The following is a 67633-nucleotide window of genomic DNA, read 5'->3' as shown; positions in this document are numbered from 1 at the left end:
TGCCCCTTTTCCTTATTAGGTGGTTGGTCTTAATGATCTTTAAGAATTCTCTCTGCATTGGGGCGCCTGGGTGGTGCAGTCGGTTAAGCGTCCGACTTCAGCCAGGTCACGATCTCGCGGTCCGTGAGTTCGAGCCCCACGTCAGGCTCTGGACTGATGGCTTGGAGCCTGGAACCTGTTTCTGATTCTGTGTCTCCCTCTCTCTGCCCCTCCCCCGTTCATGCTCTGTCTCTCTCTGTCCCAAAAAAAAAAAAAAAAAAAAAAAAAAAAAAAAAACGTTGAAGAATTCTCTCTGCATTAAGGAAATCAGTCCTTAGTCCGTGACTTAAATCTGTCTTATCCAGTTTAGGCTTTGACTGAGTATGTGGCCTTCAGCATGAATTTATTTTAGGTAGAATTTATTATTTTGTATTATTTTGTATGGCATAAGTTTATTTTAGGTAGAACTCACTATTTTTGTATGGCTTTTAGGGATTTGTTGTACTGAGGCCTTCCCCAATCCAAGATTACGTTGCCATGCTTTTGTCTGGTATTTTTGGTTCTACTTTTTTGTGTTTAGATCTTTTGATCCACCTACAGTTTATTTTATGGTAAGGTATGAAGCAGGATCCAATTAGCCAGTATTCCAATACCATTTATTGAAATCTGCTTTTTCTAGGCTGTTACAGAAAGCCACCTTTATTATATAACAAGTTTTCAGGTGGGTTTGAGCTTCTACTGGGATTTTTAATCCTGTCTCAATGATAGTTTATTTTATTTTAATTTTTTAAAGCTTTTCCCTTCTTGTTTACACGTTTTTTAATGTTTATGTTTGAGAGAGAGACCGACAGAGCGTGAGTGGGGGAGGGGCAGAGAGACAGGAAGACACAGAATCTGAAACAGGCTGTCAGCACAGAGCCCTATGCGGGGCTCAAACTCAGGAACGGCAAGACCACAATCTAGGCTGAAGTTGGACTAAGCGCTTAATCAACTGAGCCACTCAGGAACCCCTCAATGATATATATATATATATATATATTTTTTTTTTTCAACGTTTATTTATTTTTGGGATAGAGAGAGACAGAGCATGAACGGGGGAGGGGCAGAGAGAGAGGGAGACACAGAATCGGAAACAGGCTCCAGGCTCTGAGCCATCAGCCCAGAGCCCGACGCGGGGCTCGAACTCACGGACCACGAGATCGTGACCTGGCTGAAGTTGGACGCTTAACCGACTGCGCCACCCAGGCGCCCCTATATATATTTTTTAATAAGGCAGAGGTTTGGGGCACCTGGCTGGCTCAGTCAATAGAGCATGCAACTTTTGATAAATAAACTTAAAAAAAATAATGCACAAGTTTAATTATTGTAGTTTTAAATTTTTTTCTTGGGTAATCTTGCTTATTTTTTTCCTAACAGCTTTAGAATTGGCTTATCTGAGAGGTTGCAGGGATGAGTGGGTTTAAATCCTGACTGCCACTTAATGGCCCTATGATTTGGGCAAATTTCTTAGCCCCTTGCCTCAGTTTTCCCATAAAAATCGTGCCACCCTCATACGGTTGTTGTGAGAATTAATGGAAATAACATAGGAAAGCTCTCAGGGCAGTGCCACGCACATAATGCATACTGTCTAAATGTTTGCTGTTTTATTAACCAGAATCCTGAAACAGGGCGCCTGGGTGGCTCAGTCGGTTAAGTGTTCAACTTTGGCTGAGGTCGTGATCTCACAGTTTGTGAGTTTGAGTCCTGCGTCAGGCTTTGTGCGGACAGTTCAGAGCCTGGAACCTGCTTCAGATTCTGTGTCTCCCTCTCTCTCTGGCCCTCCCCAGCTCGTGCTCTCTCTCTCTCAAAAATAAATAAACATTAAAAAATAATTTAAAAAAAAGAATCCTGAAACAAAATGATAAATGATGGCAACTGGAGATGGTAAGTAAAGGAATTTTGACTAAGGAATTTATCTTATTAAGGGGATGATATCAATTTTGGAAAGCTTAAGGAAAAGAGAAAAAAATAAAGTCAAGTATGGATCTCAATAATTAAGGATACACTGCCTCCAAAACACTCACTTTATTTTTTTAAATATTTATTTAAGTAATCTCTATACCCAACGTGGGGCTTGAACTCGTGACCCTGAGATCAAGAGTCACGTGCTCCTCCAACGGAGGCAGCCAGGTACCCCCCAGAAGACTCACTTTATTTTTTTATTTTTTTTGCTTTTTATTATTCTTTATTTATTGGTCCTACCACGTGACCCATGTTCCCATGTGCACTGGCTACCAAAAGACTAACTTTAGGTCAAAAACAGTAATATGTTGAAAGTGAAAAAATGGGCAAATTATATTCCATGCAAATAGTAACTAAAAAAGTAGCTGGAGTAGTTCTACTAGTTTCAGACAAAATGGACCAGAAGTCAAAAGAGGCTTAAGAAAGACATTCTAGGGGTGCCTGGGTGGCTCAGTCAGTTAAGCCTCTGACTCTTGCTTTCAGCTCAGGTCATAATCTCACACTTTGGTGAGTCTGAGCCCTGCATCGGGCTCCATGCTGAGAGTGCAGAGCCTGCTTGGGATTCTCTGTCTCCCTCTCTCTCTGCCCCTCCTACACTCACACTGTCTCTGTCTCTCTCAGTATAAATAAATAAATATATATATATATATATATATATATATATATATATATATATATAAAGAAAGACATTCTCTCTATATTTTTGTTACATACACATTTTTTCTTCATTATAAGAGACAAAGACATGATGTATTAATAAAAGAATCAATTAAGAGGCTATAACAATTATAAACATATGTACCAAACCAAAGAGGCCCCAAATATGTAAAGCATGCAATGACACTCAATGAAAAATTGAAGGAAGAAATAGAACTTCCACAGTAATAGTTGAGATTTCACTACCCTACTTTTAATGATGGATAGATCTTCTAGATGAAAGATCAGTAAGGAAACAGCGGGCTTAAAACTCACTATAAATCAACTAAACCTAACAGACTTCATCCAATAATAGGACACTCTGCTGAGCAACAGCAGAATACTCATTCTTCTCTATTGTACATAGAATATTCTTCAGCATGGACTATATTTTAGGTTCCCAAAGAAGTCTCAATAAACTCCATAAGACTGAAATCATACAAAGTATCTTCACTGACACAATGAAATGAAACTAGACATCAGTCACAAAGAGAAAACTGGAAAATTCATAGATACGTGGAAAGTAAGTGATACCATCTTTTTTTATTATTATTAAAAAAATGTTGGGGCGCCTGGGTGGCGCAGTCGGTTAAGCGTCCGACTTCAGCCAGGTCACGATCTCGCGGTCCGTGAGTTCGAGCCCCGCGTCGGGCTCTGGGCTGATGGCTCAGAGCCTGGAGCCTGTTTCCGATTCTGTGTCTCCCTCTCTCTCTGCCCCTCCCCCATTCATGCTCTGTCTCTCTCTGTCCCAAAAATAAATAAACGTTGAAAAAAAATTTTTTTTTTAAAAATGTTTTTTTTTAACATTTATTTATTATTGAGAGACAGAGACAGAGCATGAACATGGGAGGGGCAGAGAGAGGGGAAGATGCAGAATCCGAAGCAGACTCCAGGCTCCGAGCAAACAGACCAGAGCCCGACCTGGGGCTCAAACTCACAAACCGCGAGATCATGACCTGAGCGGAAGTCAGACGTTTTACTGACTAAGCCACCCAGGCGCCCCGTGATGCAATCTTAAACAGCCAATGGATTAAAGAAGAAATCACGAGGGAAATCAGATACTACCTCAAGATGAATGAAAAGAACACTGGAGAAAGTAAAAAAGATAAGTGGTTTCTAGGGGTCAGTGGGAAGGGAGAGAGGAATAGGTGGACAGAGGATTCTCAGGGCAGTGAAATCGTTCTGTACACTTTCATGGTGACTACATGTCATTCCCAACCCAAAAAATGTACAACACCAAAAGTGAACCCTAATGTAAACTGTAGACTTTGGGTGATAATGATGTGTCAGTGCAGGTTTATGGATTGTACAAACCATATCACTTTGATGTGGGACGTTGATAGGGGAGAAGACTGTGGGGGTGGGGGTGGTGGCAGGGGTATATGGGGCCTCTCTGTACTTTTCCACTCAATTTTGCTGTGAAGCTAAAACTGTTGTAACAAATAAAGTCTATTGAAACACACACGCGCTTGTGTGTATACATATATATACGCAACATATCAAAACCTGTGGGGATCACTGAAAGCAATGCACAGAGAGAAATTATAGCAGTAAATGCCTACACATAAAAAGAATAAACATCTCAAATGAACAATCTCACTCCACTGCCTAAGGAACTAGAAAAATAAAAGTCAACTAAACTCAGCGTATCTGGGTGGCTCATTCGGTTAAGCATGGACTCTTGGTTTCAGCTCAGGTCACGGTCTCGCAGTTCATGGGTTTGAGCCCCGCATCCAGTTCCACGATGATGGTGAGGAGCCGGCTTGGGATTCTTTCTCCCTCTCTCTCTGCCCCTCCCCTCCTCGAAATAAATAAGTAAACTAAAAAAAAAAAAAAAAAAAAAAGTAAACTAAACTCAAATGTAACAGAAAATAATAAAAGTGAAAGCAGAGAGGAACAAGATAGAAAAAAAAAATAGGGAATCACCGAAACCAAAAGTTAATGTTTTGGAAAGATCAACAAAATAAATAAATCTATAGGTAAATTAACTAAAATAGAAGACAGAGAGGAATCAAATTACTAAAATCAGAAGTGAAAGAAGGGATATCACTCCTAACTGTACAAAACTAAAAAGGATTGTAAGAGAATGGTACGAATAACTATGTGTCAACAAAGTGGATAATCTAGATAAAATGGACAAATTCATAGACACACACAAACTACCAAAACTAAAAAAAAAACCAGAAAGTCAGATTAGACCTATAACAAGTAAGGAGATTGAATCAATAATCCAAAATCTCTGGTGGTGACTTGGTGGCTTAGTCGGTTAAGCATCTGACTTCGGCTCAGGTCATGATCTCACAGTCTGTGAGTTCGAGCCCCGCGTCAGGCTCTGTGCTGACAGCTGAGAGCCTGGAGCCTGTTTCGGGTTCTGTGTCTCCCTCTCTCTCTGCCCTCCCCCACTCACATTCTGTCTCTCTCTGTCTCTTAAAAATAAATAAACACTAAACAAAAAGAGAATATTCATAAAATAGAAGAATTAAAAAAAAAGAATGGAGTTCTTGGGTGGCTCAGTTGGTTAACCTTCTGACTCTTGATTTCAGTGCAGGTCACGATCACACGGTTGTAGGATAGAGCTCTGCGTTGTGCTCCACGCTGAGTGGGGACCCTGCTTGGGAGTCTCTCTCTCTCTGCCCCTCCCCCAATTGTGCATGTGCGTACGCTCTCTCTCTCTCAACATAAATAAACATTACAAAATATTTTTTTAAGTTTTTAGGAAGTTTTAATATGTATTTATTTCTGAGACAGAGAGACAGAGCATGAGTGGGGGAGGGGCAGAGAGAGAGAGGGAGACACAGAATCCGATGCAGGCCCCAGGCTCCGAGCTGTCAGCACAGAGACAGACATGGGGCTCGAACTCACAAACCATGAGATCATGACCCGAGCCGAAGTTGTCGCCCAACCAACTGAGCCATCCAGGCGCCCCCCCCACAAAATTTTTTTTTAAATCACAAATATCTGGAAAGGCTATAAAACTACTTCCTTTCCAGCTACATATCTGTGTGAGGCTCCATATTCATATGCTTCAACCAAGCTAGCGCAGGCAGCAGTTTGAATGCAGAAGCAGATGTGAAAATACAGTGGTCTTCTCTTAAACCAGAAGTTAAAGAGATTTGCAAAAATGTAAAACGATCTCACTGTTCTCATAATTGTTTATTTTTTTTTAAATGTTTATTTAATTTTGAGAGACAGAGAAAGGCACAGAGTACGAGTGGGGGAGGAACAGAGAGAGAGGGAGACACAGAATCCGAAGCAGGTTCCAGGCTCCCAGCTGTCAGCACAGAGCCCGCTGCGGGGCTCGAACTCACAAACCGCGAGATTATGACCTGAGCTGATGTCGGACACTTAACTGACTGAGCCACCCAAGCACCCCTCATAAATTCTTAAAATATAATTATTTGTCATTTAAAAAGCTGTTTACATTGATGTCCTATTTGGTTTATTAGCATTACTTTAAAATGTATTCATAAGTACTTTTTAAATCTCTCAGTTTTTTCCGTTTATTTTTATTTTGAGAGAGGGATAGAGAGTGAGTGGGGGAGGGGCGGAGAGAGAGGGAGAGAGGGAGAATCCCAAGCAGCCTCCACACTGTTAATGCAGAGCCCAATGTGAGGCTCGAACTCAACAACTGTGAAATCATGACCTGAGTGGAAATCAAGAGTCAAAACCTTAACCGAGCCACCCAAGCACCCCCTAAATCTCTCAGTTTTAATGATGTGAAAAATATCCACAGAGATAACCCACATGGCTCTTTAGAGTCTTCAATAATACTTAAGAAGGTAAAATTATCCTGAGAATACCGGATTCAGATGATCTTCCTCTACCCTTAAAACTGTTTTCAGATAACATGACTTTATATATGGAAAACCCTAAAGACCACCGAAAAACTGTTAGAACTGATAAAGGCATTCAGTAACCTTACGAGATACAAAATGAAGGACCCCCAAATCACTTGTGGGTGTGGTTTTTCTAAAGCCATATTGTTTTCCTTTTTTTAAAATGTTTGTTTGTTTGTTTGTTTGTTTGTTTGTTTAGAGGGAGGAGGAGCACAAGTGGGAGAGGGGCAGAGAGAGGGAGAGAGAGAATCCAAGCTGAGAGCGCAGAGTCCGATTCGGGGACGGATCTCATAAACCATGAGATCACGACCTGAGCGGAAATTAAAGACTCCAACGCTTAACTCACTGAGCCACCCAGGCGCCCCTCACTTGTGTTTTTTTATACACTAACCAGGAACCGTCCAATAAAGATTTTTTTTTTTTTCCTGCAAAAAGCATTATTGCTTCTATCTGGCCTAGGGCTTGGGAGAGGGCTGCAGGGTGGTTAAAAAGATGCCTAGGGGCTGCGGGTAGAGGCTCTGGCAGAAGCCCCCACACCAGGGGGTGCAAAAGGGCCCCTCAAAAGCCGTGGGCTCCGGAGGCTGCTAGGGGGCAGGAGGGTGAGTCTCTGGAAGAGACGCTGCGCAGCCCGGCCCCCGGAGCTCATGCAGGTGCACCCCATCTTCCTGACGAGGTTCACCTGCTCCTCTAGGATCCAGTTTTCCGGCAAAACCCAGAGTGTGTGTGGGCGGGGCTTGCAGACCCAGAAGGGCCTGCTTCGGGGTTTTCTCCTGGGCTGGGGCGGCTTCCACTGAGTTCGGGGTTTGGCCCTGTCAGTCTTGGGAGGCTTCTGCTCGTCCTGGAAGAGGGCACAGCCGTGGTGCGGGGTTGGCATCGAGGGGCTCCCAGTGCCTTGGCGCTGGTCCTCCGCCCACTGGCGGAGGAAATGCCCCAGCCGTCCAGAGCCACACCGTCGCGGCGGAAATAGAAGCTGGGAGGGAGGGAGGGTAGGAGGCCCCCAGATGCAGGTTGATTAGGCTGCAGGCCACGTGGGTGGAATAATTCTGGCAAATCTGGGAGCTCAGTAGCTGGTCGACCACAAGGCGCTAATCTCAAAAGCAGGTGTTGGCTGGTCCCGGAGGCAGGGTGTGGTGTGAAGATGGTTCTGAAGGTTGCCTATGGACGTTGATCAGATGTTGGAAGAAATTGAAGCCTGGAGAGAGGTCAGGTAGGCCCACAGATGAAGGTTGATGAGGCAGTACCAAAGTATGGACCCACAGATTACTAATTACAAAGAGATACACTTGACAATAAAGAAATCAGGCGGACACCATTTTAACTAAATGATCAAATATATCCCAAGCCTCCCGATGTGGTACACACATCATCATCTATACAGTACTTCTTCCAAAATTAATATAATCATCGCAAAAATAGTTGGACAAATATCGAGGGACATTCTGTAAAACAATTGACCTAGACTCCTGAAAAATATTAGCCATGAAAGATTTTTTTTCTCTTCTTTTTTAAAAATGGGAAACTGCTTTCTCTTTATCTAGGCCTTAGGAAGAAAATTAACTTTGGTCACATATTCCCTTTTTAAAAAAATCCAGTTTTACATATAGAAGACCAATTGATCAGAGAAGTAATTTTTTTTTATGTCAAATCGGGCCAAGTTTCATCAAAAATATAATACACTATGTAATTCATATTATGTAAAGATTGCTTGGGATCGTAACATTCCAAATGTATGACAGTTACCATCCCATCCTAACAGATGTGAAAGTATTTCCTTTCGTGTTGCTTTGGTTCAAAGGCCAGTACCTAATCTTATGCCAACAATAATTTAGATTGCTATCGGCAGTAGAAATATCCATGATGAATAGTACTACTATTACAAAGAATAATACAAGAATATTTTTCATGAACATATCACAGTATCAGATAAGATTTTATGAGAGAAAAATATACAGGAACAAAAAAGGTGAAACAGTTACCACGAACTATAAAATGTCCTCCCTGGGGCGCCTGGGTGGCGCAGTCGGTTGAGCGTCCGACTTCAGCCAGGTCACGGTCTCGCGGTCCGGGAGTTCGAGCCCCGCGTCAGGCTCTGGGCTGATGGCTCGGAGCCTGGAGCCTGTTTCCGATTCTGTGTCTCCCTCTCTCTCTGCCCCTCCCCCGTTCATGCTCTGTCTCTCTCTGTCCCAAAAATGAATAAATGTTGAAAAAAAAATTAAAAAAAAAAAGTCCTCCCTGTAACTGTAATTGAAAGGTTGTAAAAGGATGGGATTGGAAATTTGACGGTGCTGGGGTACCTGGGTGGCTCAGTGGGTTAAGCAGCAGGCTCTTGGTCTCATCTCAGGTCATGACCTCACGGTTTCGTGGGTTCGAGCCCCACATCAGGCTCTGCACTGATAGTCCGGAGCCAGCTTGGGATTCTCTCTGCTCCCCCTCCCTCCCCACCAACTCATGCTGTCTCTGTCTCTCTCAAAATAAATAAACTTAGACATTTTTTAATAACAAAGAAGTTTGATGGTGCCAATAAGAAAGAAAATTGAGTACTGTATTTATTTATTATCTTCGACAACCCTTACTCTTTGTCAAAATGGTTATAGTCATACCCATACAAGTGTAACCCATAGTATCTGCAGGCACTCTTTTAAATAATTATAATGTAAAAGTCTGTGCTGTATAGTCCCCCACTGTCCATTATAATAAGGCTTTTATTTATATTCATTTTGATTCCAGTATAGTTAACATACAGCGTTATATTAGTTTCAGGTGTACAATAGAGTGATTCAACCGTTCTATATCTATACATTATTCAGTGCTCATCACGATAGGTATACTTTTTTTTGTAAGTTTATTTGAGAGAGAGAGAGAGCGAGAGAGCGCACATGCACGGGGGAGGGGCAGAGAGAGAGAGAGCGAGAGAGAGAGAGAATCCCAAGCAGGCTCTTCCCTGCCAGCACAGAGCCCAACACAGGGCTTGATCCCTCGAACCATGAGATCATGACCTGAGCCGAAATTAAGAGCTGGACACTTAACCCACTGAGCCACCCAGGCACCCCATCATAAGAACCTTCTTAATCCCTTTCATTTATTTTACTCAGCCTTCACCCACCTCCCCTCTGGCAGCTGCCAATTTGTTCTCTATGGTTAACAGCCTGTTTTGGGGTTTGTCTCCTTTTTCTTTGTTCCTTTGTTTTGTTTCTTAAATTCCACATATGAATGAAATCATGTGGTATGTGTCTTTCTCTGATTTATATCACGTAGCATTATACTCTCTAGATCGATCCATGGTGTTGCAAATGGCAAGACTTTACTCTTTTTTATGGCTGAGTTACACACACACACACACACACACACACACACACACACACACCACATCTCTCTCTCTTTTTTTTAATGTTTATTATTTATTTTGAGAGAGACAGAGAGAAAGAGAATCCCAAGCAGCTCCAGCCATCAGCGTGGAGCCCGACACAGGGCTTGATCCCATGACCATGAGACCGTGACCTGAACAGAGATCAAGAGCCAGACGCTCAACCAACTGAGCCACCCAGGTGACTCTATCACATCTTCTTTATCCATTCACGTATTGATGGACAATAGGGCTATTTCCATGATTTGACTGTTGTAAATAATGCTGCAGTAAATATAGAGGTACATATATCTTTTTGAATGTTTTCATGTTCTTTGGGTAAATATCCAGTAGTGTAGATCATATGGTAATTCCATTTTTAATTTTTTGAAGAACCTCCATACTGTTTTCCACAGTGGCTGTACCAGTTTGCACTCCCACCAACAGTGCATAAGTGTTTCTTTTTCTCCACATCCTCTCCAACACTTGTTTCTTGTCCTTTTGATTTTAGTCATTCTGCAGGTGTGATGTGAAATCTCATTTTTTTAAAGTTTATTTAGAGAGAGAGAGAGAGTGCATGTGGGGGAGGGGCAGAGTGAGAGAGAGAGAATCCCAAGAAGGGACAATCTCTACACTGTCAGAGCAGAGCCCGACACGGGGCTGGAACTCATGAACTGTGAGGTCATGACCTGAGCCAAGACCAAGAGTCAGATGCTTAACTGACTGAGCCACCCAGGCAGCCCATCTCATTGTGGTTTTGATTTGCATTTCCCTGATAATGAGCGATGTTGAGCATCTTTTCATGTGTCTGTGGGCCATCTGTATGTCTTTGGAGAAATGTCTATTCATGTCTTCTGCCTATTTTAAAAATTAATTATTTTTGAGTAATCTCTGTACCCAATGTGGGGCTTGAACTCACAACCTTGAGATCAAGAGTTGCATGCTCTACTGACTGAGCCAGCCAGGCATCCCTCTTCCACCCATTTTTAATTGGATTATTTGCTTTGTGGTGTTGAGTTTGTATAAAGTATCTTTATATATTTTGGATACTAACACTTTATTGGATATGTCATTTGCAAATATCTTCTCCCATTGAGTAGGTTATCTTTTAGTTTTGTTGGGGATCCTTCACTTCATCCGGGTGCTCAGTTAGCTTGGAGTTCTTCAGCAGATTCTTCTTTCTCCGTGAACCACTTTCAGAGTCATTTGGACTTTCAGAATCAGGTGAATCATTATCATCATCATCATCATCATCATCATCATCATCATCTCCAGCCATATTACCTTCTGTGCCATGATCCTCCTACCTCACTGAAGCCAAGTCTACAATGTCCTCAACATCTTTCTGATAGTTTATTATCTGTACTTTGCTGATATTAAGACTCCCAGTTCTTCATTACTTTTATCTTCTCCTAAATCGGCTGCCTCCCAATTGCTAGATCCAAGATTGTCATCTGGGAGGCTGAATGCTTCATCTTTCTGCTCATGGGAATCCCTGGCTGCATTCATTGTTCTGGGTACCCAGACGGGAAATGAGGGGAAATACCGAACCCACCCACGATTCTCATCCAAATCCAATCAAGGGCACCTGGGCGGCTCAGTCGGTTGCCCATCTGACTTTGGCTCAGGTCATGATCTCACAGTTTGTGAGTTTGAGCCCTGTGTTGGGCTCTGTGCTGACAGCTCAGAGCCTGGAGCCTGCTTCCGATTCTGTGTCTCCCTCTATCTCTGCCCCTCCCTCACTTGTGCTCTCTCTGTCTCTCAAAAAATGAATACACGTTAACACAATAAAAATAAAATAAGAGCTTTCATGAGGCATTCTGGAGTGGCACTGGTGGTGGCTGATTGCAGGCTTCTCCTCCCTTCCCTGATCACCTTCCTAATCTAAAAGATCTTTGCTGTCAACTTTGGAACACTTAGAATTCTTTCAGCAATTCTCCAGTAGTCTGTGAAAGCGATTACCTAAATTTTCTAAATTCTTATCTAAATCTTCTGTTGAGGGGCTCCTGGCTGGCTCAGCTGGTGGAGTATGTGACTCTTGATCTTGGAGTTGTGAGTTCGGGCCCCACTTAGAGAATATTTAGAAAAATAAAATCTTTAAAAAATAATAATAAATCTTCTAGTGAGTCCTCACATGAACCTATGAGGTTGGTAAGAAACTGGGGTTCGTAGAAATTATTACCCAAGGTCACATTGTTAAAATGTAATGGGTCCAGGATTAGAATTTAAGGTTTATTCCTGGCCAGGCACTTTATTTTTTATTTATTTATTTTTTTTAACATTTATTTATTTTTGAGACAGAGAGAGACAGAGCATGAACGGGGGAGGGGCAGAGAGAGAGGGAGACACAGAATCGGAAGCAGGCTCCAGGCTCTGAGCCATCAGCCCAGAGCCTGACGCGGGGCTCGAACTCACGGACCGCGAGATCGTGACCTGAGCCGAAGTCGGACGCTCAACCGACTGAGCCACCCAGGCGCCCCTGGCCAGGCACTTTAAACACCCCGTGTATTTTGTCTTAACTTTGTCCCCAGCAGTCTGATTACAAATCAACTGTTCATACTGTATTTATTCAAGACCGCTTTAATTTCTTACAGAAAAGACTGTGCTCTCTACAAGGCCTTTTCCAGACTGTTAACGCGGAACAGTGATTGGTAGTGGGAGGCGCTCACTAAAAACTGGTATGTTGAATGCCATGGGTTAAAGAAGGGACCTACGAGTCCAGCCCCTAAGGGGCGCTGTTCTCACCCAAGGACCAGTACTACGGGCAGCTTTGGACTACACCCTTGGAGGTGGACTTGGCTCTCAGCCAGCTAGGCGCAGGCGGAGGCCCCGCCCCCTAGCGAGCGCATGCGCATGCGCATGCGGTCCCGCCTCCGGGCTCTGTCCTATTCCGGCTCCCGCCTGCGTGCAGGTAGCGGGACAAATGCTGGGGAGGGGTGCCACCTGAAGGCGGGGCTGGAGGGGGAGTCTCGGGTCTTGGGGCTCCTTTGTTAGAGCCCCAGTAAAGGTTGCCGTAACTTCCGATCCAAAGCGGAGGTGTTCCTGCAGCTGCCCCTTCTGGGATGAGGGGCAGTTCCTGAGTCTGGGGGCCTCTGAGGCGCTGCTCCGGACCAGCATGCACCTGCTTCTTTTTGTCGCACCAGTCCGGTGTCTCCGTACCTCTCCGGCTGCCGGGTCTGTGGCCTCGCAGCCCGAGTCAGGTGTCCTGGGTAGCTTGAGGACACGGGGCTGGGCAGGTGCCGAGAGCCTGCGCCTGGCCCCGTCCTGCTGGGCTGAGCCACTAGGCGCCTGGAGCGAGGAGCCTCCGGGAGACTATGAGCGGTCGCCCTCTCGGCTCTCGCCTACGCCTTCTGCTCCAATTGCTTTCCTAATCGAGCGGAAAAGCCCGGGGGCGTGTTGCCGGGGCCCCAGAACGCTAGCGGGCTCGGCAGTGCAGCCTGAAGTCCGCGGGTGGACCTTCCCGCTCACGGGTCGTGCTGTCACTCGCCCTGCAGCCCCCAGCCAGCCAGAGGGCACCCCACACTGGCGTCATAGAGTAAAGGGACCAGAGGCAGCTGAGTGACCATGACCGCAGGCTTTACAGGGGCTTTCAGTGCAACAGGGGCTTGCGCTGGGAAGTTCCCCTCGCTTACAATTCTGCAACTATCCATAAACAGCTACATCCCGATGTGTGCTAGGCATTGGGAGTTACAGGGCTTGAGTCAGCAGCCCTAAGAAGGCTTGGAAGTGGGGGTATGTGTCTGTGTGTGTGTGTAGAAACTAACCGAGCACCTAGTGCAGTGTCTGGCAACCAGTAAACCTTGGCTGAATGAATGAGAAGGTAGGTGGCTGAGGGAGCAGGGCTAGAGAGGGCAGCTCTGTTTTATCCCACCCCTGCCTCCCCTGGGCTCAGGCAGACAAAAGTAATTAGGTTGAGCCTTTAATCACAGCTGGTTTCACAGGCAGGCGGACAAGGAAGAGCGGAGAAAGGCAGAAATTCTAGGGACACAGCGTGCTGGCTTATGGGCAGTGCCTCCCTCTGGGACCCCCTCCAGCCCCCACAGATTCTCCGACAGTAATCTCCTGTTTTCTTGTCTCCCTCAGGACACTGGGTTCCCTACGAGCTGCCCCAGGCTTAATGATTGTCCAGAAGGTGGCTATAAAGGGAGCCTGGGAGGCTGGGTGGAGGAGGGAACAGAGAAAGCCTAACTCAGCAGATCTGGTCACTGAGAGAGCCACAGGCAGGAGCTGTGGTCGGAGGCTTCGCGTCTTGGCCACTGGGGCCTGCTCCCTTCCACCATGGCCGCCCAAGGCTACGGCTATTACCGCGCTGTGATCTTCTCAGCCATGTTTGGAGGCTACAGCCTGTACTACTTCAACCGCAAGACCTTCTCCTTTGTCATGCCGTCGTTGGTGGAGGAGATCCCTCTGGACAAGGACGACTTGGGTGAGCCACGGAAGGGCAGGGTGGTGGGCCCTGGGACCCAGGACCCGTAGGACAAGTTGGTGTTGGTGGCAGTGTCGTGCATAAAGGCACGTAGCGTGTGTGGAGCGTCTGCACAGTGGAGGGTAGGGAGAGTCGGCACACGCCGACCGGACTCTGAAAACCATACGCCTGGCTGTGGGCTAAGCACCAGGAGTGTAGTCGATACGCGTCTGAGGAGGGCTGCCTATGTGATGTGTGTTTGTGTGCCTGTGACCCACACGCGCCCCCAGAGGTCTGGCTTATTCCGAGTATGTTTAGGGGGCTTCTGGGCATGGTTTCCACACCTCGTGGGTGCGTGCTAAGACCACAGGGTGCACGCTGGCCACTGACGTCGTAAGCAATGGGAACTGGAGACTTGGCACAGAAACTTCACGTGGCCCCGCACGCTACATTTCAGGGGGAATAACGTCCTTGATTCCAATTCTAAGCTCTTTGCCCCATGCCCAGCGGTGGGGGTGATGGAACTGCTAGAAGCCCTGGGTCGGCATCCAGGGTGAGGAGGAAATGTAATCAGGCATGGGTAAATCCCAGGGTGGGGCTGCCCTGTTCTCCCCTTCTTGCCCCCTGACAGCTGCAGCTGGAACTCTTCAGGTTGAAAAGTCAAGGGTCAGCCTGGGGCTAGCGCCGGCGGTGAGAGGGGTAGCGGCGCCCCCTGAAAGGGTGCTGGGATTCCAACACAGGCTGCTTCTGGTCCCCTTGGAAGGAACCTATCTCGCCCTGCCAGGCACCTCTACACACGTGACCCCATGCCTTCCTCCATCCCTCCTGTGCCCTTGCCCTGGCCCCTAACCCCCTAGGTGTGCTGCTTCCTGCTCCCCTCCCCTGCAGGGCTCATCACCAGCAGCCAGTCAGCAGCCTACGCCATCAGCAAGTTTGTGAGCGGGGTGCTGTCTGACCAGATGAGTGCCCGCTGGCTCTTCTCTTCTGGGCTGCTTCTGGTTGGCCTGGTCAACGTAGTCTTTTCCTGGAGCTCCATGGTACCTGTCTTTGCTGCTCTCTGGTTCCTCAATGGCCTGGCACAGGGGCTGGGCTGGCCTCCCTGTGGGAAGATCCTGCGGAAGGTGAGTGTCTGCTCCCAAGAAGCCAGTTGAGACTGGTCGAGGGGATACCTACAGGGCACGTGGGAGTACCAGCACTCCCATCCCCGCGCGGGTTCCTCGGGAGTTCCAGTCCAACTCCTGTTGCTCGTCGAGATATTTTAGGAGCTAAACATGGTGGGATCAGGTGGCAGATGAGGGAATTGGCCCTGCCAAGTAGAGGCGCCCTCTTCCTCGTCCCTGTAATGTGAGCTTCTAGGTCTGCCCCTGCCCCACCTGACCCTCACCTTCAACGTGTTTAACGTGGGCACCTACTCTGAACCCTCTGCCCCGCAGTGGTTTGAGCCATCTCAGTTTGGCACCTGGTGGGCCATTCTGTCAACCAGCATGAACCTGGCTGGAGGGCTGGGCCCTATCCTGGCAACCATCCTCGCCCAGAGCTATAGCTGGCGCAGCACGCTGGCCCTGTCTGGGGCGCTCTGTGTAGTTGTCTCCTTCCTCTGTCTCCTGCTCATCCACAATGAACCCGCTGACGTTGGGCTCCGGAACCTGGACCCCGCCCCCTCCAAGGACAAGAAGGGTGAGCACGCACCCAAGCCGAATCACTGGGGCACCTTCATCCACCATTCATTTGGCAGACTTTCACTGAGGTCTGGCTGTATGCCTGGCCCTGTGCTAGCCGACGGAGGCAGGGGGAGGGATGGTGGTGGCAAGTTGGTGGGGAGTAAATAAAACTCCGTTCCAAGAGACACTTAAGTACCAGACAAGCGGCAGAGCCAACAAATGCTGTGCGACTCATGTTATATCCCGGTCCTTCCTCACAGCAGAGCCAGACTTCCCTGTCCTGTCCTGGACAGCATCCTAAGCTTAAGTGGCTTGGGTGCCTTCCTCCATGTGCCCTGGTCCCTGTTTCATTTGCTGAGGCCTATAGAGGAGGGGACAGGGTAGAACAGTGGGTAAAGGGGTGCCTTCCTGCTGGTCCCTGGCTGTGTGGATGGACTCTGGCCCTGTGGCTGGTTAATGAGTGGTGGGGGCTCAGTCGGGGCAGAGCAGCAAGAGTGGAGCCTCAGGCCTGGCCTCCTCCTGCCCCCAGGCTCCTCGAAGGAGGAGAGTACTTTACAGGAGCTGCTGCTGTCCCCCTACCTGTGGGTACTGTCCACGGGCTACCTCGTGGTATTTGGAGTAAAGACCTGCTGTACTGACTGGGGCCAGTTCTTCCTCATCCAGGAGAAAGGACAATCCGTCCTCGTGGGTAAGATGAGTTTGGAACGGGGGTGGGCCTAGGAAGCAGGAGTCAATGAAGGGGATGGGAAGTTCAGGCCCAGCTTCTCTTTATCCCTTCCTTCTTTCCCTGAGGCCAGGCACTACTCAGACAGCTGTGGTCGGTCACCCTTGGGGACCCTGTACCTCTCTGGGTTTAAGCCAGTCTGGGACAACCCCAGTGTGTAACACCCACCCTTCCTTTCCCTCTTCCCACCACAACTCCCTACTCCAGGTAGCTCCTACATGAGTGCCCTGGAGGTTGGGGGCCTTGTAGGCAGCATCGCAGCTGGCTACCTGTCAGACCGGGCCATGGCAAAGGTGAGTGGGCAGACAGGACAGGAAGGAGGAGGGTCCCTTTAAATCTTCCCAGCGTGACTGGGACAGGCACCAGAGAGGCGGGAGCCCTGGGGCACGGGCAGGCTGGCATAAGCCAGTTTAGGTTGGGGGAGGTTGGAATGATTCCAGGCTGCCGCTATTCGCTGGGGGTGTGAGGGTTAAGACTCTTGGGGAAAAGGCTTTAAATGATGTCAAGGAGAGCTGGAATGTCTCTCAGCCTGGCAGTGGGCTTCTCCACAGCCCCAGGAAAACTGGGGTTGAGGAGGAAGCAGGTGCAGCTTGCCAGCACATGTCCCGACCCTGCCCCGTGGGGGAGGAAGGGATGTTGTGGAGTTTGGCCTCTGAACACAACGAGCAGGTCCCGGGGCCTCCCAGAGCTGCCCGGGGCCAAGAGCTGTGGTGGGACTGCCAAAGACCTGTCAGCAGAGGCCCTGCTGTATCAGAGTCCAGGGGTGGAGGTTCTCTGCTGCTTTTAGGCCCTGACATTGCTGGGACTGTATCCACAGGCAGGCCTATCCATCTACGGGAACCCTCGCCATGGCCTGTTGCTGCTCATGATGGCTGGCATGACCGTGTCCATGTACCTCTTCCGGGTCACTGTGACCAGTGACTCCTCCAAGGTAAATAAGGAGGGCCTGGCCCACAGCAGGCACAAGGATGAGAAAGCAAGGGCTGCCGACTCTCAGGCTTCCTCTCCCTGGCTCCACCCTGGCCCAGGCCTTTCTTTGCCTCTCAGATCTCCCTTTCCAGGTCTGTCTTACCTCGTGTCCTCTTTGTACTTTGGTGCCCCTCCTGGACTCGGGACTTGGTTTCCTTTTCTTTCCTGTGCTCCTCTAGGATGTTGCTTTCTGGACTCCAGCTCTTCACCCTCTCGCTGAGCTCACAGGCTTTACGGAGCACGAGGTGCCTTATCTCTGGTTTTCTTCCTGGTTTGTCTTACCCTTGTCCTACTGTCTTCCTTGCCCCTAGCCAATCCAGCTAGCATGAGTTCTGAGAAGAGATAGCATCTAACTTGGAGGGATGGCTTCTGTACCTCCTTTACCTACCCACACAAGCCCTCGGGTTGGCTCGGTGTGGCGCTCACTCCTCTAGCTCTGCCCTGTCCATTATATCAGAAAGTGGGGTGAGGGAGGTCATTTCCTGTGTCCTTACTACAGTTATTTGTTGTGTCCTCTGGCAGAGGTAGACAGGTAGGTAGGCTCTCTCAAACTCTGAATGCCACTCTGTGCTGCCCTTGCAGCTCTGGATCCTGGTGTTGGGAGCCCTGTTCGGTTTCTCCTCCTACGGTCCCATTGCCTTGTTCGGAGTTATAGCCAATGAGAGTGCTCCTCCCAACTTGTGCGGCACCTCCCATGCCATTGTGGGACTCATGGCCAACGGTAAGCGGAGTCTCCACCTCACCCCTACTTGTGCCTCGCACTTAAGCCAGCTATAGTCTAGGGCAGGCCCCGCCGGCCCTAGCCTCACAAATGACCCAGACTCTTCCCCTCCTCCTTGGCAGTGGGCGGCTTTCTGGCTGGGCTGCCCTTCAGCACCATTGCCAAGCACTATAGCTGGAGCACAGCCTTCTGGGTGGCCGAAGTGATCTGTGCAGTCAGCACAGTCGCCTTCTTTCTGCTACGAAACATCCGCACCAAGATGGGCCCAGTGCCCAAGAAGGCTGAGTGAAGACAGTACAGGCACCTGTGCATCCTCTCCCACCTGTGGACCTTCCCCTGCACAGGGCTGGGGAGGTGCGGGGGCGGGGAGAAAGAAAGTGGGGCTGCTCCGGCTACCGATGAACCTTGGATCGCCTTTTTTGCTCCTTTTCCCTCGCCCAGGTGGCGCTGGAAGTTATCAGTGGCTAATGAGGTCCCAGCTCCCCATCCTGTGCTCTATTTAAAAAGACAACTTTTGTTCTTGGACTTCATTAGCTCCAATTTCCTGCCTTCAAACAGGAAACCCCTACAGTGAGGGAGTCTCCAATACCCTCTTCCTCTCCTGGACCCTGCCCCACCCCCACCCCACCCCACCCCACCCCATCCCCACAAGAGGTGAGGCTCCTCCTGTAGCTGCAGGGCACCAATGGGCCATGATTTCTGCCCTAAGGCCTCTTAGCACCCGGTGAGTGTTCTTGCCAATACCTCAAGATTCCAGGCAGAGAGGAGGCCATCACTCTCACCAATACCCTGGGAACACCAGGGCCTGGGTGGGAGGGAGGAAGACTTGATAAAGAGATTAAAACTAGATTTGATACTAAACACAGTGAGCCATTCTTTCAATAGGGGTATTACAGACCAGAGACAGTTTTCCTTGGAAAATATTCTCTTGCTACCTGCTCTTTCCACCCCAAACAGGACAGACTTCATTTCCTTGGAATGGGAGATCTGACGTATACTCCTTTTAGCTTATGTCTCCTTTGCCTTCAACTTTACACTGTATAATTCAATGATCGTTTTAGAGATGAAGCTACTGGGTTTCAGACAAATTAAATACTTTGATGGAGGGAATCAGTAAACAGTGGCTTATAATTTTTTTTTTAATGTTTATTTATTTTTGAGAGAAGGAGATAGAGGGTGAGTAGGAGAGGGCCAGAAAGAGGGGGAAACAAGAATCGGAAGCAGGCTCCAGGCTGTCAGCACAGAGCCCGACACGGGGCTCGAACTCACAAACTGTGAGATCATGACCTGAATTGAAGTCGGCCACTCAACTGACTGAGCCACCTAGGTGCTCTGAATAGTGGCTTATGATAGCATAGTCAGAAAGCCTGGGTTCAAACTCATGCAGTTAGTAATCAGCTTTGAGACTCTGAGGCATAGAGTGTCTGTACCTTGCTAAATCTCTTGTCCATAGGAGAATGTACCCCCTGAGATTACGGCGAGGTTTAAGTTTGATAAAGCAGTAAAGGCTGGCTATAAACATTTGATAAATATTCCACCATCACCCTAGAAATCAGCAATTCTGGAACTAGACCAAGGTCCTGACTTAAAGCCCCAAGTTCATTCATTTAATGAATACTTATTTTTTTCTATTGGAACATATCTCATCTCAGAATTCTTTTCTCATTCCTGTCTACCCACCAGATCCTTTCCCCCCAAACCATCAATTAGGATAGCAAACACAGATCAAAGGAATGTTTATTTAGCATTTATGGACCTACTCCCTCCATAAATAAGTCTGTACAGAGTTGGGAAATAGGCCCACGATAGACACGGGAGGGCAGAGAGCAGTATTAAGGCTCAGGGATCAGTATGTGTCATCAGGCTCTGCACCCTCCCATTGTCAAGTGCACTAAGGAAGCTGTGAGGATCTCCATCGGAGTGGATACAGCAGACTTCCTGCTGCAGGATCTCTCAAAATTTGGGAGATCCATTGCAGGCTCAGCCTATGACCCAGGTCCAAAAGTTCCAGCCTTCTCTGCCACCTCCAGGGCTAACTTCAGGTTCTGGTCAAACAGCTCACACCTAGGCCAGACCCAAGTGGCACAGATGAGGACAAAGTGTAAAGTCTCAGACTCTTCCCCACTTTGGGTGCCGAGGTAGAGCCAGTGGAAACTCTTCCATGAAGGAGGATATGAACCCCACAGGAAAGTCTTTAGTCTCTCAAAATAGCAAGAAAAGGCTAGTCACTTTTGTTTTATTTGAAAAGTAACTCTTCTTACACTTTTGAAAAACATCTTTGGGGAAGAGCACAGAGAGAAGGGCAAGGACGCTTTGACCAATATCTGGGGAGGGCGACTACCTACCTGATAGGCATTTCCAGGGAGTAGAATGGATTCTTGAGGGCAAAGTCTGAGTAAATCTCATAAATCTTTCGGAGAAGAGAATCTATTCCAGCTTGCCTGGGATCTGCCAGTACCACAAACTTGATCCCTGGAGAAGGGCCAGGAATGGTTACCAAAGAGTGGAGAAAAGCAAATAACATCATCCTGTGTGTGTGTAGCATTTTCATAAGCCCATTTTTACTTTTATCCTATTGCTCCGTAAAGCAGGAAAACCAAGACTGTGGATCTGTAAGACCAGAACAGTAACATGACTTTATCACATCACCCAACTGATTGAGACCAAGCTTTGATTTCTAGCTCTGTCACTTAATTCCTAGTCATGTGGTCCCTCGGCAGCAAGTGCCAGGCAGGAAACAAATTCAGGAGGTTTTCAATTATCCCCATTAAGGGAGTGAGGCAATGACATGATCCAAAGGTCATTTCCATTTGGCATTCAAGTTTCATTTGGAAACACTTACCAAAACATGTGCAACATTAAGGTTTTATCTGCACACAAGATAACCATGGCCGAGCGTGCTGGGTGGTGTGGGCAAAACTGGCATCAGATTAAATATTGGTTTTGGAGTTGCAAAACAGACGTGTCCGTGCAATTGTCCCAGGAAAAGCTAACCACCACCCCCTTGCTTACCAAAGTTGTCTCTGGTCAGTCCCTTCCCCCAACCAGCCCCCAGTGCATCCCTTTGGCCTATCTGAAGACGCATACCTGTCAGTGTCTGGAAACAGTGCAGTTTGAACGTGTCGGTCTCCAGCATCTCAATGCCTGAGCTGCCCTGTTCTGGAGACAGCTGGGAACCGATTGCGAACAGCCTATTTGCAAAGGAGGTAAGGTTGGGAATGCACCCCACTGTTTTAAGGGAGGGGTGCTGCTCAAACTTTTCCACTGAAGTAACCCTAGCTGCTGAGGAGTTTACATTACACTCTGAGAGGTCAGAAGAGGCAGTGTGATGGTTTGTGAGTTTGAGCCCCGGGTCAGGTTCTGTGCTGACAGCTCAGCCTGGAGCCTGCTTCAGATTGTGTCTCCCCTCTCTCTGCCCTCCCTCTCTTGCTTGGGAGCTCTCTCTCAAAAATAAACAAACATTAAAAAAAAAAAAAAAAGGAAGAGGCAGCTTCCTCAATTGCCTAGCAGAAGCACCAAAATTTCTTTAAAATTCATATGAACTTTGCATGTAGTTTACACTCCTACTCTGCTGTAAAGCATTTTACCTTGAAAGCTTTGGGTGAAATTAACACTGGGAATATGTGCCAGGGTTACTCACCCCATGACTATAATTATCCAGCATATGTCATACTATAGTTGAGAGCAGGAAAAGGTCTTAAAGATCATTTAGCTCAGTTACCTTAAAGACTTAGAAACTAAAGCTGAGGGAAGTTGACTTACACAAGATCACACCATTGCCAGTATTATCTAAAGCCTAGTTATACTGGACTCGTTCTTTTTCTTTTCATAACACAAGAACTGATGACCTAAAAGGAGGCAAAGAGGGGCGCCTGGGTGGCTCAGCTGGTTGAGCGTCCGGCTCTTGGTTTCCGCTCAGGTCACAATTTCCTGGCTCCTGGGTTCGAGCTCTGCATCGGCTCCCTGCTGACACTGCAGAGCCTGCCTGGAATTCACCCTTTCCCTCTCTTTCTGCCCCTCCCTTGCTTGCGCGTGCTCTCTCAAAATAAATAAGCTTAAAAAAAAGAAAAGGCAAAGAAAGGTAAGCACTGCTGCTCAGGAGACTTCCCGTAGAACCACACTAATCCAGCTAGCCTAAGGGCCAAGTGAAGGCCAAAAGGCACTAGACAGGGTTGGGGGACTTACGAGTGAAACATGGAGGCCAGCATGAGCTTCTCATTGGAGGTGAGGCGGGGTCGGCCGAACCGAATGGACACCGGGTAATTAGCAGGGTTGCCCAGGTACTCCAGCACCTCTTTCCCATCGGCCGTGTACTTGCCGTTCACGTCCACGCCATTGATGGCCAGCACTGCGTGGCCCACTGTAGAGGTGAAGCTAAGGGTCAACGAAGCCCCAGCGTGGGGACTCCGCTGATGGGACCAGCGACCCGGCCTCACCCCCTCTCCCCCCACCCTACTGCCCAGCAGAGACACCAGCCCACTCCGCAGCACCGGGCCCGCCCATCGGACGCAATCCTAGCCCACCCCGGATGCCGTCGCGCTGGCCGAAGGCAACCAGCACACGCTCGTCGTGCAGCTTGAGCAGCAGATCAAGAGGGTAACTGAAAGTTTTCTCAGCCTCGGCCCGTGGCGCGTAGCTGTCCAACTGGTAGATGAGGCCGCCAGCTTTGTTCACCACGTAGACGCTAAAAATCGCCATTGCGGCCGCTGCCCCTCAGAGGCGGGGATTCGGCTTCTTCCAGACGGCCCCGCCCCGGAACCGCAGTCGCGGGACCCGCCCCTTGCCCCCTCCTCCCATCCTCGCAAAGCCGGCGCCTGCGCACTTGTAGCACCACGCTTAGCGGGATCGTGGGGGTAGTTACGGAAGCTGGCAGATTGTTTTCTCTCTTTATTAGTTTCCAGGACCAGGGGATAGCGACGTGTGACTACCTCACAACTAGCGGCAAAGTCCAAAAGGCCGCGGACACTGTTCGGGGTGCGCGGCTGGGGAACAACCAACTTCCCTACTGCCCGCTGGACGAGGGGGCTGGACCTACGACCTTCCGCTGCTGGCTCCGCCCCTTGGCCCGGAAACGTTTGCTGAGGGTGGAGGTTTCTGGGCCCGTGCGTGAGCGCCGCTTCCTTTTTTTGTCCGACATCTTAGCGAGGCTGCGGTGTTGGCTGTTGCTCTCTGAGCTTCGCTATGGTGAGCTCTTCCGAGTGGGAAACTGGTGCGGCTGTGAGAGCCGGGAAGCGCCGGGACGGGGTGGAGGCGGCACCAGACGCAGGGCCCCAGACTTGCCGGGCTGCTTCGGGCGGGCGGGGGGATTGCTTCACCCATGTGCTCAGGTAGTGAGGTTTGGGCGGGGTGGGGGCGCCGTTGCAGAGGGAGCGTGGGGCTGCCGTGTGATCTGGCTGCGTTCTCCCTTTTCCGCACAGCCGCCCAAGGACGACAAGAAGAAGAAAGATGCCGGGAAATCGGCCAAAAAAGACAAAGACCCAGTGAACAAATCTGGGGGCAAGGCCAAAAAGAAGGTAGGCGTGGAGTCCTCCAAGAGTGGGAGACACTGGGGACGCCGGGCCCGTGTAGCTGTAGTAATAAATGACGTGTATAGCAAATGGCTTTTACGGTTGTGGCGTCTAGAGTCCGAGGACTAGAATTGCGCTCTCAAACCGTTTTGTGTTTGGAAGAATGGGGTGGTACACGCTAAGTGTGAATGTAGTCTGATGGTCACGTGGTGTTCTTTTAATTGGTTTAGTGGGGCTTAACCTATACCCGAAACTCTTGCAGATGTGTTCGGGGGTGGTTGTTTTTTTTCTTTTTAATCTAACTTATCTTGGATAACGTAAATGGCAATGGGGTCTTTTTTTTGGTATCTTGGTTTCAGATTACTTGAATCTTCGTTTGCAGAGTTGCTGTAAATTGTAAATTTCGTAGATTTCTGCAGGGCAAGAACAGACAACTTTGCAGTATATTCCTATGGCCATGGAAAAAAAGTTGCGGTGACACAGATGGTTTGGTGAGGGAAAGAGTAATTTCTTCCAGGGAACGCTGACTGTCCTTTTTCTTTTGGGAGCAGAAGTGGTCCAAAGGCAAAGTTCGGGACAAGCTCAATAACCTGGTCTTGTTTGATAAAGCAACGTACGACAAACTCTGTAAGGAAGTTCCCAATTATAAGCTTATAACTCCAGCTGTCGTTTCTGAGAGACTGAAGATTCGAGGTTCCCTGGCCAGGGCAGCCCTTCAGGAGCTCCTTAGTAAAGGTGAGAGGGATAAATCGTACTGGTGTGCTTTTGCATGTAAAACTGGCCTGACCATGTTAGCCATCTTAAATGTGTTTTTTACTGGAATTTATTAAAACGGGCACAGGCTAACCAGTGATTGTAATATTCTAACATGCTATCTCTAGGGTAGACCTCAAAGCGGGGTTCTTGGCTAGTTTTGTGTCCTGTACCTCTTTGTCATCTTGGTGAAGCACAGGGATTTCTTGTGTTCTCAAGTGAATAAATCCACTTTAAGAGTTACAGAATAGGGGCATCAGTTGGTTAAGCATCCAACTCCTAATTTCGGGTCAGGTTGTGATCTCCTAGTTCATGGGAGGCTTTGGGCTTATGCTAACAGTGCAGAGCCTGCTCGAGATTCTCTCCCTCTCCTTTCTGTGTTCACACTCTCTTGGTCTCTCTCAAAATACAGAGTTACAGAAGTAACCCAAATGTAGTGAAATACAGTTACTAAAATATTAAAAGCTTTGATAGTAAATCCTTTTTTATTTCTGTGTTTTAAAAATCGAGTGGTGGGTCTACTCATAATCTCACTTTAATAGGAGTATATATATTTTAAGCCCCTGGAGTGTCTAGTATGGAAATATAGTGACTTTTAAGTTTTATTAAAGTGCAATAAGGGTAACCATCCCAAGAGCAGATAGTGGGTCCCTCATTTAGAAAGGATAAATCAGATTATCACCAAGAAACATAGGTATGCTTGCCTTTGTTATTAAACTCTCATGCTCAAATTCAGTATTTCTCATGTCTGTGAAGTATTTATTTCATAGGATTATGTGACAACCTTATCCGTATTTTCTCCCCAGGACTTATTAAACTCGTCTCAAAGCACAGAGCTCAAGTAATTTACACCAGAAACACCAAGGGTGGAGATGCCCCAGCTGCTGGTGAAGATGCATGAACAGGTAGGCAAGAACCTACGGGCTCATGGTATAGAAAGTCTACATCCCCCTGCTACATAAGGCTTTATAATTGTGATTTTTCTTTTTCTTTTGCAGATTCCACCACCAACTGTACATTTTGGAAAATAAAACTTTATTAAATCAAATAAGTGGGTATGTGTCTTTTCCTAAGAAAAGTAGTTACAAAGGATAAGAGAGAAGAGCAGGTATGGGTTTGTTGGCTTGGCTTTGTGCCTCATGGTGGTTGGAAAAGTATCAGGAAACATTTGGCTTTTTTTCTTTATGTGACTGTTTGCTCCTTGTCGCAGCTTCTGTTTTAAATTGATGTCTGAAAGAAAGTGAAGGGTTAACAGGATGAAGGCTGAGATCTCTCCAAAGGGGTAGTGGGTTGGGGTCCTGGCACTGGGCCCATACCTAGATTGCCAGCGGCGTCCATTATTCCAGACGCGGCCGAAAGAGGGCAGCCAGCCTACACTGGTGCTGGTGTCATGATCAAAGTTGGCCCCAACTCTGTCTGGGGGGAGTTTCTTCAATTTCTGTTTTTCTTCTGCAAAGAAGTAAACAGTTTTATTTGAGTAGGGAAACTTAACCCATTCCCACTCTGGAATTTTTTTTACTTACTTTCTTTAAGAAATTCTTCATAGGAGGGCCCTATTTGTTGGTTTCCAGAGCTGTATTCCTCATCTTGGACCATCCAGGGAGGTGTAGCTCCTGGAAAAGACCCATTCAGCAGAAATTAAGGCACTCTAAGTTTTAGGCTACTGTGAAACTGCCCTAGGTAAAAGCTCTTAACTGATTGATAACTAGAAATGTTCAAAAACAAGACTCAGGACCTTGGGAAGTTGAGGGCCCTGGACTAATTTAAAGCAACACACCTTACATGTGATATGATGTGCTGATACTTAATACCTTTGTTGAGGCATAACTGACATACAGCTGCACACATTGAAAGTGTACAATCTGAAAAGAAAAACCTTTAGAAATATTTCCTGTACCTCCCCATATCCCTTTTCACGGCCCCAGGGAACCATGGGTTTGCTTCTGTTACTCTAGTTTGCATTTTCTAGGACGTACCTGGTTTTGGTCTGGCTTCTAACAGTTCTGAGATTTATCTATGCTGCACTTAACAATAATTCCTTCCTTGTTGGGCACTACTCTGTCGTTGCTTTGTTGAGGGGCGTATGGGTTGTTTTCAGCTTGGAGGTACTGCCGATAAAGCTGTGACCATGTGTGTTGCAAGCCTGTGTGCAGGTAAGCTTTCTTTTATCTTGTAATGTCTGTATCCTATAACAGTGGGTATGTGTTTAACTTTTTAAACTCCTGAGCCATTTTCCAATTGGTTCTGCTATTTTACATTCCTGATAGCAGTATATGAGCGTTAACACAGTCCATCTTTAATTTTAGCCACTCTGATGAGCATCTTTTTACATGACTTCTGAGTTTTGAGAGTTCTTCCTGTATTCAAGATACAACTCTATCTTGTTATCCACAAGATAGTACTCCATACTGTACTTTAAAATTTTTTCTAAATTTACTTTGAGATAATGCGAGTAAGGGAAGGGCAGAAAGGGGGAGAGAAAGAAACCCAAGTAGGTTTTGCACTGTCAGTGCAGAGCCCCACATGGGGCTCAAACTCACAAAATGAGATCATGACCTGAGCTTAACTGACTGAGCCACCCAGGGGCCCCCGGTAGTACTTAATCAGTTTTATTCTTTAAAATAATTGTTTCTTACCATCTGAGAAACACTGCCTTAGGCCTTACCTGAGTGGATATTACCAATTCCTGGCGTGTCCTGTAGTTAGAAATGGAGGGGAAAAATTCCAGATGAGAAGCCAGGACAGGGTGGATACTCCTAGCTAGAGAAATGACAAACCACAGGAGCGGGGGAGGGGTAGTGGAAGCACTACAAGTGCTAGTTCTGGTTTGATGTTAAATCCTAAGAGCACAGATAACTGAGAAACAGTCTTGTCCTCAAGAGACTTCTGGGTCTCTGTAATGAAGATGTCCAAAAATAGAATGCCTGCTAGATGCCGGTAAGCAAAACCCTTTACTCACAGGGCATATGTATCATAGGGGAAGAGAATTAAGCATAAATCACACATTATGTTTGCAGCTTTTTACATGGTACTAAGTACATTTATAACAGGCAACCTGTTCAGATAATCATTCCATGAAAAGGTGACATTTGAACTAGGCTGAAGGAAGGTAAACATTTAACGCAATGATAACTACATGTGCAAAAACAGGAAGCACAATATGGCTGGCGTATACAACATAAGAATAGGTGAAGCAGTGACTTTCTGTGTTTGGGACAGGAGTGCAGGAGGAATAGAAACTTGCGGGAAAGTATATGTATCTGGAGGCCATCTTCTACTCAGGTAATAAACCAGACCTTGTTGACAGGAGGTAGGAGATGGAAGAGGAAATAACTCATCCACAATAGAATAATAGAATGGTAGAGGTTAGCTTCAAGTGCTTATGGGATATTTATAGATATCCTACATTGAGTGGGACTTGGGGGTTCTGCAAAGGATGAGATCTAGGCATTGGGGCAAAGGTGTGATGAGATCACTGGAGGATGAGGAAATGTGTCTGAGAACATACTATGGAACAACACAGAAAAGAAGGTAGGAAGGGTTAGAATAGGTACAAAACCCAGGAGAGATGGGTGTCCTGGGAACTAAGGGGGCATTGGCCCTGCCTGGCTGGCTTATCCATTGTACCTGATGGCCAATGAATGTCAAAGGTTGTCCTGTTTCCATCCAGTCAAGCTCCGGGGCTGGTGGCAGGTCCAAGTAGGAAGGCTGCTGTGAGGCGGAGGCCACTTGACTGAAAAAGACAGACAGGAGCCAGGCTGGCAGATGAGGTCCTTGAGCCATGAGGATGGCACAGATGAACTTTGTTCCCATTTCCCAGCCAGAAAGTTACAGAAGGCTCTAACATGTCAGACTCTCAACAAGAGTCCTTATCAAGTTTACCTGTTGGTCCCTTTCCAGCTTCCAAGCGCTGAAGAGCCTTCTTCTGGGTCTGGCACTGCCTGAGGCTGAGTTTGATTCAGGAAAAATAAATGTGTCTAGGACCCTTTAACAGTCTGTCTTGGCCATGCTCCCACCCTTCAGAAGGAAACTAGCATATGGAGGGTACTGTCCTCGCAAACTTCCCTCCGTCCCTCCCTCCTTCCCTCCCCCCTTCCCTGCCTTGCCCACATTGCCACTGACAAGGCCTGTCCCCCGGGCAGACAGTTAAGGGAATTCAAGCTGAGCAGATGAAGCATGGAGTCCATGAGTTCTCTTAGAAGAGCTGGTAGGTGAAATGCTGGACCTGGGAGAACCAGGGATCAAATGGATTTGGATACTGCTCTGGCTCCTCCGAGGGAAACCAACCTCTAAGACAGACTGAACCAGCTCCTGCCGGCTGTGCTCCACCTCACGGATCTGAGCTGCCATCTGTGGGAGAGAGGCTGCTTAGCTAGGTACAAGGTCGTAAGGTTGGGTCCTCCAGAGGCCTTTCTTTTAACTCACCTCTTTGATTACTTCATCCTCTTTTTCCTCATAGGAATCCAAACCTTTCACCATGGATTTCTTGAATCTAAAAAAAAAGGGCAAGTCAGCCAAGAACTCCAATCCCTGCCAGTTATGAAAAGACCTTCAGATCACTTTTTCTTTAAATTTTGGTAATTTCAAAATCAAAATAGAACAAAGAACACCAATGTACCTTTCAACCAGATTCACTGCTAACATTTTGCCATACTGGCTCCACTTCTCTTCTATGCAAACATTTCCTTTTTCCAAGTCAAAAATGGGCTTTAGAACATCATGAGACTTAACTGAAAACTTCGGCATGCACCTAAGAACAGGAAGAGCCTAAGATACCATGAAACCATTACCATACGTAAGAAAATCAATGATCAGAGCACCTGGGTGCTCAGGTAAAGGTCCGACTCTTGATTTCAGCTCAGGTCATGATCTTGTGGTTTTGAGATCGAGCCCTGCACTGGGCTCTGTGCTGAGCATGGAGCCTGCTTGGGATTCTCTCCCTCTCCCCAACCCCCAACGTGCACATGTGTACTCAAAACATTTTTTTTAAAAAATCAATTATCCTTTTTGATCAATTATCCTTTTGAATTGGTCCATATTTGGAACACCACCAATATACTTGCAGTTGTTTTTATCTTACATACACATGTAAAGGTATCAGAATAATACCAATACTACTGATACCACTATCACAAAAAAACTAAGCCAGCCTCAATTTCTTTGCAGTTTTTTAGTCCTTAGAAAATAGCCCTTCTTGAGGGTATACGGTCAGAATTTTGTGTTCAAGTTACTTAAATTCTTACTCTTTTGTGATACCAATTTATATACAGCTATGATAACTTGTCACTGTTTGCAATTAATTTTAGGATTTGCTTTCTGGCCTGATTTGAGTACGTAAAACTCTGAGGGAATGGCTCTACCACGGTGCCCTGGCAGCCTTGTGCCTATCCATACGGGCGAAGCCTAGAACTGTAGCATCAGAGTCTTAGCCGAACGCTTGTGTGATGCCCCTGGAATACAAGAGGATGGGAGAGCTGAAAAGCTGCTGTGGGGCCATCTGCCACTCACCTCCCGATCTCCCCCAACACCCCCAGGCTGTCATGAGAGTCTGTCATCACCTCCGGGCTCTGATGGCAGTCTGCTGCTTTCTGCCCACTCAGATTAAAGCTGTAGGCCAGACTGGGCTCGCCAGCAGCAGGGTGTCCCATGCTCACACTGCAGTTAGCTAGCTCTTTTTGTTTCAGAGTGGTTCTTTCTGGTGGGTGGGGCAAGGACCTGGGAAGTGGGCACTTGAGGTGTATTCTTTTTGCTGTGTATGTAATGAACAGTCTAAAGAAGGCTCGTGGTATCTTTACTGGTCAAATTAGGCTTGGTTTTGCCTTGTGCGTGTGACCTTGAAATTTATAAGATGCAGAAGTCAAAACTAATAAAAAGTTCAGGGGCGCCTGGGTGGCTCAGTGGGTTAAGCGTCCGACTTCAGCTCAGGTCATGATCTCACGGTTCGTGGGTTCGAGCCCCGCATCAGGCTCTGTGCTGACAGCTCAGAGCCTGGAGCCTGTTTCAGATTCTGTGTCTCCCTCTCTCTCTCTGCCCCTCCCCCACTTGCACTCTGTCTCTCTCTGTCCCAAAAACAAATACACATTAAAAAAAAAAAGTTCAAAGTGTCCATCCTCGCAATTCTCAATTATAACCTTTTCTGCTCAGCTATCCTTTATTCACCCACCAAAACCATCTGGAGCTGGGTCAGGATCTAAGGAGTGAGTGCTTTTTGGCCTCAGTTTCCCATCTCCTGCCTGTATGAACCACAGATTTGAAGGCAAGGTAGTACGTTTTAGGCATTTCTTATCATCCCCTTATCATTCTCCACACTGAGAAGAACAGACATGAGTTTTTTTGTAACTTTGGCTCTGGAATCCCCTTGGGCTCTGTACCCCATAATCTCAATATAGTCCCAACAGACGTAGTGTGAGGCTGCCTGTGTCCTCTTCCTGAAGCAGTCAGCACTCACCCCCACTCCGTGCTGACCAGCTTCCTGCACTCCAGTTTCTCAGGGTCCTTTAGAGGCCAGTTAAAACAGTCTAAAACTATTGACACTGGGGAGTACCAGTTTCTTGCACACTATAATAAAGCCTGTTCTATTTCTAAGGGACTTTATCTTCTCTGTACCACGCATTTAAATGGTTGGTTATAGTCAATTTTTGTTATATACTATTCTCCATTTGCTAACGGCATTGTAAATCCCACCCCCCCAAGTAGATATAAACCTTTCAAGGATTGTCATACTTTTGTGTCCAGTATAGTGCCTGGCACCATAAGTGCTATGAAAACGATAGATACTTATGAAGTCCCTACTGAATTTTCCAATTAGTAGAGGAAGCTCTAGAACCTGACACAGTCCCAGAGAAGCCCTATTCTGTTAGTTCACCTTTCATTACCAATGACTTACCGTGCATAGTCTTGGGAGGAGATCAGAAACTTCTCTTTCATCTGGAACTCTGCCTTGTTCTCCCACCAGAATCTGTTGGTTGCTTTCTTGTGCTCTGGGCTGAGAAGGAAGGAATAATCTCAATGATCTATTACAAAATATTACTCAGCTATGCAGACATCAGATACGTAGTGCACACTGACATCGGGGTTTCTGCCTCTGGGCAAGGCTGACGATACTGTTATCAGTCTCTTCCAGATGTCCAGTCTCCCTCTTCCAAGAAAAATAGAGGCATCTGATAGACGATGGGAGGTAATGCCGAGCCAGCTACCCAGCTGGTTTTCCCACCACTACCACTGGGGCCATGCAAGCCATAAACCCTTCTACCCCTAAAGAATGCAATGCCTAAAGGTGACTCAATCTACCCTCACCAAACCATCAAAGCGTTCTTCCTCTCCCCCACTCCTAAACCCTCCCTCCCACACAAGTAGGCGAGTGGGCTGGATGAGGCTCCCAGGCCGCTTCTCACCTGGCCAGATGCTCCAGCAGCCCCCCGTGCAGCACGGTCAGGTTTCCGTGGCTCAGGTGTTTCCGCACCTCACGGCCGCAGCACAGGCACCAGCAGCACCGGTCGTGCTCCGGCACGTAACGCTCCACCTGAGCGGCGCGGATGGCTTTGCGGGCGGCCTCCACCTGCGGCGGGGAGAGGCCGTGTAGGACCCCAGGGGTCCCCCCGCACCCCAAACCCTCGCGCTCTCACCGCAAGGCCCGCATCCCCGCCCCCAGGCGGTCCGCGGCCCCCTTCCGCCTCCCGCCCGCACCTGGGGCAGGAGCCGCTCCAAAGCCTCCTTCAGCTGCCGCTGGTGCTTGCGACTATACACGTGTCCGCGACCACAGAAGAAGGTCTGGCGGCACAGAGGACAACGCTGCGCGGGCGCCATGGGCCCAAGACTGGATACCCGCGACGACCTGCCGATCTCCGGCCATTCGGTGACCCCTGACCCCTCGGGGGCGGGGCGAACCCAGCGGCCCCTGCGGCCCCCAGCGGCCGGCAGGCGCCACTGCAGGCCCTTCTGCGGCTGCGCGAGTCTTTTCCGGGGCTCCCCGTAGACGCGCAGACCCAGCCATCCTCAAGATCCCCAGATGCCGTCTACCTAGAAAAAGTGGCAGCACCACTGTACAGATGCACGGAAAGGACACACGCAACAGGTGACACCGCAGGACCACAAATCGCACGCATGTCGGGGCATCGTCAAGGACCCGCATCAGACACTGCAACAAATCATAACTAGTATTATTAGGGTGCTCACTAATGTCCAGAGCTTTACATTACCTGCCTAACCTGATCCAAACAATGTGACGCACTACTATTACCGGCATTTTACAGATGGGAAAACAGGCACGGACAGAAAGGAACTTTGTGTAAGGTTGCACAGGTGTTAAGTGTAAAAGGCAGCACCTTGGGTTTCAGTGTTCATCAGTACCAGCTGGCAGTAAGGAATACATGCTGGAGGTGGCCTTAATTTAAGACCTAATCACAGCTGTACCCTTGCGGGGTATTCTGAGCAGCTGTTCCTGTAAAGGGGAAGCTATAAAGGGTACAGAATCATGGCTGAGGGTTAACAGACATTTTTATTCTGTAAACATGCTCATCTGGTGGAATTTTCATTCTTTACAAGCTGCTTTTCCCAGAAAGAACAGCCTTCCTGTGTGTCCTGCTCCCCTAAGCCTGAGGGTCTAAGGTGAATTGCTCCCTTACATGGCTGGAATCCCTAGGCTGTGATCTCCACCTTAGAGCACCCCCCCAAAAAACCTGAGGCCCAGCGCAGACCTTACTTACATAATGTGTAATGTGCCTGGGTGGCTCTGTCCGTTAAGGGTCCAACTTCAGCTCAGGTCATGATTTAGCTGTCAGTTCGAGCCCCACGTGGGGTTCTCTGCTGTCAGCACAAGGCCCGCTTCCGATCCTCCATTCCCCACGCTCTCTGCCCCTCCCCCGCTGGCACGCATGCACATGCGTGCTCTCTCTCAAAAATAAACATTAAAATAAAAAAAAATTTTTAGAATGTGCCCTACAGGGGCACCTGGGTGGCTCAGTCATTTAAGTGACTGACTCTTGATTTTGGCTCAGGTCATGATTGCAGAGTTTGTGAGTTCAAGCCCTGTGTCTGGCTCTGCACTGGCAGCATAGAGCCTACTTGAGATTCTCTCTCTCTCTCTCTCTCTCTCTCTCTCTCTCTCTCTCCCCTCTCTCTCCCTCTCCCCCCTCTCTCTCCTTATGCACCCCTCCCCCACTTGCTCTCTCTCAAAATAAATAAACTTTAAAAAAAGATAAGAAAAAGAATGTGCCACACAAAACTAGCACAGAGTCCCAAATTTCCCTTACATTTGTTACCAGTACTGGTGCATTAACCTGGATGGGCCACCATGTCTGTAGGTGGATACATAATTCAGGCCCAGAAAGTAGCCAGACTCCCCTTCAGATCTTGACTTCCTCTTTGAGCTCCCCTTTAGATTCAGGCCTCTGACAGATGTGACTCATTTTGAAGACCCCACAACACTCGATTCCTTGACCTCCCATCATTTCCCTGGGAGGGTCCATCCTGAATCTTGTCTGCCCAAAATTGCTCCTTCTCTGAATTCAAATTCTGCAGTTATATTCCGACCACCGTCTTTCATTCTTGAAGATGAGCACTCTAATCAATTCACTCAGAAAACTATTCAGTATCTACCAGCGACTTTGGTCTAGGTTTTCAAAGTGTGGCCTCCGGGTCAGCAACAGTAGAGTCTGTAAGCTTGTTAGAAATGAAAATTCTTGGGCCCATCACAGATGTACTGAATCAGAAACTCTGGAGTGGGGCCCAGCAAGCTTCAGTTGAATGAGTCCTTCAGGTGATTCTGATGATCAAGCAAGTTTGAAAATTACTGGTCTAGGTCTTAGGTCCTTGGCTTTGCTCTACCCACTGGATCCCAGGACTATTTCTACCATACTTCTATGGCAACCTGTTACTTCACTTGACCTTCCAAAACTTCATTTCATCAAACCCCGAATGCAGATCAACCCAGTCATCTGTTTTCCTCATTTGTTCCAAAGCTAGTCTACATTGCTTCGACTTCTACCTTCTCAGCCCTCTGCAATTTTGCTTTCGAAGCCGTCTCCCTAAAGTTCTTCACTACTGAGTGTTCAGTTGCCCACTGAACTTGACTTGTGTGAAATGGAACTCAACATCTTCCACTTCAGAACATTCCCTATTATCATGCTTCCACTGAATACAGCCAAGCTAAAGCCTGGAGTTTGGGGGAGGGTTATCTTGACACTTGCTTTTAGTCAGTCCCCATATCCACCCCACCCAAGTTGTCTTCTTGGATTTCTGAGATTTCTTTTTATTTTTTGTAATTATTTTTTTAATGTTTGAGAGTGAGAGAGCGAGAGAGAGAGAGCATGAGTGGAGGAGGGGAAGTAAGAGAGGGAGACACAGAATCTGAAGCAGGCTCCAGGCTGTCAGCACAGAGCCTAAGACAGGGTTTGAACCCATAAACCGTGAGATCATGACCTGAGCCGAGGTCGGATGCTTAACTGCCTGAGCCACCCAGGCATCCCTCTGAGATTTCTTGTATTTATTTATTTTGAGAGAGAGAGAGAGAGAGAGAGAGAGAGAGAGAGAGAGAGAGAGAGAATGAATCCCAAGCAGGGTCCATGCTAATAGCCCCAATGCTGGGCTCGATCTTATGAACTGTGAGATCATGACCTGAGCCAAAATCAAGTCATGTTGCTTAACCGACTGAACCAGCCAGGTGCCCCTGGATTTCTAAGATGTTTAAAGCCTGTTCTCTATTTTTTTTTTTTTTTTTTTTACTCCTAGAGCATACCTTGTTTCAATTCCCTTGCTCTCTTACTTGGATTCATATAAAATCTCTCTAACTGGTTTCCAAGTGTCTGGTCTATTTCAGCTCCATTTATCCTCTAGACTCTGGTTTTAAGAAAGTCTCTAAAATGACTTTCTGGATAGGGGCACCTGGGTGGCTCAGTGAGTTAAGTGTCAGACTCTTGATTTTGGCTCAGGTCGTGATGTCACAGTTCATGGGTTCAAGACCCCATCGGGCTCTGCACGGACAGTGCACCTGCATGTGTCTGTCCTGTCTTTTCCTTGGAATAGGTCACTTTTCCTTCCCACCCCATCGCTGCTCCTCTGTACCTCCCAGCCTCCACCTCTGCCTCAGAGGAGCAGAAGCAGCTACCCGCAGAGCATGGCTGGCTTTGGGTGCTTCTGGACAAGTGCCAGCTATTGTTTTGTAGACCTGGGGAAAGACCCAGGGCTGACTCCTCCTGTGAGAATTCTTCCCTAGCTCTAGACAGAGCTCACTGCTGTTATGTGTGCTTCCAGAGAATATGGAAGCTGCCTGTTAGAGAAGTCACTAGTGGCAAATCATGCATTTTTTTTAATGTTTATTTTTGAGAGAGAGAGAGAGAGAGAGACAGGGTGCGAATGGGGGAGGGGCAGAGAAAGAAGGAGACACAGAATCCAAAGCAGGCTCCAGGCTCTGAGCTGTCAGCACAGAGCCTGATGCAGGGCTCGAACTCATGAACCGTGAGGTCATGACCTGAGCCAAAGCTGGCCACTTAACCAACTGAACCACCCAGGCACCTCACAAATAATGCATTCTTACTGCCTAACAGGCCCCACGCTAGGCTTTGGGGGGGTGGACATAAACATGATTTATTCCATTGTCCTCACTGGTTACCAGTGTCAACGTGGGTGAGCACCTCTGGGCAGGGACTCTATTTTATATGTTGCTTGGTTCAGTGGTTCTCTATCCCATCAGCCTTAACACCCAAGGAACAGAGCAGACATTCTGTAGACTGTCTTTACCACCTTGGAATGAATCTTACTAATAAAATAACTGACCTACACATGCGATTTTGAAAAGATCAATATAACACTTTAACTGCAATAGAACAGAAAAATAAAGGGAAATTGTATTTCAATGGATAAACTGTATTTGAAAAGGAGATAGTCGGAAATTTGTACATACTTACAGTGAAGAGCTCAGATTTAAGAGCTGACAGTCATACGACTATTGACAATACTTTGTCTTTATATCGGCTGCCTGGATGTAATAAAGATTTGTTTATACATGCAGAATCCCCGTGAGTGCAGCAGACACAAACACAATCTGATACAGGCATGTGGTATTGGTGACTTAAATACCAGAGCAGCTTTGCTGTCAGTGAAGTGATTTTCTGAAATGGCAAACAACTCTTGGTCAACTTCCAAACCAAAAAAAGCACAATCATCCTTCATTTTACATAACAGTTGCATTCCTGGAAAGTTCAGTGTATCTTAAAATGGTGCCACAAATACGTTCTGCTTAGGTATAACCCCAGGTCAGGTTCTTGGCTGATCTCATGGCCAATGGCCTGGGGTAGAAGGGTCAGTTCTTCAAGGTCAAAGACTGCCTCCTGCACGGAGGATAGCTGAAGCCCTGGGTTCTGAGGGTGGAGCCCTGTTTCTGTGCAGATCTCCTGGGGGGAGAGGGGAGAGCAGGAGAGGGAATGAGAAAGGTCATTGCAGCCGTGTGGGAAATTCAGTATTGCCTTCAAGCACTGTCTGAATGTCTGGGGTATCCCGATGCGGCTTTAAACCTCATTCCTCTCTCACTCACTCGGGGCATCTCCGTACTCCCCTCGGACCCAAGGCTGGCATCTGGCCCTGCCCTGGACACCGCCCCTGCCGCCAGGAAATCCACAGCACCCAGCTGGGATCTGAAGTCTCTAAGGACTCCTAATCCAACCAGTGCTGTGGCCTCTGCTGAGCCATGGTGGAGACAAACAGCACGGGGAGGTACCCCATCTTGCCTCCAACTTCCCACCCCTCACTGCCACCCCTCCCACGCTCAAAACCATTAAATGGGGGTGGGGAATGAGGCTTGAGCCTGACCATCCTTTAACAAAAGTCTTTCCTCTCACCCTTCTCACTGCTCCTTCTTGGCCTCCTAGGAGGGTTTGCCTTTCCTTCAACAGCCCTACAAGTGATGTGCTTCCTTCTGCTTCTCTCCACTGTCCCCAGTTGATTACATCCCCTCTGTGCGCGGGTCGTGCTGCTTTGGGCCTTTGGCAGGGCTGGCCGCTACGAGCTAGCATCTCCGGAGACTATCCTCATAATCCAGAAAAATGGGATTTGCTCCAGGCTCCTGAACGGGGCCGAGTGTTTTCTTCCTTTGAGGAAAGAAGTGTAGGGGCTCCCTCGGCGGCGCGCCAGGCACCTGCCCTATTGCCTCTGGAGCATCCGTCAGCTCCAACGGCATCCCATTTCCAGCCCGAGAGCTGACCTCCACCTCCACCCCGTCCCCACCCTCAGAGACCACACACACACCACCAGGCTGCTGCAGGTAACTTTAATAAGGGATGGGCTGACTCCTGCTTCTTGGATTTAAAGGTCAAAGAGGAAGGGCATCACATCTGTAAGAAAAGAAGAGAGTCAACAGAATCTACCTGCCCTTTGCGGCTGCCGTTCCCTCAGCCAGGCCCACCTCGCGGCAGCTGACCTATTTTTCCCCTCAAGGCCCAAATGCCACCCGGTCTCCGGAAAAAGAAAAGAAACCTCCTCTGCACGTCGCCGCTCATACCGTGCGTCTCTCGCTGCGCCGCCACCCTTTCCCTAGGCTGCCGGACCGTGAGGCCAACTGCACCTCAGCTGTTTCTCCGTCAACTCCCTGGACCTCAAGTACATGCCTGGGTGGCTGGGGTCCCACCCGGGGCAGGCCCAGGGTCTCGGACCACCGCTATCCCCTCCCCTTCCAACAGAAGGTGTCCCCCCCCCCCCTCCACGGTGGGACCCGGTCTCCTTCCCCTCGTGTCAGGATGGTGGGGGGGGGGGCGCCCCTCGGCCCCACGCGTGCCAGGGCCTCACACCTGGCTGGCTCATGCACCGTTGGATGCTCTGCAGCCGACTGGAGGCCAAGGCGCGGGCCTCCTCTGCAAAGCGGCGGCGTCCCTCCTCAGTTAACTTCCAGAGGCAGGAGCGGGGCCGTGTGCCGGCGCCACCCTGCACGCTGGCCGGCACTTTCTCAAAGCTGTCTCGGAAACAGAGATTGTGACGGACGGTATTCTTCCAGCCTTCCGGGGCCGTCCGGAAAAAGGGGAAATGCTGTCTGCGGACAGGGGGGAACGGTGAGGAAAGATATGCTGTCTTCGGGAGACGCCCCATCTCGAGACGGTTGTCCCCCAGGCGCCAGGAGCCTCGGCCCCCTCTGTCAAGGTGGACGGTGGCAGGCTGGCCTGGAACAGCTCTCTGCTGACGGAGCACGCGGCAAAGCCTGACCCGGTGTGTTGCTTGTGCCAACCCTCGTTTTTTTTTTTAAATTCTAGAGAGAGCGAGAGAGCGAGCAGGGGACAGGGGCAGAGGGAGAGAGAGAATCCCGAGCAGGTTCCATGCTGAGCATGGAGCCCAACGTGGGGCTTGACCCCAAGCCCCTGGGATCACGACCTGAGCCGAAATCAAGAGCCAGACACTCAACTGACTGAGCCACCTGAGGTACCCCGCAAACCCTCGTCTTTTAAACCCAGTTTACTGCTCCCGTTCCGAGACTCATTTTGTCCTGCTTCCCTCTGAGGGCTCATGACTGTGACTTGTGACATGAACGGACCAGAATCAGGCCAAGCCTGTAAGAGGAATCCTGGTCAAGGAAGGATGCCGCTTGTGGATTAATATTCTGAGACTCTCCTGCTAGAGGGAAAGGGTCTGAGAAACCCCTCACGCTCACGTGTAGGCGACTGTTGAAGCTACATGCACATCCCTTCTCAGCCGGGTGCCCCCTGCTCCCCTGGGCGTGCGGGGACCTGTGCCAGGCAGTCTAGCCAAAGGGAAAGCATGTGAGAAACTGCTGGCGAAACCAGATTTTCTACTGGATAATCTTGACAGGGAGGATGGGAGAATTTCTGACCCAGGCGAATTTACGTTTTAAGGGACTAAGACGTAAAACGGTTAGGGTTTTCTAGACGTGAAAGGGGGTGGAGGTGGATGTCTTCCCTAACACAGGATACATGGACACCCACCTGGGGACAGCGCAGTACCAGTGTCTGGGGAAGGAGGCCTGGGAACACACTTATCCTTTCAGACCCAGATGGGGGAACTGAGGCAGCAGCTCAGGGCCAGGGACAGCTTGGAATGTGTCAGTCTGAGGGCCCTGACCCCCTCCTGTCCCGTCCTTACAGGGCCCCCCTCCCCGGGGCACGTACCGAGTGAAACTGTAGATCTGTTGCACGTTGAGGCCACAGGGGGCACTGTTTCTTAATGCCAGTGCAATGAGGTGGAAGTAATTGAGAGGGGGCCGGGACCAGAGCCTCCCCTCTTGGCTGCTGGCTTGCCGAAACCTCCGACTTTGGAGGGGGGCCCTTTTGTGAGGGGACGGGAGAGCCACAGAGGAGCTGTCATCCTGGTCCTCAGCCTCCTCCTCTTCTGTGAGCTAGAGGAGCACAGAGTAGGAACTGGTCCTAACCCCACCGCCTCTACTCCAGGGGTGCAGTGGCAGGGAGGGGGAGTGGTAGGGGGCCCTCATCGGGGCTTCTCCCCAACCCAAGGGCACGGCCTATTTCTGAACCCGTTAACCCTCGGTGGTCCCTAAGGATCCCTCTCTGATCGCATCATCCCTGCACCCTCCCTGCCTACAGCCCAAGTCCAGCCCAAGTCCAGCCCAGGACCCCAGAAACTCCTACCTCCCAGTTGCTGGGGGAAGAGGCAAACTGCTTCTGAGGGGGAGACTGCTCGCTGGAGGGCGAGGATGGTGGCAGTGACTCCACCGCCGTGGCTTCTGAGCAGCTGGCAAAGTCTTCCTCTTTGGGGGCTGGCTGAGGGGAGGGGAGTGCGCCTGGGAGATCCTCTCCCTTATGAGGTTCTGGGACCTCCAGCTTTCCGGGGGGATACACGATGCTGGGGTTTACCCACATCCACAGGTTGGGCTCAAGAGCTGGGCCTGTGCAGAGAAAAATGAGATTGTGCGCCACAGCTCACTGGCTTTGGGGTCCGGCCCAGGCCGCATGACCATGCCAGAGAACCCACTACCCCCACTCACCATCTTGATCAGAGTTGGGCGTTTTTCCCACAGGTACTTTTGGTGGTTCAACTATTCGAAGTCTATACCTGGCAACTGGCAAAAAGAAAGACAGAAGAGGGTCAAAATGTCCTAGTATTTCCACTGTGGCCCCAGGGTCCTGGACCACATGGCTGTGGGCCCTCCCTGGGGCGTTATGACACCATATTCGACTTCTCTGACCTCGTTCCACATACACTGTCCCTGAGCCAGTTCATGAATGCCTGTGGCCTCAGCCACTATCTATCAACGTAGGGCTTCCAAATCCGTACCTCCGGCCCAGACTCCTCTGCTTGCCCGTAAGTACCACTGGGCCTTGGAGATCTTTCCTTGCATAACCCGCAGGTACTTCAGACTCCACATTCCTGCAACTAAACTCCACCTTCCTGCTCTCCCTCCTGTATTCTTCTCTGCAAGTGGCACCACCATCTAACCGAAGTGGCTTGGGTCAGGAACTCGGAAGTGTTCTTGCCTTCTCTTTCCCATCCAGCCACACCCCAAGTCCAGCCATAACCCGAATGGTCTGTTTATCTGCTTTTCTCCAACTTAGTCCCCCTGCAGCTGGAGCATCTTCCTAAAATATTAATGCAATCCTGTCACCTTTCTGCTTAAACACTTTTGATGGCTTTCTATGACCCTTGGGCCAAACTGAAGTTTCTTGGGACAGTCTGCAAGGCCCTGGCTCCTCATCAGTGTTGGGTCATTCCTCCCAGGCTCTCCAGGTCTCCAACAGACCACACTCTAGATCCCGGGCCTCCCCACAAACTATTGTGTCTTTGCCAGATACACTCTTCTGTCTTCCCGCTGCCCTAGTTAATTGCTATTCACTCATCATGTCTCTGTTGAAACATCTTTCTAAAGCAGGCCTTCTCTGCCTGTCCAAACACTTCCCTAACACACATTTTATCCTAATTACTTTGCTTAGAGCCAATCACCAGGACTGTCTTTTTCACTGCCTGGCACATGGGAGGAGCTCAGCTTAACCTGGAGGAGCTCAGCTTAACTGGATGAATGAATACGTGGTGGGCTAAGAGTGAATCATACGTTTTCACTCATCTTGAGAAACTTAACGGAAGACCATGGGGGAGGGGAGGGGGAAAAATAGTTATAAACAGAGGGAGGGAGGCAAACCACAAGCGACTCTTAAATACAGAGAACAATCTGAGGGTTGATGGGGGGCTGGGGGAGACGGGAAAATGGGTGATGGGCATCGAGGAGGGCGCTTGTTGGGATGAGCACTGGGTGTTGTATGTAAGTGAAAAACCAGGGGAATCTACCCCAAAACCAAGAGCACACTTTACACACTGTATGTTCACCAATTTGAGAATAAATTATATTTAAAAAATTATAAAATCATTTGTGAAAACTAAAAAAATATCTGTATGATAATGTTCAGAGCAGCTTTAATCGTATTAGCCAAAAACCAGAAGTGACCCAGATGTCCTCCAGTGGGTGAACTGTAAACAAACTGTGGTCCCTCTGTACCATGAAATACTAAAAAATAAAAAGGAACAGTAAAAGAAAAAGAGTAAATCGAGTGTATATTAGAGCTATCTGCTTGGCCCTATGCTGGCTCCTTGGGGGTTAGTGGCAACTATTTCCACCTCACCCCCCCCCTCCAAAAGGACCCCTTGGGTGTCATCATACTGCAGTTGAATCTAGGTTTTTGTCTGGGAAATGATGATATACTTATTAGAGAGCTCAGTAATTAGAAAGAATGCCCATTTCATTAATAATAATGTCCAACATAGTATTGAAAAGAGGAAAAAGTAGAAAGAGATATAAAGTCAGAAAGAAAAAGATATAAAGTCAGAAAGAAAAAGGCAAAACTAGCATTATTTATAGAAAAAAATGTTAAGACAGAAACCATACAAAATCGATAGACAAATTATCTGAACCGACAAGAGCCTAGAAAGTTTGCTGGATATAAGAACAAATACTAATCACTGTTCCTCCATAGCTGCATGAAGAAACTGGAAAAAATAAAAAAAAAATTTTTTTAATTTAATTTAATTTATTTATTTTTAAATTTACATCCAAATTAGTTAGCATATAGTGCAACAATGATTTCAGGAGCAGATTCCTTAGTGCCCCTTACCCTTTTAGCCCATCCCCCCTCCCACAACCCCTCCAGCAACCCTCTGTTCTCCGTATTTAAGAATCTCTTATGTTTTGTCCCCCTCCTTGTTTTTATATTATTTTTGCTTCCTTTCCCTTAGGTTCATCTGTTTTGTCTCTTAAAGTCCTCGTATGAGTAAAGTCATATGATATTTGTCTTTCCCTGACTAATTTCACTTAGCATAATACCCTCCAGTTCCATCCAGGTAGTTGCAAATGGCAAGATTTCATTCTTTTTGATTGCTGAGTAATACTCCATTGTATATATATACCACATCTTCTTTATCCATTCATCTATCGATGGACATTTGGCTATTTCCATAATTTGGCTATTGTTGATAGTGCTGCTATAAACATGGGGGTGCATGTGTCCCTTCGAAACAGCACACCTGTATCCCTTTGATAAATAGTAGTGCCATTGCTGGGTCATAGAGTAGTTCTATTTTTAGTCTTTTGAGGAACCTCCATACTGTTTTCCAGAGTGGCTGCACCAGCTTGCATTCCCATATAAAAAAAATTTTTTTTAAAGAAGGTACTGTTTGTACACTGAAAACTATAGAAAGCTTATGAAAGAAATGGAAGAAGACACACACACACACACACACACAAAGAAAAAATATCCCATACTCCTGAATAGGAAGAACAAATATTGTTAAAATGTCGATACTACCCACAGCAATCTATGTATTGAATGCAATACCTATCAAAATAACACCAGCATTCTTCACAGAACTAGAGCAAACAATCCTAAAATTTGTATGGGACCAGAAAAGACCCCAAATAGTCAAAGCAATCTTGAAAAAGAAGACCAAAGCAGGAAGCATCACAATCCCGGACCTCAAGCTGTATTACAAAGCTGTAATCATCAAGACAGTATGGTACTAGCACAAAAACAGACACTCAGGTCAATGGAATAGAGAACCCAGAAACGGACCCACAAACGTATGGCCAACTAATCTTTGACAAAGCAGGAAAGAATATCCAATGGAATAAAGACAGTCTCTTCAGCAAGTGGTGCTGGGAAAACTGGACAGCGATATGCAGAAGAATGAACCTGGACCACTTTCTTATACCAGACACAAAAAGAAACTCAAAATGGATGAAAGACCTCAGTGTAAGACAGGAAGCCATCAAAATCCTCGAGGAGAAAGCAGGCAAAAACCTCATTGGCCTTGGCCACAGCAGCTTCTTACTCAACCCATCTCCAGAGACAAGGGAAACAAAAGCAAAAATGAATATTAGGACCTCATCAAAATAAAAAGCTTCTGCACAGCTAAGGAAACCATCAGCAAAACTAAAAGGTAACCAATAGAATGGGAGAAGGTATTTGCAAATGACATATCAGATAAAGGGTTAGTATCCAAAATCTATAAAGAACTTATCAAACTCAACACCTAAAAAACAAATCATCCAGTGAAGAAATGGGCAAAAGACATGAATAGACACTTCTCCAAAGAAGACATCCAGATGGCCAACCAACACGTGAAAAAAATGCTCAACATCACTCATCATCAGGGAAATACAAATCAAAATGTCATAATGGCTAACATTAACAACTCAGGCAACAACAGATGTTGGCAAGGATGTGGAGAAAGAGGATCTCTTTTGCACTGCTGGTGGGAATGCAAACTGGTGCAGCCACTCTGGAAAGCAATATGGAGGTTCCTCAAAAAATTAAGAATAGAACTACCCTACAACCCAGCAATTGCACCACTAGGTATTTATCCAAGGGATACAGGTGTGCTGTTTCGAAGGGACACATGCACCCCAATGTTTATAGCAGCACTATCCACAATAGCCAAAGTATGGAAAGAGCCCAAATGTCCATCAATGGATGAATGGATAAAGAAGATGTGGTGTGTATACACACACACACACACACACACACACACACACACACACACACCGGAGTATTACTCAGCAATCAAAAAGAATGAAATTTTGCCATTTGCAACTACATGGATGGAACTGGAGGGTATTATGCTAAGTGAAATTAGTCAATCAGGGAAAGACAAATATCATATGGCTTTACTCATATGAGGACATGAGGACTTTAAGAGACAAAACAGATGAACATAAGGGAAGGGAAGCAAAAATAATATAAAAACAGGGAGGGGGACAAAACATAAGAGATTCTTAAATATGGAGAACAGAGGGTTACTGGAGGGGTTGTGGGAGGGGAGATGGGCTAAATGCATAGGGGCACTAAGGAATCTGCTCCTAAAATCATCGTTGCACTACATGCTAACTAACTTGGATGTAAATTTAAAAAATAAATTAAGTTTTTAAAAAAAGGTACTGTTTGCAGTAGCAACCAAAAGTATACAGTATTCAGGAGTTAACCCATCAAAGAACGAACTAGACCTTCATGGGAAAAAGATGCAGTCACTATTTAAGGACATGAAAGCCTTGAATAAATGAAGACATAATATGTATTAAAAGATACCAATTACCCTCAAATTAATCTATACATTTTATGTAAATATTATAATACATAAAAATTAAAATGTTCTGCAGAGTAAAACCCATGAACAACAACAACAAAAAAATCAATAGACAACAAAAAAAGCCAGAAAAGAAAATTTCAACTCCTAAAGTTCTCAGCTCTCTACCAGACAATCTTTCACTTACTGACTTGCAGAAGCTAACACAAACCTATAAGTGGGCAAAAGATATAAATCAGTATTCATAAGGAAGGGATACCTGAATTACTAACAAGATGTTCTTGGCCTAACTAGTAACAAGAACACAATAAAATAATGAGATAACACTTTACATCATACTGACAAATATGAAAACAGATAATCCCAAGTGTTGGCAAAGATGCAGGGAACTAGAAAAAAATCCTTTCTCATACTGCAGATCTGAACAGCAGCTGGTGCTATCACAGTGAAGGGCTGATTCAAGACATCAAGGTCTACTCCTAGGTGTGTCTATTCAAGTCTGTAGGGGAACTTATATGCTAATCTTCTGTGGTATGATCAGTTGGGTGTAGACATTGATTAACTGATTTAACAAATTAAAAATCTTAAGTTTATTTATTTTGAGAGAGAGAGAGCAAGTGGGGTAGGGGTAGAGAGAGAGAGGAGAGTGAGAGAATCCCAAGCAGGCTCTGCACTGTCAGCACCGAGCTCATGCAGGGCTCAGACTCACAAACTATGAGATCATGACCCGAGCCAAAATAAAAAATCGGACGCTTAACAGACTGAGCCACCCAGGTGCCCCGATTTAATAAACAAATTAAACAAACATACGTCACCTATCTTTCCAGCTAACTCTCTCCCCACTCCAACTATCCTTGGATACCATGATATCACCAATCCGTTGGTCTATGGCTTTGGAGTACTCTTTGGTAGAGTTGGATTTAATCGGGGTGGTGGTTTGGCCAAGCAAGTGCTCCAAAGCCAGAGAGGGTCAAAGGAATTGATGGAGAGCATGTTTGACCACGGGATTACAGGTTGGTTAAAAAAGGAAAAACACCCAGGGCTCAAGAGCAGGAAAAAAAAAAGGGTGACATCAACAGGTTGGTGATCTCAGGGAGATCAGAGCATAGGGTCTCTGTTTCCCTCCCTCCCTCCCTGGCACAGATGCTCTTGAGCCTTCTCAGGGATAATGTTCCAACCAACCACTCCTCTATTTCCTGTTATTTGTGTGTGTGTGTATTTACTACTGGATCATTCTTATTAGCATTCAAATACGATGTTAATTCTCTCATCTTATTGAAAAGACCTTTTGCCCTGGTTTTCTGTGCCAGGCCACTGCCCTATGTTTTTGCTTTCTTTTGAGGCAGAACTCCTCAAAAGAACTACCTATTCTTTCGGACCCCATTTCCCCTCCTTCCACCCTTAAGCCCTTGCCAATCAGGCTTTCGTCTCCACCACCCCACCATCATCATGGTCACCGATGATGTCTGCTTTGCTAAACCAAATTGTCCGTGTACCTCCCACCTGACCTCACAGGGGCAGTCCTCTCATCTGACCAGTCCTTCCATGACACACTTTTTTCACTTGTTTCCAGGAAACCACGGTTTCTTGGTTTTGATTCTCAATGGTCATTTCCTTAGTTTGGGCTGGTTATCTCTCTTCTCTCCAGTATCTTTACAATGGAATGTCCCCAGGGCTCATGTTTGGTCCTTCTCTCTCTTCTCGTCCTTTAAACGCCACCCACATACCAAGGACTCTCAAAAGAAACCTCTCTCCCGTACTCCAGACTTACACGTCTACCTGCTCACTCAACATTTTTGCTTGGAAATCTAAAAAGTATCCTCAAACTCAGCAGGTCCCGAACAGAATTCCTGATCTTTCTCTCTGTCCGACCAGAAGCTTCCCCCATCTCAGTACTCCATCCTTTCACTGGATCAGCCTACCTTAGTCACCCTAAGGGTCCAGCCTACCACCATCTCTGGTCTGGATTACAGTAGTAGCCTTCTAGCCTGCTGGCTTCTTCTACGTTTACAATGTACCCTCAACACAGCAGCCGAAGTGATCTTTTCCAAGTATAGATCATGCAGGATTGGGTTACCTAATTTGCAGAGCCCAGTGCAAAGTGAAAATGAGGGGTTCCTTGTTCTAAAATTAAAATGATCTCAAGTTAGAAATTATCCTCCTATATATCCTGTAATAGAAACTATTCCTCCGGCAGAGGAAGCAACTACATGGGTCACACACTTGGGAAGCATGAATCATGGCACTCCACTGCTCAAAACCTTTCAACCTCAAAGTCAACCCCAAAGTCCTTAGAGTGGAAGACGGGCTTGTCCTGATCTCTGCTCCACATGCTCTGAACTTCCCTCTGTATTTACTTTCCTCCAGCTTCACTGGCCTCTTTCCTGTGCCTCCAACACTCCAGACATATTCCTTCCTTAGGACTTTTGCCCTGGCTATTTCTTCTGCCTGGGAAACTTTTCCTCTAAATACCCTTCAACTCTCTGCTCCAAGGTTATGTTCCCAAGGAAGCCCAACCTGATGACCCTATTTAAAACCGTGGCTGTCGCCACCTCCCCACATTCCTGAGCCCTCTTACTGTATCCTTTCTCCCCCATCTCAGTTATCACCTTATACTATAGATATATTTTTATGTGGATTGTCTGCCCCCAGTGGAACGTAGGCTCCATATAGATTGTTCTGTTCATTATGTACCACGAGTGTCAAGAACACTGCCTAGCAAATTACAAGTGCTCAATAAATATTTGTTAATCAACGAAGATACAGGAATTCCTTAGCATTACTTATGGTGGCAGAGAACTGGAGGCGATCCAGGTCTCCATCAGCAAGGTACATGCAAAAGGTAGTATATGCAGATAACAGAATACCACCCAGCCGTCAGAAATAATGAACCAGACCTTCGTGTAGCAACCTGAGTAGCTCTCAAAAACAATGCGAGTAGGCACAAAAAAGCAATGAGCATTAAGTAAATGAAGGTCGTCTATAAACATAAAATAACGTTAAATCGTTTTCAAAGATAAACCTATCTAAAGACATTAAATCACTTAGGGTAGATACAAGGGAGTGTGCGAGGTGATGGAAGGCAGGGTGGGGGTGGAGGTGGGTGCACTGAAGTGGGGGTAAGGGGTTAATCCAAGGACCTTGCCTGACCAGATGGCAATAATATACCACGAACGTAGGAGGGGATCGTCTTTGCCTCTGCCTTGGAGGTCCAAAGAAAAAAATCATTTTTTTAAAAGACCATAACGGTCAACCATCCGTTCGGCAAATATCGAGCACCTCTAGGTGTCAGCCAATGTACTAACGGGGGTGGGGGTGGGGGTACAGCCTCGAACAAAACCGATAACATTTTAAAAACAGAACGAGTAAAATGTTCGTGGCGCGCCAAATGGCGGTAGGCACCATGGGAAAAGGGCCGAGGTGAGGCCTAGAAGGTTCTGGGACGCAGCGGACGGTGGGGGTGGGGGTGGAGGTGCCAGGCGGTGTGCTGTGGCGGGACCCACTTCCTGGGGGCTCTGGGTCGAGGCCAGTGTCGCCATGGCCCGGGTTGGGGTGGGGGTGGGGCGCCGAGGGGCTCCCGCTCGGCCGCGGTGGGGGGAGGGGGGCCGCGGATCCCGAAACCGCACTCGGGCGCCCAGCTAGTCCGCCGGGCCGAAGGTGGGGGGGCTGGGGGCCAAGGGGCCGGGAGCCCCGCGAACACCCCACCCGGGCGCCCACCACGCCCCTCCCCCACGCCTCCCCGCCCCCCACGCACTCACGGTTCTGCTCGGCCAGGGGCAGGTGCGCCGTGGTGAAGGCCAGGAACGACTCGTTGCCCATGTCCCAGTCCAGCAAGCCCGGAACCTGGCCATGGAGGCTGGCCCAGAGGTCGAGGTGCTGGAGTTTCAGGTCCACCTTCAGGGAGAGGAGAGGTCGCCCGGCAGGGGGTGGGAGAGTCCGGGGCTGAAGGCCTCGCACCACTTCCTCACTTCCACGGGCTCGATCTGGTTAGTTGGCGCCAGCTCAGGTGTGGAGAGTCCCCAATTTGACGCCTTTAATCGCCTCTGGCCTCCACCCGGTACTCATGCGACGTCTCTCCTCAACCCCCTACGCTTTCATTTGGGGGCTTGGGGACCCTGGGGGTCCAGAAGGGAGGGATCCCAGGCTCTCTTCCCGCTATGCATTTGCACAAAGCTCTTCCTGTGTTTAGTAAGTTTCTCTACCACTTAAGAATGATCCCGTGATAGTATTAATAGCTGCTTTCTGATAGATTTTATGGCTTATCGAAGATCTCATCCGTAGCACCTATGGCGATAGGATTGGAGGGTGGTTTGTTTTGTTTTTTAATTTGGTTTTTAATCATTTCGAATTTACAGAAAAATGCCAAGAATAGTATAAAAAAATTCCTGTATGCCTAAATCCTATAATCCACCAATGACACTAATTATCAACATTTTATCACATTAAAATTTTTCTTTCCATATAGAAGACATCGTTGTTGTTTTGTTGTTGTTTTCTGAACTATTTAAGAGTAATTTACAGACAATGCCCCTTTCCTCATAAATACTTCAGCCTGTGTTTCCTAAAAACAGGGATACTGGCCTATATCACCAGAAATGAGAACATAATCAAAACCAGAAAATTGAACATTGATTCAGTACTTTATTTAACATACAGATTCCATTCAAATTTCACTAATCATCCCAATGATGTCCTTTATATAAATTTTTTCTCTGGTCTAGGGTCGAGTTCAGCATCACGCAGGGCATTTCTTCATTGTCTCTTTAGTCCTCTTTTCATGTGAAACAGTTTCTCAGCCTTTTTAGTCATTCATAACATGGACATTTTGGGAAGAGTGTTGGCCATTTGTTTTGTAGAATGTCCCTCAGTTTAGGTTTGTCTGATGTTTCCTCATAATTCGACTTACACATTTTTGGCAAGAACACCACACGAGTGCTGTTGAATGCTGTTTCTTTCTCAGTACCTCACATCAAGAGCCACACCGTGTCAGTTTATCTCATTATTATTGACGTTAACTTCAATCACTTGGTTTAGTGGTCTCCACCAGGTTTCCCTCCGGTAGTTACTTTCTATTTTGTAATTTAAGTAATCTGTGGGGAGGTACTTTGATCTAAAATCCTGTTCCTCAAAAAAAAAAAAAAAAAAAAATTAAATACTAAAAATAAATAAAATTAACTAAAGTCCTGTTCCTCATCAAGTTTGGGCCTTTTAATTCCTATCTATTTATGATCCTTGCCTGAATCAATCATTACTATGATGGTATAAAATGATTTTTTTTTTAATGTTGCTTTATTTATTTTGAGGGGGGAGGGGCAGAGAGGGAGAGAGAGAATCCCAAGCAGACCTCACACTGGCAGCACAGAGCCCAACTCAGGACTGAATGCATGAACTGTGAGATCATGACCTGAGCCTAAGTCAAGAGTCAGACACTTAACTGACTGAGCCACCAAGGTGCCTCTAAAATGATTTTTCTAAATCTATCCCTCCTTTCCCATTTATTTAGTTGACATTCTATTGTAAGGAAGAGCTTTTCCATATCTCATGTATTTTTTAAAATATTTTATTTTATTTTTATTGATTTTTTTAACTCTAAGAGGTAAAGATTTTATTTTATTTTATTTTATTTTTTTAATATATATATTTTTAACGTTTATTTATTTTTGAGACAGAGAGAGACAGAGCATGAACGGGGGGGAGGGGCAGAGAGAGAGGGAGACACAGAATCGGAAACAGGCTCCAGGCTCTGAGCCATCAGCCCAGAGCCTGACGCGGGGCTCGAACTCACAGACCGCGAGATCGTGACCTGGCTGAAGTCCGACGCTTAACCGACTGAGCCACCCAGGCACCCCAAGATTTTATTTTTTTAATTTTTTTTTTTATTTTTTCAACGTTTATTTATTTTGGGGACAGAGAGACAGAGCATGAACGGGGGAGGGGCAGAGAGAGAGGGAGACACAGAACCGGAAACAGGCTCCAGGCTCTGAGCCATCAGCCCAGAGCCTGACGCGGGGCTCGAACTCACGGACCCCGAGACCGTGACCTGGCTGAAGTCGGAGGCTTAACGGACTGCGCCACCCAGGCGCCCCTTAATTTTTTTTTTAGAGAGAGAGAGAGCATGAGCGGGGAGAGAAACAGAGGCGGGGAGAGAGAGAGACTATGAAGCAGGACTTCCATGCTCATCAACAAGCCCAACGAGGGGTGTGATCCCACAACCCCTGGGGTCATGACCTGGGCTGAAATCAAGAGTCAGATACTCAACCGACTGAGCCACCCGGGTGCCCCTAAAGATTTTATTTTTTAAGTAATCTCTACACCCAACATGGGGCTGGAACTTACAACCCTGAGATCAAGAGTCACATGCTCTACCAGCTGAGCCCGCCAGGTGCCCCCTTATCTCATATTTGTTTGTTTATTGTCAGTATGGACCCAAAGGATTCTTAGAGTGGATTATTTGTAATTATTGATTATAGCAATTTATTATAGTTATAAAATTCTGTAATTCTATATAGTGAAGTATAACTCATTAATAGTATGTATTTTAATCCTCAAATTGTGCCAGATTTTGCCAGTGGGAGCCTCCTTGGGTTCCTCCTTTCCTCTACTGTGCTGCCTGTGGCTTGTCTAATAGACCAGAAACTTTGACAGCACCTGGCATGTAGGAGACCCTCAATAAATGTTGTTTTAACTACACTGAAAACAACAGCTCCCTTTTTAAAAATTTGCTAGGACTCTACCTTTAATACCAATAATAGTAATTTTAATGATAATTTCCCTAATTATAAAAATAATACCTGTTCTGGGTGCCCGGCTAGCTCAGTCAGTAGAGCATTGACTGTTGATCTTGGGGTCGTGAGTTCAAGTCCCACGTTGGATGTGGAAATCACTTTTTATTTTTTGTTTATTTATTTTTAAAGTTTATTTTATTTATTTATTTTAAATTTTTAAATGTTTATTTTATTTTGAGAAAGAGAGAGAGTGTGAGCAGGGGAGGGGCAGAGAGAGAGGGAGACATAGAATCAGAAGCAGGCTCCAGGCTCTGAGCTGTCAGCATGGAGCCTGATTCAGGGCTTGATCTCATGAACTCTGAGATCATGAACTGAGCTGAAATCAAGAGTTGGACACTTAACTGACTAGCCACCCAGGTGCCCCTGGAGATTACTTAAAAAAATAAATAAATAAATAAAGGTCAGGTCACAATCTTGGAGTTTGTGAGTTCGAGCCTCACATTGGGCTCTCTGCTGTCAGTACAGAGCCCGCCTCAGATCCTCTGTCTCCCTGTCTTTGCCCCTCCCCTGCTCTCTCTCTCTCAAATAAAATAAACATTAAAAATAAATAAATAATTTTTAAAATAATAAAAATAAATAAATAAATAATACACATTCGATGCAGAAAACTCAGAAGTATAGAAAACACAAAGGGGAAAACAATAGAGCAAAAATCATTCTTTGTATCAGATAATAGATCACATTTTGATGTATATACTTCCAAAAATTTTCCATATGGGTATTTCATTTTTGTGTTGTTAAAAATACTTACTATAATGCATCTACACTTTTATAGCCCTTTTCAAATTAGTCTACCATTTAAGAATGTTTCTATCATACAAATCATATATCTGATAAGGAATTAATATCCAGAACATATAAAGAACCACAACTCTCACACACACACACACACACACACACACACACAATTTAAAAATGGTCAAAGAAGTTGCATAGCCATTTCTCTAAAGAAGATAGACAAATTTCCAATAGCCACGTGAGAAGATTCTCGACGTCACTAATCGTTAAGGAAATGCAAATTAAAAACAGAATGAAATACTACTTCACATCCATTGGGAAGGCTTTTTTAAAAACAAATAAAACGAGAAAATAATAAGTGTGGATGAGGATGTGGAGAAATTAGAACACCTGTGCATTGCTGGTGAGAAGGTACAATGGTACAGTCCCCAGGGAAAAAGAGTATAGCGGTTCCCCAAAAAATTAAACAAAGAATCACCATACGATCCAGCCATCCCACTTCTGGGTATCTCTCCAAAAGAATTGAAAGCAAAGACTTGAACAGATATTTGTGCACCTCTGTACCAGCATTGTTCGAAAGAACGAAAAGGTGGAAACAACCCAAATGTCCATCAGCAGGTGAATGGATAAACAAAATGCGGTCTATACATACAATGGAATATTATTTAGCCTTAAAAATGAATAAAACTCTGACACAGGCTGCAACATGCGTGAACCTTGAAAACATGATGCGAAGTGAAATAAACCAGACACAAAAGGACAAATCGGGCGTGGTTCCACTTTTATGAGATACCTACAACAGCCGATTTCACAGACAGAAGGTAGAATGGTGGTTGATAAGGGTGGGGGAGGAGGCAATGGGGATATTGTTCAGTGGATACAGAATTTCTCTTTGGGGTAAGGAAAAAGTTCTGGAGCCCATAGTGTTGGTAGTTGCACAACACTGTGAATGTATTTAATGCTGCCAAACCGAACACTTAGAAATGGTTAAAATAGGGGTGCCTGGGTGGTTCAGTTGGTTGAACATCTGAATCTTGCTTTTGGCTTAGGTCATGACCTCACAGTTCGTGGGATGGAGCCCTATATCGGACTCTGCGCTGACAGCTCGGAGCCTGCTTAAGATTCTCTCCCTCTCTGCCCCTCTCTGATTTGCACTCTCTTTCCCTCAAAGTAAACATTTAAAAAAAAATGGTTAAAATAGTTAATTTCATGTTATGTATATTTCATCACAATTTCAAAAAAAATGTTTATGTCTGTACGTTTCAACCTTTACTGCATATTCCAAACTTTCAAGATCTCCTGAGGATCTTGAAAAAATACTGATGCCCGGCTCCTACCCCAGTCATTCTGATTCTGGTATGGGGTATGGCCTAGGCGTTGAGGTTTTTAAAACCCCCTAGATGATTCCAGTGGGCAGTTTGACTCCCAGTCTGATGGTCTTCCCCCAGCATGGGAAGGTCGGGCTCCCAAACCCGCCTTGGCTGGTGCAGTGAAGTTAGGGAAACAGCCCAAACCATTCTCTCTGCTGGGCACGTCCTCTCTGCCTGTGTCTCCTGACTTTAAGCCTCAGCTCTGTTAGGCCCACCCAAAGTTTCAGTGTTTGTTTCCTCTCTCATTTCTCACAGCACTTACCACATTGTTGTTGGTTTTGTTTGTTTGTTTGTTTGTTTTTGAGAGAGAGAGAGAGAGAGGGAGAGAGCTCATGGCCTGTGCAGGAGCTGGGGAGAGGGAGAGAGAATCTTAAGCAAGGCCCAACACAGGGCTCGATCCCATGACCCTGGGATCATGACCTGAGCCAAAATCAAGAGTCAGACACTCAACTGACTGAACCACCCAGGCGCCCCAGCACGTATCTCATTTTTAATTTATTTACTTGTTCACATTTTTGAGAATCTGTCTCTTGCATTAAGTTCCATAAACTCCAGGAGGGAGGAACAATGTCCTTCCACATTTTATTCTTAGCACTTCTAGCAGCACCTGGCACATAATAAATGCTCAATTAATGTTTGTGGGAGGAATAAACATTGTTGCTCTTCTCTTCCATTGCCTTCCTCTCCGAGGCTCTCATGTTACTCTATGAAGGGGTCATTAACATCACTGTTCCAGCATCTTCTAGCTCTGTGTTGTTTTTTATTGTTTTCACAGAATTTTTGGCACTTGCCCAGTCGCCGCCTTCTCTTCATGGGCTTATTCATTCCTTCATCTGTTCACTGATTCAACAAGTATTTACTGAGTACCTACTATGCCCCAGGCATTGCGGAGGAAAGGTACTTTGGGAACAAAATGACTGCTCTCATGGAACACACAGTCTGGTTGGGGAGATAACTGAATAATCACATACACATATAATTATAAACCACGGTATTGCTATGAAAAACAGGAAAGGGGAACCCAACCCAATGTCGGGGGGTAGAAGTCAGGGGCTTCCTCGGAGAAGGTGGGTTACCTGTGCAAATAAGAATGGAGTGGGGATGGGGGGAGTCATAAAGGCAAGTCAGGCATGTGGAATAGTCGGGGCAAAGGCCCTGATGCAAGAGGGAACACAGGATATTGGAGGGAACACAGTGAGAACTGAGGGGCAGTTAGGGGAGAGACCAGGGCTGGTCTTGAAGGTCGCCTTAAAGATTCTGGTATTTCCCCTAAGATCAATGCAAAGATCACTGATCCTTATAAGAGCTGTGTATTTGAAGGAGAACACTCCTACTCTTTTCTCTCAGTTCCCGGTTACTTTTCCCTCAGGTTACCAGACTGTACCACTGTTGTCCTCCTGTACCCAGGCTTCTTCCATTTCTCTGCCCTCCTCCTAGGTCCCCTCTAGAAAATTCTCCATTTCTCCCACCGCCCAGCACCCTGTCTGGGGTCTCAACCTGGTAGCCCTCTCTGGCTCTCCCCAGTCAGAGCCTGGACTCCTTTTCCCAACACCACACCCTCAGCCTCTAGACTCACCCACATAGTGCACCATGCCCTGGTTGGGTGGCCTGCTGTGGAGGGGGCAAAACCCACAGCCCACGTGGGCTCTGAGGACTCTTGACTCCTGGCATCTAATCCCGCCCCCCCCCCTTCCTGCCTCCTGAGAGGAGCAACTAGGCTGTTCTAGGGGGGGCAGGGAGGGCGGACTGGGAGCCTAACGGGGATTCGGTTCCACACAGGTGGAGCACATGAAAGGGAAACACACAGCAGAGGCGGCATGAGACTTTATTCTGGAGACTTCCATCACTGCGGGAGGGGTGAATTGTTGAGGGAGGGGGAGATTAAAGAGGTGAAGTGGAAGGAGCGCCAATTCTGACAAGAGTGGGGGTGAGGGGATGACAGGAAGTGTGGGGAGAAGGTGAGGCACTGGGGACAAGGGGGAGGGGCAGAGGGAGGAAAGGGCTCCAGTGGGAGGGGGCAGGGAGGGGAGGTGAAGGCACTGAAAAGGCCAAAGCCTCCAGGTTGAGGTCTGGGAGCAGGCAGCGTTTTCAGGAAAGGAGGCAGGCACAGAGCGCAAAGCCGGGGGCTGGGGACATGGATGGCGTCGCGGGCCCTCTGGAGGCCTGCTGCCTGGTGAGGGCCTCCTCACTTTCGGGCGCCCAGTGCCAGGGCGATAATGAAGCCCACGACCAGAAGGAACATGGCGACAGAGAGCAGCACCGTGATGACTACCATGCCCCCCGTCCGGGCCATCCCCAGCCCAATGGATTCCATCTTCCTCCCTGTCAGAAGACAGAGACAGAGCGGGGAGGCCTTCGTGGGCAGGAAGAGCCCCTATCCTGACCCCACGCTCTCCGTCTCATCCAGCCATCCTTCGTCCATTTATTCATCCAACCAGCCAACTGATCCACACATCCATCACGCAAACATTTACGAAGCAGCTTCTATGTTGGTCACTGAGGGTACAGAAATTAATCGGGCGCCATCCCGACACGCATAGAACCTTTAGTTTATGAGACGAGCCAACAGGCACTTAAAATGCCAAGGGCTTAGCACGAGGACATAGGTACAAAGAAGCTAAGGGGGCACAGGGAGAGGCAGCCGGGGGATGGGATGGGAGGGCCAGGGGAGGTTTGGGGGACCCTGATGTTACTTACGAGGAAGCGTGGACATCGGGATCTCTCTACTGGACTCAGTGGATGCCCCCTTCGTCACTAGGTAGGAAACGCTTTTGTAGTGGGGTTTGAGAGAGAGAGTGGAGACTCCTCAGTGATTATCTGGGACTTGGAAGAAGACGGAGCCCAGGCACCCTCCTTCGTAGTCATGCCCTCCTCCAAGAAAGGCCCCTTCTAGACGCCGTCAGCTGCACCCTCACTTTCTCCCCCAGGCTGACCATATCACCTCCCACCAAATGTTAGGACTCAGCTTCTCTTCCTATCAACCCCCCGCCTCCGCCAACAGGTGCCCCAGGCCTGGATCTGGTACCTACTAGTATTTGGTTCCTGGCGCGAGGTTTGTCACCTGGTATGCACTGAGCCGGGTGACGGTGAAGCCAGCCCCACTGTCCACCACGCTCACCAGCTCCCGGCGCCCACGGCACGGAGGCACCATGAAGCTGGATTTCACCACTGGACAGGAAGTCAGGGGTGAAGTCGGGGTCATGCTTCTGGAAGCCCCAAAGAGAAGGGGCAGCAGAGTATGGATGGCTCAGGAGAAAGGTCTACAGGAAGGCAGGAGTGGGAGAAAGGGTGCTGGTGGCGGCCTGGGTAGGGGTCTCTGGGGATTAGGGGGCCACTTTGGGAGGGGGGGTAGCAAACCTTTGCTGTCATTGGCTCTCCGGACCATCAGCGTGGCATTGCCCCCTGTGAGGTGACAGGGGGGCAAAGCAACTAGCAGGCTCTCCGTCAGTGCCGGGGACAGCAGACCAGAAACGCTTGAGATGTTGAAGTCTGCTGGGGAGCCAAGAGGGAGTTCGGGGTGGGGGCACGCAATCCCCTTTCCTGGCCCTGACCCCTGGGGGCCATTTCTAAGGATGCAGAGTCCTCCCCTGCCGTGCTGCAGTCGGCCGGCAGAACACAGGCCTTTGCTTGTGTGACCACCAGGTGGCAGGCTTGGGACGCAAAAGCCGGGTCCTCCGCCAAGCGGCCAGATCGTGGGTGTCAGTAGGGGGCAGAGGTCAACCTTACCCCAATCCTTAGCCCTGGGCCCTTCGGCACATCTCTCTGCCTCCTGGGTTTGGAAGAGGACCAGGAGTGTCCCCTGGGCTCAGTGACTGATGCCTGGTCACTGCCATCATCAGCTCCCCACCCCCAACCAGCCAGGCCAGCTCTGCTTTGGGAGCCCTGGAAGGCCCAGTGCCTCCCCTCCCCACACCCCCGTCAGGTAAGGCAGAGACCTGCAGCCCCCAGGGCCAGGACAGTCAGCAGAATCAGGTTCAAGGGCAAGGTCCGGAAGGGCAGCGGGGATGCCATAGCTGGGCTGGGAGCTGGGACAGGTGCTGGCAGGCTGAGGCTTCCTGAGGCAAGTGAGGCCTGGCCCCTGGGGTGGCTGATTTTGTCTTGGGGTGGGAGTGGCTGGAGGGGAATCCTGTCCAACCTGCCCTTTGGGTCCTACAGCCTCAGGGCAGGCCCCCAGACAGGTTTTTCAGGATGGGGAGCTGGCTCTCGGGTCAGAAGTGGGGATGCCCTGGCTGGATCTTGCTGGCTTAGTCAACTGCAGAGGGGCAGAGTAACTAAAGTGGGAGGCGGAAATCACCCCTTCTTCTGGGACTCCCGCGTGTTAGGGCCTGAGTATTCTTGCCTGTGCGTGCATCTGGGGCATGGCCTGTGGAGGACTGGCCCCCTCAGGTATGGGAGTCTTCCCGGGAGTGCAGCGAGTTATGAGATTGCCGTGGCATGCAAGAAAAGGAAAGCAACGCTGAGGGGCTTCTGCCAGGGCCTTGGCCGGGCAAGGATGGGAGGGAAACTGAGGCTGGTAGGAGGGGACAGGGGCAGCAGACCCAAGGGCTCCTCTTCATGGTCTCCAACGAGGCTCAGGTACTGCTGCTCTGGGAGGAGCTGGGCCGAGGGACGCTAGGGAAGACTTCCAGAGAGACCGGAGGGGTGGCCACCAACCCCATCCAGCAGCGGTGGGCACAGTCAGCCTGGCTCAGCAACCACTGTTGAAACGATTGAGAATAAAGAGGAGAAACAGACCCGGTAAGAGAAAGTGAAAAAGAGACACAACTCCTCTGACCGCATCCCCCAGCCCTGTGCTGGATTAGACCGGAGTGAAAGGGGAGTTATAAGCAGAGAGCAAGGAGAGACGAGGAGAAAGTGCCCACTGTGGACATGAGCCAACATGTCCCTACAGCCAAGGGGCTGCAGATGTCACAGGCTCCTTTTTGCAGATGTGGAAACAGACTCAGAGAGGAAGTCACCTGTGCGAAGCGGGATACTCCACAGGGAGAGGCCAAGAGCTGTACAGACAGCGCTGATGTAGGTCTCTGTGCCATGAACTATTCTGTCTTCCCCAGACCCAGAGAAGGGCCAGGGTCCTGTAAGGAAGCAAAGGGTTGGTGGGGCTGTGTCCTTACTCCGATGGTGGGAAGAAGGGTAGGTTCAAAGCCTGGAGTGTGAGCCCGGGGTGGGGGGGTGGGGGTGAGGGTAAAGATAGAACTCACAGACCCAAGCAGAGGGTCAGAGGGTCTCAGACCAGCGCTTCTCCACATTGAATGTGCCTATGAATCACCAGGGATGAGATGCAGTTTCTGATTCAGTGGGTCTGAGGTGAAGCCTGAAAGTCCACATTTCTAACAAGTTTCCAGGTAACATCAATTGATGCTAGTCTGAGAGGCCCACACTTTGAATTGCCAGATGTTCCATATTGCACCCCGTACACACACACACACACACACACACACACACACACACACACTGGTGGGGATCAGGGGCAGGTGTGTTTCCCCAGTCTCCCAGAACAGGCTGCCTTGGGGTGAAGAACTGAATTCTGTTTTTCCGGCATCTTGGCTTTTGTTCCCTTTTCCATCAGATCCTACCATCATTCTACAAACTGAAAGAGGACTGTTTGCACGTTGAGGAGAACTTTGGAGAGAGGGAAGAAGTAGGTGGTGGCATTCTAGGAGCGAGGGGATCTTCCTGATGCTCGCTCTTCAAATCCCATCACTAACCCGGAAGGATGTTTATGCTCAGGCTTGGGAGGTATGTCTTCCCATTTCACTCATAAACCAAGAAGCAGAAAGAAGAGGTCGGGTTTCTTGCAGGGTGCGTTGTGTTGGGTCCACATCTAAGCCCCCATCCCATCTGAAATCATGAGTGGGGCAGAGTGGAGTAGGGCAGGGCAGAGCCCTGGCCGGATTTTAAAGGGATAAGAGGGCCCTGTGCCTTTAAGCCCTCCCTTCTCCCTCCAGCCCCCCTTCCCCACCCGGCCCTCCCCAGGTTTCTGGAGGAACTGAGAGTTGCGTCTTCTCCCTGCCCTGCCGAGCTGCTCACTGGCTGCTCTGGAGGCTGTGCTTTGCGGTCTCCATGGAAACCATTAGTTGCTAAGCAACTGGAGCATCATCTGTGCTGAGCTCTCGCATCTAATTATCCCATCACAGCGGCCGAGAAGGGTTTGGGGAGCTGCGAGGAGGGGGAGGCCAAGCGCAGGAGCAAGAGGATAACTCTTTTAGCAGAGCAGATTCATTGACACACGGAAGTCATTTAAAGCCACAGCACCCTGTGCCTCTGGAGGATGTCCTCACGATTTGGAGTAAAGGAACCAGGGCCACAAATGTCTGGAGTTTCTCTCTTGGACCCACACCTCCTAGGCTGTCTCCCCCTCAGATTCTTGATTCTAAACTCACACAAGTTTTCTCTTCTGCCTCCTTCCTGCCAAGCTCCATACTCAAGTCAACAAACATTTTATTAAGTACCAGAACTGTGCTAGGCACCAGGTACGCAAAGGCAAAATAAGTTTCTGCCTTCAGGGAGTTCTTAACCTCTCTCGTCTGCCTGGACTAAAAGGTTAGCTCTTAAAGCAGACCTACTCTTTCTGAATTATGGTACTTTTTATCTTTTCTAGAATGTAGTAGTTTTGCAGCCACGGGATCTCAGATGGGAACCCAGCTCTGTCTGGTATACCGATGGTTCTTGCTCCGGATGCCACTCTTCTGCTTGCCAGTCAGTTAAAAACACGTCCACTTGGGGCGCCTGGGTGGCTCAATCAGTTAAGGGTCCGACTTCAGCTCAGGTCAGGATCTCACGGTTCTTGGGTTCGAGCCCCGCATCGGGCTCTGTGCTGACAGCTCGGAGCCTGGAGCCTGCTTTGGATTCTGTGTCTCCCTCTGTCTCTGCCCCTCCCCTGCTCAAGCTCTGTCTCTGTCTCAAAAATAAATAAACATTAAAAAATAAAAATTAAAAAAAACCCATGTCCACTTGACTCCATGGGCATGTGAGCCTCTGATGGGGACTATTGTCCTCCTGATGATAGGTGATACCATTTTGAACCTCAGTTTTCTCACCTATAAAATGGGAAGACTCATTCCTTCTCAATCATCTAGCAAGATATGACAGGTGTAAAAATGCTTTAAAATAAAAGTGCAGAAGGAATATTGGCCATCACTGTCACAGTCGGTGGGAGTAGACTGGGGGAGTCCTGGGGACTTGGATCGAGAAGTAATATGCAGGGCTTACCAAATGTTGGTCTGATGGGAAATGGCAGGGCCTCAATCCTTGAGATCTGAGGAAAAGGCTGGAAGGAAAGGAAAATCTGTGTGTCATTCAGGGTTGAAAGAGACCTGGATGCTCCTTTATTTTTTGTAATGCTCCCTATGATACAACCACTTACCCCAAACCTTCTTCCAGCTTTGTGACCATGTTACCTACCTGAGTACTCTGTTGCAGTTTCCTCCTCTGCAGAAAGGGCCTAAAATCTGTCTCACTGAACTAATATGACCATCACTCAAGCTAATTTATTTAAGAATGCCTAGCATGATATCTGGTTCAATAAATATTAATTTAAGTAATTCATCTTATCTTCTCCTTTAACCCTTACTGCAGATGAAGTCTAGAGGCTCAGAGGCAATAAATGAGTTTCCTGAGGTCACAGAGCTAGTAGGGAATGAGGTGGGATAGAATTTGATCAGTAGAGCTGCTCAGAATTTGATCAGTAGAGCATGCGACTCTTGATCTCAGAGTCATGAGTTCAAGCCCCACGTTGGGTATGGAACCTACTTAAAATTAAGTAATTAAAAGGAAGAAATAGGAATTTGTTTTCCCAATTCTGGCATCGATGCAGGGGGAAATGGTTGGGCGGGAAAGGTAGTGTGAACGGGAAAGTGACGGAGATGTGAGCCAGCTGTTCCTTGTATGCTAAGCATGCCACCGGGGTCCCAGGCACACAGGAACTGCCTGCTCACTCGTGTATTCATTCAGTAAACATCTGTCAAACAACTGCTCAGTGGTAGTTGCCATGACAGGTGAGATACAGAGAGGACAAGAAGGCATTCCTGCTCTCAAGTTGCTGAGTTTTGGAGAATGAACTGGAGGTAGCCTGGCTAAAATAAGTGTAAGAAGATGGGGCGCCTGGGTGGCTCAGTCGGTGAAGCATCCAACTCTTGGTTTTGGCTCAGGTCATGATCTCACAGTTCATGGATTTGAGCCCCACATCAGGCTCTGTGCTGATAGCACGGAGCCTGCTTGGGATTCTCTCTCTCTCTCTCTCTCTCTCTCTCTCTCTCTCTCTGCCTCTCCCCACTTGAGCCATCTATGTCAAAAATAAATAATAAACTTAAAAAAAAAAACTTTTAATAAAAAAAAAAGAGAAATCAGTGGAAGAGGATATTCCAAAAAGGGAACAGCGTATGAAAAGACTCAGAGAAGTGAATTATCCTGACACTTTCTGGGAACCGTGAACAAATACACCTTGGCTAGAAAGAGGTCTTCAAAGATGAGTGGGACAATACCCCTCGCCAGCAGCTGGGTCGCCGGTGGCATTGGATCCTATACTAAGGAGCTTGGTTTTTACCCTAAAGGAAACAGAGAGCCTCTGAGGAGTTCTAATTGTGGACAGAGCATTTTGGAAACAGTGTGGGAAGGGATTGGCAGGAGGTAATGGATTGGCATATTGTAGCAGGGTTAGTCTGTGTGACCAATAGAATTCAGCAGGGGCAATGGTCACTTCTGAGGCTAGATCCTAAAAGGACTTGCACCTTCCTCTTGCTCTCTCTTGGACTGTTCACTCTGGAAGGCATAGGAGCACCCCTACGGGGAGGTCCCTATGGCAAAGGATTGAGGCCTCCTGCCAACATCCAGCCTGGAACCGAAGCCTCTAGACAAGAGCCATGAGAATGAGCAAGCTTGGAAACAGATCCTCTAGCCCCAGTCAAGCCTTCAGATGACTGTGGTCCAGGTCAACGTCTTCACTGCACCTTCATAAGATACTCAGCCAGAACTGCCCAGCTAAGTCTTTCCTGATTCCTGACTCTCAGAATAATATTTGTTCTCACAGGCTGCTAAGTTCGGGGGTACGTTGTTATGTAGTAATAGACAACTGATACAAAGGGGAGGACTGAGAAATGTCCACTGGGCTGGGCATCTTGAAGGACACACATCTTTCGAAGCAGCTTCCTGTAGGTGAGGAAGCCAGAAGCCAGACTGCAAGAGTCTAGAGATGACCGGGAGGGGAGAAGCAGAGGTAAAACAAAGGAAGACAAGGAGACAAGGAAGGAGAGGGGAGTTTGGGATTCAGAAAAGGCTCACCTGCTGTGTTTTTAAAGGTAAAGGGGCACCTGGGTGGCTCAGTGGGTAAGCCTCCAACTTCGATTCAGGTCATGATCTCGCGGCTTGTGGGGTCAAGCCCCACATGGGGCACTGTCCTGACAGTGCAGAGCCTGCTGGGGATCCTCTGTCTCCCTTTCTGTCTGCCCCTCCCCTGCTCGTTCTCTCTCTTTCTCTCTCTCAAAAATAAATAAGCATCAAGAAGAAAAAAAAAGGTAAAGACGTAGGAGAGAGAGGGGTGTGACTGGAGGAGGGAGAAAATGGGGTTCAGATCAGAGGTGGAGTCATTAGCCTTTGGCCATAGGAGTGACACTCTCAAAGCAGAGAGAAACTAATGGGGCAACAAGGGAGAGAAATGCGATACTTTTGTGGAGAGGGGGTGGGGGGAGAACCACAGGAGGAGTCAAGAAGCGAATTAAGGGAGCTTGTCCTGATGGCTCCACTTTCTCTGGGAAGTAGGAAGCTCAGTGGGGAGAAGGGCTTGGGGCCTGAAGAGGGGTGGGAGTTTGAGTAGCTATTTGTGGGAAGAGGACACAGCTACCAGGGGCCTTGAGGAAGGCTGTTTGGTGGCTGTGGCCCAGCTGAGCTTGGGGACCACTGGTCTTCAGGGGCACTGGCTGCATTAGTCAGGGTTCTCTGGAGAAACAGAGCCGACAGGATGTGTATATATAGAGAGAGGTTTATTTTAAGGAATTGGCTCATGTGATCGTGGAGGTTTGGCAAATCCACAGTCTAAAGGGGGAGGCAGGCAGGCTGGAGACCCAGGAAAGAGTTGCAGTTGGAGTCCAAAGGTGATCTACCAACAGAAATCCTTCTTTGGGGGGCAGGCGAGAGGGGAAGTCAGTCTTTGTTTGTTCAGGGCCTTCAACTGATTGGATGAGGCCCACCACACCATGGGATAATCTGCCTTCCCTCAAAATTCACTGATTTGAATGTTAATCTCGCCCCAAAAAACATCTTCACAGAGCCATCCAGAATAACGTTTCACAAAATATCTGAGCACCGTGGCCCCGTCAAGTTGACACATAAAACTAACCATCACACTAACTTTGACATTTTGGGAGTTTTTCAAATTACACGACAGCTTGAGTGCAGAAATGATACAACTGTCAGGTTGTCCAGACTCAAGGCACGGAAAGTTGAGGGTATTGGCGAGCCTGAAGGGTTGGAGAACAAGATAGGGCTAGTTACGGAAAGGAGTGACTGGATGTGCCAGGAAGTGGGGCGCTGAGGGGTGAGGTCAAGGTCGAATGAAGCATGGGCGTGTGGACGGGGACAGGAGGGAGAGTGGCGGCCATCCAGGTGGCTGCTGGGGAGAGAAAGTCGAGGCCCTCAGTGCAGCTGGATGGATCACAACATTGTGAGGTCGGACAGGGGCTGTGGACCCCTGGGGCCAGGCAGGTAACCAAATCAGTAAAACAAGGTGAGTGAAACTGAACAACATACATCTTTGAGGCCAACTTTGCCACTGGGTGCCCCAGATGGTGTCATCTGGGACAGGGTGTCGGAAGGGGAGTGGTGTTTTGCTAGTGAGCAAGGAGGAAGCATATTTGAGGCTGAAGGGATAGAGGCTGCAGGGTTGTCAAAGCAGAGGGGTTCCCTGTAGCCAGTGGGGCAGAGCCTGGCAAGGAGGGATGGCAGTGGAAGGAGAGGGAGGGGAGGAGCAGATCTAAAGAAGCAGATCTTCTGGGCAACCGCCCTGCAGAGGCCTGGCCCACCATGTTTTTCAGACTGTCAGGAGCCCCTGACAGGGTTTAAGCAGGGAAGTGGCAAAATTCAGTATTGTAGGAAAGGCAGAGGCTTGACTGCGGGGGTAATTAAGCCTCTCCTTAGGCCTAAAGGAGAGCTAATCGACCCAAGAAGTAATAGTGGCCCGAATGAATATGAATTAATTTATTCAATAAATGTTTCTTACATGCCTTTGTACCAGTCACTGTGCTAAGTACCGGGCATTCAGAGGTGAGCACGATTGCTCTCCCGGAAAATTATGGTATAATGGGAGATACTGAAGAGTCCACTATTTCACTGCAGCAGGATTTCAGTAGAAAAAGTAACGCTAACAGCTATTATTTATCGAGTGTTTACCACATGTCAGGCACTGCACTAAGTCCTTCCTATATTTTCTTGCTTAACCCTCCGAGCAAACTCTGTGGGTGGCTACTGTTATTGTCCTCATTGTATTAATGAGGAAACTAAGGTCAGAGACACTAAATGACTTGCCAGAGAGGCTCCTCACTGAAAGGGTAACTTACATGGGCTTGGGCAGTCCTGGAGGGCTTCCTGGAGGAAGCAGTAAATAAGTGAAGATCTGAAAGTTGAGTAGGCATTAGCAGGGCGAAGGTGGAGGGAGGAAGGAGTGAGAGGGGAGACTGTTCTAGGCTGAAAGAGCTGCAAATGCTCATTAAGCGACTGGAGGTTTAAAGTGGAATTTGATGGAGGGCACCTGGGTGGCTCAGTCAGTTAAGTGTCTGACTCTTGATCTCAGCTCAGGTCTTGATCTCAGGGTTGTGAGTTCAAACCCCATGCTGAGCACCACGCTGGGCATGAAGCCTACTTAAAAAAAAAAAAAAAGAGGGGCGCCTGGGTGACTCAGTCAGTTAAGCGTCCGACTTCAGCTCAGGTCACAATCTCACGGTCTGTGAGTTCTCCATGAGTTCGAGCCCTGCGTCGGGCTCTGTGCTGACAGCTCAGAGCCTGGAGCCTGCTTTAGATTCTGTGTCTCCTCTCTCTGACCCTCCCCCATTTGTGCTCTTTCTCTGTCTCAAAAATAAAAATAAACATTAAAAAAAAAAAAAGAGTGGAATTTGGGGAAGTCACTGGAGAAGCAGCCAGGACCAGATGAAGAGCTTTGTAAGCCCGTTTAAAGAATTTTAATTTTTATCCTAAGGATACAAAGAAGCCCCTTGAAGGATTAAAACTGGAGAGTGTCATGATCAAATTCGTATCTTATAAAGATGATTTTCGTTGTATTGTAGAGATTGTGTTGGATGAGTGGTTGGGAGATATTTTAGATGTCTCTTGACACACTGTTGAGATACAATTCTGGGCAAGAAATGACCGAAGAGAAAATTCTAAGGCGATGGTTTGGCTGGGAGGGCTATGGGGCGGGGTGGGGAGCAGGGTGAAGGATGCCTCCCAGGCTGTGGCTTGGGCAGCTGGGTGGATGGCGGCACCCTCACCAGCTGGGGTGCAGGTGGTGGTGGGAGGAGGCTTTTCTGGGAGGGGCTGGAGATCTGCGATTCCCGGTCTGGACCTCAGGAGGGCTGTGGGCCCTGGTGTGACAGCTGCAGCCTGGGGGAGGAGCGCGGCCCAGTGAGAGGACAAGAGCAAGGACAGAGCCTGGGGAACACCACTAGGGTCAAAGGCAAAGAGGAGCCTGCCAAAGAGACTGAGAAGCTTCCCTAGAAGAAAAAAGAAAAGAGCCAGGAGGCAGTGGTGTCCCAGGTCCCCAAAGAAGAATGCTTCCAGGACCCGTGGCCCACAGCAAACTGGTTCATAGGGCACCAGAGAGATTCGAAGCGTGCTCCTTGGCTTTGGCAAGTAGAAGTCATGGAGATTGCTTCAGTCTGGGAGTGAGGGTGTGTGGATGAGGACAACGGGGCTGGACCAGAGGGTGTTGAAGGACTGGCTGTCTGGGTGGAGCTGGGTCTGGGGTTCAGGGAAGGGCCAAGGAGGGCAGGTGTGAAAGAGGAGGGTAGGAGTTGGGGGGGGGGACTCCCTTCCACCCCCTCCCCCGTTCTTTTACCTCAGGCCGGGTCCCCTTCTAGTTGTCTGTAGAAACCTAACATGGGCAGGGGAAGGAGGTCAGGAGGGTTTCCTGGGATATTGGTGGAGTGTGAAGGGGTGAGCCGGTCTGGGTCAGTCTTCCCTGGGTCACGTCTGCAGAGGAAGGGGTTCTATCCCCTCATCCCCCTCTACAGGGGTGAGGGGCAGAGACCTGGGAACTCAAACCCAGCGAACCGGTGGGGGGGCCAACAGAACTGTGACCTTTAGCCCCTCTTGGGGTCCAGCTAATTTCTGCCCCAACCCCCCCCCCCAGCAACTTCCGGGTTAGGCTGTGGCTCCAGCCAATCCCCAGAGAGAACAGGGAGGTGTTTCAAGGTGGCCACTAGAAGGAAAAACAAGGCGTGTGGGAAGGGGTCAGGATCCTCTAGAACCCCACTCCACCCTCTGGCAGGGAGGGGTAGTCTTGGCACGGCTACCCAAGGTCACAGCCCTGAACTCTGCCTTCTCCCATCTCCTCAGGCCCTGTTTGATATGCACATCAGATCCGGTGCCCTTTACAAAACTGTTATTTGTACAGCCGCCCCAGGGAGGGGGAGGGAGACAGG

At 48.1% G+C, this 67633-nt stretch overlaps 6 protein-coding genes across 14 annotated transcripts in view; 2 read left to right on the top strand and 4 right to left on the bottom strand.

Annotated features, from left to right (window-relative positions):
- The first annotated feature begins 12669 nt into the window (after nucleotides 1–12669).
- Nucleotides 12670–21478, top strand: SLC37A4 (solute carrier family 37 member 4). 3 transcript variants are annotated; one of them, XM_040483242.1, is made up of 10 exons: nucleotides 12670–12766; nucleotides 13939–14281; nucleotides 15149–15381; nucleotides 15694–15937; nucleotides 16451–16609; nucleotides 16853–16938; nucleotides 17463–17576; nucleotides 17794–17859; nucleotides 18197–18335; nucleotides 21367–21478. In XM_040483242.1, exons 2-10 carry the CDS (start codon nucleotides 14134–14136, stop codon nucleotides 21450–21452), a joined length of 1275 nt encoding a protein of 424 aa, XP_040339176.1. In that variant the 5' UTR covers nucleotides 12670–12766; nucleotides 13939–14133; the 3' UTR covers nucleotides 21453–21478. The 3 variants fall into 3 exon arrangements, with proteins under 3 accessions (XP_040339176.1, XP_040339174.1, XP_040339175.1); XM_040483240.1 differs by lacking the exon at nucleotides 21367–21478 and adding an exon at nucleotides 18458–19453 and having other exon boundaries at nucleotides 12672–12766; XM_040483241.1 differs by lacking the exons at nucleotides 17794–17859; nucleotides 21367–21478 and adding an exon at nucleotides 18458–19453 and having other exon boundaries at nucleotides 12673–12766.
- On the bottom strand, nucleotides 20055–23084 carry TRAPPC4 (trafficking protein particle complex subunit 4). The gene is made up of 5 exons (XM_040483247.1): nucleotides 22859–23084; nucleotides 22521–22695; nucleotides 21423–21526; nucleotides 20681–20807; nucleotides 20055–20399 (listed from the first exon to the last, which is right to left on the bottom strand). Exons 1-5 carry the CDS (start codon nucleotides 23031–23033, stop codon nucleotides 20321–20323), a joined length of 660 nt encoding a protein of 219 aa, XP_040339181.1. The 5' UTR covers nucleotides 23034–23084; the 3' UTR covers nucleotides 20055–20320.
- A 317-nt stretch (nucleotides 23085–23401) lies between these two features.
- On the top strand, nucleotides 23402–25623 carry RPS25 (ribosomal protein S25). The gene is made up of 5 exons (XM_040483248.1): nucleotides 23402–23519; nucleotides 23753–23848; nucleotides 24394–24577; nucleotides 25402–25500; nucleotides 25594–25623. Exons 1-4 carry the CDS (start codon nucleotides 23517–23519, stop codon nucleotides 25494–25496), a joined length of 378 nt encoding a protein of 125 aa, XP_040339182.1. The 5' UTR covers nucleotides 23402–23516; the 3' UTR covers nucleotides 25497–25500; nucleotides 25594–25623.
- On the bottom strand, nucleotides 25610–32469 carry CENATAC (centrosomal AT-AC splicing factor). 3 transcript variants are annotated; one of them, XM_040483243.1, is made up of 12 exons: nucleotides 32282–32469; nucleotides 31990–32153; nucleotides 31482–31580; nucleotides 29214–29345; nucleotides 29021–29087; nucleotides 28883–28945; nucleotides 28478–28542; nucleotides 28223–28328; nucleotides 27261–27291; nucleotides 26119–26208; nucleotides 25912–26044; nucleotides 25610–25825 (listed from the first exon to the last, which is right to left on the bottom strand). In XM_040483243.1, the coding sequence occupies exons 1-12, from the start codon at nucleotides 32399–32401 to the stop codon at nucleotides 25753–25755; spliced, it is 1143 nt and encodes a 380-aa protein (XP_040339177.1). In that variant the 5' UTR covers nucleotides 32402–32469; the 3' UTR covers nucleotides 25610–25752. The 3 variants fall into 3 exon arrangements, with proteins under 3 accessions (XP_040339177.1, XP_040339178.1, XP_040339179.1); XM_040483244.1 differs by lacking the exon at nucleotides 29214–29345; XM_040483245.1 differs by lacking the exons at nucleotides 25610–25825; nucleotides 25912–26044; nucleotides 27261–27291.
- A 5374-nt stretch (nucleotides 32470–37843) lies between these two features.
- Nucleotides 37844–49278, bottom strand: FOXR1 (forkhead box R1). The gene is made up of 6 exons (XM_040483246.1): nucleotides 48871–49278; nucleotides 40533–40607; nucleotides 40177–40433; nucleotides 39700–39926; nucleotides 38374–38612; nucleotides 37844–37920 (listed from the first exon to the last, which is right to left on the bottom strand). The coding sequence occupies exons 1-6, from the start codon at nucleotides 48929–48931 to the stop codon at nucleotides 37892–37894; spliced, it is 888 nt and encodes a 295-aa protein (XP_040339180.1). The 5' UTR covers nucleotides 48932–49278; the 3' UTR covers nucleotides 37844–37891.
- A 6533-nt stretch (nucleotides 49279–55811) lies between these two features.
- Nucleotides 55812–67633, bottom strand: part of UPK2 (uroplakin 2) — a 22448-nt gene continuing 10626 nt past the window's right edge. For 2 of the 5 annotated variants that reach the window (XM_040483235.1, XM_040483236.1), the window contains 7 exons: nucleotides 61218–61275; nucleotides 58964–59080; nucleotides 57941–58702; nucleotides 57363–57494; nucleotides 57035–57173; nucleotides 56703–56773; nucleotides 55812–56327 (listed from right to left, as the gene is read on the bottom strand). In XM_040483235.1, coding sequence (XP_040339169.1) covers nucleotides 56191–56327; nucleotides 56703–56773; nucleotides 57035–57173; nucleotides 57363–57494; nucleotides 57941–58016 — 555 coding nt within the window. In that variant the 5' untranslated portion in view covers nucleotides 58017–58702; nucleotides 58964–59080; nucleotides 61218–61275 and the 3' untranslated portion in view covers nucleotides 55812–56190. The remainder of the gene's footprint in view (nucleotides 56328–56702; nucleotides 56774–57034; nucleotides 57174–57362; nucleotides 57495–57940; nucleotides 58703–58963; nucleotides 59081–61217; nucleotides 61276–67633) is intronic. The other 3 variants (XM_040483237.1, XM_040483238.1, XM_040483239.1) reach the window with 2 other exon arrangements.

The sequence above is a fragment of the Herpailurus yagouaroundi genome, unplaced genomic scaffold (genome assembly GCF_014898765.1).
Source record: "Herpailurus yagouaroundi ecotype Mexico unplaced genomic scaffold, PumYag 161, whole genome shotgun sequence".
Classification (NCBI taxonomy): domain Eukaryota; kingdom Metazoa; phylum Chordata; class Mammalia; order Carnivora; family Felidae; genus Herpailurus; species Herpailurus yagouaroundi.
Note: the sequence above shows the minus strand (reverse complement) of the source record. Positions and strands in the feature narration are given on the sequence as shown.

Bases quoted from the DNA above. Each gene is read 5' to 3' on its own strand.
- TRAPPC4 (XM_040483247.1), bottom strand. From the start codon at position 23,033: ATGGCGATTTTTAGCGTCTACGTGGTGAACAAAGCTGGCGGCCTCATC. The intron at 21,527-22,520 runs GTAAGTCCCCCA...CTTTGCAAATAG, and splicing joins CTGGCCTCCATGTTTCACTC to GCTGTTCGCAATCGGTTCCC. The intron at 20,400-20,680 runs GTAGGTAGTCGC...GGTCTGGCCTAG, and splicing joins TCCCTGGAAATGCCTATCAG to GTGTGAGCTGTTTGACCAGA.
- RPS25 (XM_040483248.1), top strand. The intron at 23,849-24,393 runs GTAGGCGTGGAG...TTTTGGGAGCAG, and splicing joins GGGGCAAGGCCAAAAAGAAG to AAGTGGTCCAAAGGCAAAGT. The intron at 24,578-25,401 runs GTGAGAGGGATA...TTTTCTCCCCAG, and splicing joins TCAGGAGCTCCTTAGTAAAG to GACTTATTAAACTCGTCTCA.
- CENATAC (XM_040483243.1), bottom strand. From the start codon at position 32,401: ATGGCGCCCGCGCAGCGTTGTCCTCTGTGCCGCCAGACCTTCTTCTGT. The intron at 26,045-26,118 runs GTAAGTAAAAAA...ACTTCTTTGCAG, and splicing joins TGAAGAATTTCTTAAAGAAA to AAGAAAAACAGAAATTGAAG. The intron at 25,826-25,911 runs GTATGGGCCCAG...ACTTTCTTTCAG, and splicing joins GGACGCCGCTGGCAATCTAG to ACATCAATTTAAAACAGAAG.
- SLC37A4 (XM_040483240.1), top strand. From the start codon at position 14,134: ATGGCCGCCCAAGGCTACGGCTATTACCGCGCTGTGATCTTCTCAGCC. The intron at 14,282-15,148 runs GTGAGCCACGGA...CCTCCCCTGCAG, and splicing joins TCTGGACAAGGACGACTTGG to GGCTCATCACCAGCAGCCAG. The intron at 17,860-18,196 runs GTGCCTTATCTC...CTGCCCTTGCAG, and splicing joins CAGGCTTTACGGAGCACGAG to CTCTGGATCCTGGTGTTGGG.
- FOXR1 (XM_040483246.1), bottom strand. From the start codon at position 48,931: ATGGGCAACGAGTCGTTCCTGGCCTTCACCACGGCGCACCTGCCCCTG. The intron at 40,608-48,870 runs GTGAGTGCGTGG...TCTTTTTGCCAG, and splicing joins GCCCCTGGCCGAGCAGAACC to TTGCCAGGTATAGACTTCGA. The intron at 38,613-39,699 runs GTACGTGCCCCG...CCCTGTCCGCAG, and splicing joins CAGATCTACAGTTTCACTCG to ACAGCATTTCCCCTTTTTCC.